This window comes from Aristolochia californica, unplaced genomic scaffold (genome assembly GCF_029961685.1).
Source record: "Aristolochia californica isolate CCGP_79_NKW_82.1479 unplaced genomic scaffold, dmAriCali1.0.hap1 SCAF_13, whole genome shotgun sequence".
Classification (NCBI taxonomy): Eukaryota; Viridiplantae; Streptophyta; class Magnoliopsida; order Piperales; family Aristolochiaceae; genus Aristolochia; species Aristolochia californica.
Genome location: NW_027181804.1, coordinates 2,792,297 through 2,845,435, shown reverse-complemented (window position 1 = coordinate 2,845,435; position 53,139 = coordinate 2,792,297). Strand labels below are relative to the sequence as shown.

Genomic DNA, 53,139 nt, shown 5'->3' with positions numbered 1-53,139 from the left:
AATCAGAGTTTCAATCAAAATTTAGATTTATTATTAATATCATTACTTAATTGATGATTAACAAGTAATAGATTATAAAAAAATTACCACCAAAATTAAATTAGAGAAGAAATATCACCTAAGTGTCACATAAGGAGGTAGCACACGAGTGACACGTGGCATTGTAAGAGAGTTTTTCTCATAAAAAATTTCTACCAAAGGGATGAGGTGGCACCGTTTCAAATGGATAAGATGAGGTGTCAAACTTTATAAGAATAAGAAATTGTCTAATCAAGTGTCTTACTTCTTTTGCATGTGTACCTAGTTAGGGGGAAAGTTTTGGGGGAAGAATTTCAGGAGGAATGGAAAAGTGTTAGAAAATTTTACCAGAGCTTAGATCCTATAAAATACTAAAACTCTATCAAAATCATCACGAAGCTTGCAACAAGCAAACCCTCTATCACAGCTTCATTGTCACTCCAAACGCCTCAAATTTCAAATTTATACATGAATCCTTACAGGATGTTTATAGTAAATATAGCAATGAGCAATTATCTTTGTTGCTACCTTGCTACCATCTTTGGAGCTATTGTAGCAATACAGGTTAGTGAAGTTTTTATCTTTTCCAAAAATTCAATATGGTATCAGAACAAGTAAATATCTAAGGTGGAAAAAGAGAAGAAGATGGAGAAGAAATGGAGGACGAAGAAGAAGAAAAATAAAAATAAAATAAAAAAGAAGAAATAATAGCACAAACGACAAAAAAACCTACTTAGGAATTCTTCTTTCTAACATTGACGAAGACATTCTATTAACCAAGAAACAACAGGTTGTAAGAACAACATCACCCCAATAAGGCTTGGGCACTGGCATATATATCATCATTGTTCTAACTACCACTAGTAAATGGTGATTCTTACATTCTGAGGGGTAAAGACACACAATGTCTCATGTATATTCCATGTTCTTGACAAAAAAAAACTTGGAATTATGACTCATGAACTCGAGGCCATTATCAGTACACAAGAAATGAAATGAAGCAACAAACTTATTTTTTATTTTATTGAAGAAAAGTTCGAATACATCAAAAGGCTCAATTTTTTCCTTAAAAAGGTAAATCCAAATACGCCTAATAAAATCATCGATAAAGAAAATAAAATGTCTACAACCAAACTAACTAGTCACAACACAAGGACCCCAGATGTCTAAGTATACAATCTCAAATAGATGGTTGGCTTTATGAGACAAAACTTGAAACGAAGTTTTGTGATACTTGACCAATTAACATAACTCACATCGAAAAGAAAACTAAATGGAAAGTCTGGAAAGACTTAAGAGTCAGTTTTGTTACAGAAGGATGACCTCACTGCAAGTGCCTCTATAGAGAAAAATTTGTAGTATGTAATGCCTGAATATCATTATGCTGATGGTTCTCCAAGTAGTATAGCTCATCTCTCTCATGAGAGAAACCAATCATTTTCCTCGTCACGAGATCCTAAAAAACACAACGAGTAAAATAAAATGTGAAGGAACAACTCATTGACTTGGCTAGTTGACTAACCGACAATAAAGTTAGAGGAAACTTGGAAACAAAAAGTGCTGACTAAGGAGACAAAAAGGAAGCAGAAGTAGCATTGCCTACTCCTTGAACAAGACAGGTAGAACCATTTACAAGATTAACATGTTTGATACACAAGGATTATTTTAAATTGGAAAACAATGACAATGTACCTGACATGTGTCTTGAGGCTCCTGAGTCAAAAACCCAGGATGATGACAAGTAAACATGATAAGCTGCCATGCCTGTGTTAATGCTAGTAGATTAAGAGTTGGGATGGAAGCATGAGCTAGAAAAGTTGAGGTCAAAGCAACAAAGATATGGGTCATGCGCTGAGCAATATGTTGTTGTTGTCGTATTAATTGTTGCATCTCATTTGGAGCTCCCTATGTAACCTACATAGAAGAATTTCTTTCATTATCAAGAGTTGTATAATTAGCTTCATGCAAGTTTCCCAAACTTAACCCAACATCTGTCAAAATAATGATTATTTCTGCCACAATGAACACACTTTATTTCTTACTTACCATCACCACATACTCTACCTCTACCTCTAGAGGAATTTGTAGGGGTTGATGTAGTGTTGGAATCATTAAGAGTAGTAACTTCCATTATCTTACCTCCTTTACTTGTTCTAGGTACAATAGTCTTCTCAACTCTCATAATCTGACTAAAAGTGGTAGAGAGAGTAGGGATTTCATCTAAAACTAACATCTAGACTTTAATAACATCAAATTCAGCACCTAAATCATCTAAATTGATATACATTGATCTCCTACTATATGCCAAGGAATGTTCTATAATATTCTATAACAGTTCAATTTCCTCTTTTCAACCTAAAAAAAATTGTATATAACTCATAAACTCGAGATAAATTACTCTCTTGTGAAGATTTTAGAGACAACCACATAGCCTTTGCTATATCACAGTTCATCACTTGATTTCTAAGAGTAGAATAAATACTATTGACAATCCAAGTCATAACTTGACTATTATTTGCCTCCCAATCATCATTTAGAGGCATTGGAGGATCATCTCGAATAAACTTTAACTTATTTCTACCCTTAAGATATATTTTAACAGACTTTGCCCAATTAAGATGATCAGGCCTTGTCCATTTATCAAAAGTAATCATGATGGTATCATTTCCATCAAACCCATAATTTACTTTAACTGAGGTATAAACTTCTCCTGTCCCAACCATAATACTGACATTTGATTACAAAATAACTAATTTAAGCTTTTAGATAATTTCCATATTTATCACCAAGGTGGGCCCCACTCACAAATTTAAGGTTAAGGGACAAAAACATGATATACACACTTCAACAATTTAATAACCAACAATTCACAACTATTTCAGCCAATATTATGCAAAAGTAGTAGCAATTAGGTTGATGTCATCAACTGGGTAATGATGTAGGCATCCAACACTGGGTTGGGTGTCACATATCTCAAAAAACCCAATTAATAATCCAATTAGGGTAATAAAAGTATAAAGAATCCTTTAATGATTCATAAAGACAAGTAACCCTAAGGTTATGGCAAGAAAGGGAGAACAAAAATTAACTTTGATGAACCAACATCAAAACCTTGTAGTTTTTCTCATTCCAGTAGGTTATCCTCTTAAAAAATGGCAAAAATATCTAGTATAATTCTCTCATCAACGATCTACTACTTTGATATTATATAAAAATCTAGATTTGGGCGAAAGAAGAGGAAAAAGTAAGAGAAAAAGGAGAAAGGAGAATTTTTTTTTTCTAAAGAGCTTAAAAGGCTTCATTGGGAAATGTGCACAAATTCCCAAACTTCTTAAATAGGTGTTTTGAATTAAAAATTACAAAAATTCCCCTATATACTTAATAAACCTTAATCTCCTTATATATCCCTAACTACACATCCTATATTCATGAAAATTTAACCACACATAACCACTAAAATAAAAAAAATGGCCAAAATACCCCTAGAGGGTAAAATACCTTTCAGTAAAATCTTATGCCAAAGTTTTACAAAAGAAAAAAAAAAACTTATTCTGTAATTTGATAACTACAATTGTTAGAAATAAGATGTGGATTAAGCCTTGGACAGAGATAAAGAGAACGAAACTGAAATATATTTATACTTTAATATCTTCTCTTAAGGGTAAAAAAAGTTAAAACTCTAAACTCTGAAGAACCACAAAGATCAATAATAAATGGATGAAAACGTAGAGGGAAAAGAGAGGGTTGCCAACTTGCCATCTTGTAAACGATTAGAAAAAAACAATTTCTCGTTATGACCCCTGCTCTGCATCAAGAGTGTCTGGAAATTTCTGTTCCTTAATCATAGATGAAAGAAATTGTTTTTCTTGGGGTTAAGCTGTTACCCCATAAAACATGAATTTGCAAGAGGAAACTTTTTTTTTTTCAAAAGAAAAGGCCTTGGCAAGATTCCATTCAGCATCTTGAACCGTTCATTCATTTGGAAATAAGCTAGCATTTGGAGTATCCTACAGGAAATGGGTTGCCAAAGAATAGAATAGTAATATCGGATCTTGACATTTTCTTGACTGCAGCTGTTCATCATAAATCCTCAAAGTCTGAAACCAAACCAACAAGACAGTGACAAGCGTGGGTAAACAGTGTTAGTGGATTGAACATTCCAACAGTACCTGGACATGAGCTGAATACAATTTTCTCAGTTAGAGTCTGTTGCAGCTAATGTAGGAGATCAAATGTCTCATTCAACTTGTGCTTTTATGTCCCTACAGTCACCTATTTTGCACAAAGTATGCCACTAACACTAAACATTAAGGTCTTCTTAAACAGTGACACCTTCTGCAACAGTCTTCCTGCAAATCCGCAGCTTGAACAACAGCGGTGAAGCACCAGATATCCGCAAGACTGCACAGAGATATCTTCTGGTTAGTTCCTGAAGCAGACCATGTGATGATGGTTCCTTTTCTACTTTTACATCTGCATTAGGAATGCCGGCTTTTAAAAGAGAGTAGCGCTTAAAAGACAAAGGGTTTTTCATTGCCAAGGGAGCAGGGAACTAAATCAACTTCTCTTGAGTTCAACTCTAGCTAATAGCAAATGGAATCATGATTAGCAACTCTTTGTCACATCTGAATACATTTCAGATCAATGTAATGGGTATTGCCCACTTTCCAAGGGGATAGTTTTTGGGTAAAAGTAGAAATGCCTTTTTACCGAAATGGTGAATGAGCCATTTTCCAAACACCGCCACATCATGGATGTTAGAAACTGTAGAAAGAATATCCCATGGGAGAACAAGAAAAAATGAACTAAAAATAGAGTATGACCATCTAGAATAGCCTATAGATGTAGATAATCATTTAAAATAGGGTTTGACCATCCTGATTATCCTGTTTGAAGTTGTTTCGGCCATATTCCTCAAGGTATGACATATAAGTGATTAGTTTTGACAGAATTGTCCAAAGCCACAACTAGACAGCTACATAATTGCTTCCAAAAATATAGGTTCCCAATCATATAACATGAACCATACAGAAATGAAAGACACTGCATGAGATAAATATTCAAACAGGGAACTTAATAGCGTGATAAGGATATCTGATTCAAATGCTGAAGGCTTGGCATCAATCCTTAGAAGTGTCACTGAAGAAATAGTATATGATGCCCATAAAGGTCCCTCGAGAGGGTAAATGGCGAGAGCTGTAAATGCCCAAAAAAAATAGAATATGAATACAGAGGAAAAATAGGAGATAATCTACCAAACTTAATTGCTATGAAAAGTAAACTGGAAAAGAACAAAGGGATTTCCCAAGGAAAATAACCAAACCCAAAAATAAAAAATAAAAAAGCTGCAAAACATTTTGGATCAAAGCCCACCTTGCTAATAAAGTTCTAGCAAACCAATAATTAAATAAAACATTCCATATCCTTTTGCACCAGAGGATGATAGGTCATTAAGTCGTTGATATCCAAAACTTTTTTTTCTTGAAAATGATCAATACCCAAATTTTGAAGGGCTATAATGGATTTCTAAAGGAAATGTGGCAAAAGCTACACATACCAACCCTGTTCTCCACGCTGAAATGACTCCACCTAGAGTTTCATGAAATGCAAGGCCATAAATTTTTGGTTTCATGAATAATGTCCATGACAACCTGGTGTTACAATCAAATAGAGAAACGTGCCACATTTACTGTCTCTCCAGTAAAAAAAGAGTCCATCTACACCACCCTGACAACATGAAGAGGCTGGGTGAGGTCAGGTATGAGGTGGCCTTCAGTTAAGGAGACATCCAGTAACATATTAGACAGAAGACAATTGTGTTAGGATATGTGGCTCTACATGGCCCAAGAAACTTTTGATGAAATCAAAGTTGAACAAGAAAAAAACAACCAAAATCAATAAAATCTATAATTTTTTTTTGCAGTGTCACATAACTAGTTGTCTACATAGAGGACTATAAAGCAGAAGCCCAGTTACCTCCTTAAAGGAACTATAAAATCAACTGAGAGATATCTTGAGCACAAGCTTTAGGCAATACAAAAGACCACATCAAAGATGCTATCAGAGACTGAGAATGGATCCAATTTTGACAAGTGGAGCATTGTGACTATTCGTGATCACTATAACTTCTTGCTTGAAGTCAACCATAACCTTTCCCAAGGAGATGTCATTGAATTGGTGAGCCAATGCTTGGGCAAGTCCCATGACACCCTATAAGATCTCAACTTCAAGGAATACTTAAAAGTTTGCTAATGGTTCATAAGTGATATTTAGTGGGAATATTAATTCCATGATGAAAAAGAAGGTGCCTCGACAATCAAACAACCTCTGGTTCAGATAAATGAATGAATGAAATTGATTCAACATTTCAAGAAATCACCTCCAGTTCAAGTTCACTGAGATGCACTGTCGGCGTCCATACGGCTAGGATCATCTATGTGGGAGTAGACAGCAGCATCTTCCTCCAACAAGCGGCTCAAATTTTTATCTTCCAAATGTTGCTGTGCTTCAAAAAAGGGAGCTATAATAAAAGTGATTCCCATAATTATTTTTTAATGAAAATGGCCATACCATTACACTATCTGCATAGGTTAGTTCATGCAGGACATCTACAGAGTCAAGAAATAACTTTCGTGAAAGTAAAATTTCATATTTCGTTGGCACTATGTACATAAAAATGAGGGATGCAGCAATAAAAAAATCAGGGTTCTTCTATACAAACATACCAATCAAAACATGGCAAAAGCAACTGACTGGTATTTCACCCATGGCCTTCATCTGGATTTTGCAGGATATACAGCTAGATGAGCCCAAATATATACAACAAATACTCATTGACCAGTAAATTGGATGCAATAACTAAAAAAACAAAAACGAGCACACTATCGCAGACTAGAAAAAGTAACATATCGAACATGAATCCGCTTGGAACTGATAAACAAAACTTCGGTGAGTTCAATTAATACTAGCATCCCTTTTAAAATCATAACTTCAGAAAACATCAGAGAGTAGACAGAGCAATACCGTGAGGCAAGCCTTGTACTTCTGCCACTCGGATACGCAATCGTCTTTGTTCCACTGGTTCTTCAAGAATTTTTCCGCATACCACCTGACATTATACGAGCAATACATGTCACAGAAGTGCTAATAACTGGCTTGAGACCTTGTGAAACGACAAACCATGGTCCCGAAATGTGTAAGCTAAGATTGACCTGTTGAAGCATTCATGATAGGCAGCTCTTAGATGAGCACATGGGGATGTACTGGAACCCCTCTGTTTAGTTCCCATGTTACTTTGAAAAACTACGCCGTCGTGTCTCTGCAATATAGTAGAAGTGCCTGGACCTGGAGCCTGGAAGGTGGCTTTCAAGCAGCAAAATAATGACGTATTCGCGTTTCTGCCGCCTCGTTAAAGCAGCAAAATGGAACCACCAAGGACCTCGTTGATCCTGGACATCCGATTCGATCATCTCATTTTATGTCAGTAGTTTATAAAACGAAACTGATATAAACCGAAAAATATTACCTATATACGTAAACGGATAATTATATAAAAAGATATTTTTGCAGCTTGTAATTTGATCGAGTTGAATAAACGCATCAATAGAGGTGCATTCTTTACATTTCAATCTCTTTGTTCAAAATTTGAGGGTTTGTCTGGATACACATAAAAGAAAATAAAAGACATCAGGGGGGTGGACGGAACTACCGCTCCAACACCCACTGTTCTCATTCTTTATTGCTTCCGTCGGGATTCAAAGTTAGAACATTGTGTTCAACTCTAACACTATGTCAAACGCCTAACCAATGCTCCCCAACAAGGTGACCTAGCAAGTGTGAAAAACTACTGTTGACACCCATCAGGGGTGGACGGAACCACCTAGCTTTACCATTTATTTTTTCTCTTTTCTCTTTATTTTCTTTTATCTCCACACCACCTTATGGTACTGGGTGGTAAAGAAGCAGGGTACAAGGAAGAGTTGCTCTAGCTACGTTTATATTATTTATGGTTATTTTATTTTTATTTTTTATACTTATTTTATTAACCATCTTAAAAGTGGTGATTAAGATTAAATTAATGTAACAATATAATTATACTGTAAATTAAAAAAATGACAACAAATATCTCCATAAAGAAGTTAGGGGTGGAATCTTACCCCTCTCCATGTTCTAACTCATTCACTAAAACGAAAATCCAATTGGAATAATTAGATCATGACCCCACCATAAATCTCCCAATTTAAATTGAACCCAAATCAGTAGCCCATTTGGCTGGTTGAACTTGGTTAAGTTGGCTAGTCTTATTTGAGTTTTATAATATTAGAAATCTTAATAGTATTACTAAAATATTAATAATTTTGCTATCTTAACAATATGTCACAACATGAAACATGAATGAGGTAAAATTGTTCTATGAAAATTAGCATTATCAAATGAATTAGTTTCCACTAACATGAAAATTTGCTCATAAATAGCTATTCAAATACCCACGGGAACCACTTATCCAAGCTCCCCACTGGTCACATCTCGGCACCACACGTGCACCATGTGCATCCGTGGGACCCACACACCCACGTAAAAGCGGAAGTGATGTCCACAGCTCGTGGAAGAAACAAAAAGGGCGAAACCGCTACGAGACCGTTACAATTTTGTAAACGAGGAATTTACATTTTTTTCGTATTCCGAGGGTGGTTTGGTCATTTCCATGCGATGTTTTTGTCAGGCAAAACTGCAGCGGATTCCGTGTTCCGACCGCGCCGCGCAGTCCCTCTCTTACGAAATGCTTTCCCGAGATTTGGGCGAATAAATAAATCTTATTTGCCAGCAAAAGCTGGTGGGTTCCCGTTTTGTCGTGACAAATAGAAAAACCGAGAATGTAATTGCCGTCTGTTTTACAATAAACTACGAGGTTGCCACTCATGTCACTGTTTAGATATTTAATACCCGTATCATTCCCTTTTACATTAAAAAATGACGAATATCTGTAATATTTAATATTTAATTAAATATATAATTTTTATTAAGTTTGTTTTAAAATAATATTTATTACATATTAAAATTATTTAAATATGAAAAAATATTATTTATTTATCTATTTGTTATCTTCCGTACTAGATTTTCAAGAGATGTCCAAAGACAAATAAAATAAAATAAAATAAATTTAAATTTTTTTAAAGTAAAAATACAATAAATATATCTCTATACGGTCTGATACGTCTGATCCGGTCTTAAATAGCGAGGTATCCGGGTCGTTCAGAAGAGTGGTCGCTTCTGGATTTCTGGAGGCGAACAGCTACGGTTATGCGGAAAAGATTTAATGATTGGTCGTAATCAAGGGCGTTTTTCGTAAATTTATGCTATAATGACGGCTAAATTAATACCAAAAACTAGAGGACAAGTAATTACTTCCGTGCACTGTCGTGTTTAGTCGTAGACTCAAGAGAGAGAGAGGAGAGGATTAGCAAACGGAGCCTGGGAAGCTTGGGTTGTGGACACCACGAAATGCCCCCACACAGACAGACAAGCTGACGGGCTTTCGTATATAACCTTGCGAGCTCATTTACAAGTTACAAAAGAAAATAAACAATATAGGGCTCTGCTTAGAAGAAAAATTATTCCCTCTGGCGATCTTCTCAACTCTTGCTGGGGGAAATTCTGCCTCCGATCTCTGTGCGTCATACGGTGGAGACTTCGATCTCCGGGGTTAAACTCGCATTCTGATTGCCTGCCGTGGGTTTTCGCCATTTCGGATGAGTTAGAACCGTTTCCGAAATGGTAAGTGCCTTCCTGCTCTAATTGCTTGTCGGAATTGTTTTGTACTTGGTCTGGAATGTTTGGAGTATTGAGCTGGAGTAGGGTTTTGTATAGGATCATGTTTGTATCGTTCTTTTTCTTAAGTTGTTGTTCCATGTCTGGTTCTTTGGACCTCAAAGACTTCTGATGATGTTTGATTGAGGACTCAGTTCTCCGGTGTCCTCGTGCTAGTACCTGCGTTTTGTTCTGATAGTGTGTTCTCGGTGGATTGAATTTTGCTCAGTTTAGAAAATTTCGCTGCTCTGCATATTTGAGGTACCGAGAGTTAGTTTGTCCTGGACTTCTTAATACCGAAGAATTTGTCCTGGACCAACCATAAAATTGAAAACGAGCGTATGTATTTATGCCGTGTAGAGTCTCTCTAGTATTATTTTCTTTGCTCTAAATAGCCGGCGAATGAAAAAAGAAAAATATAAAGAAAACATGGAAATTTGTATTGGAGAGCCCCAACTGAGTGCTTGGGCTATCTCTTCATGAAACACCTCTGTCGAGAGGATGGTGCTTTGACTTTAACGTGTGCACACCTTGGTTGAGGTTTTTATTAGTGGGGGAATTGTTAGAGTTACATAGTAACAGTGGGCCCTTTTGGTGAAAATGTTAGGGTAGTTCAAATTGTAGGAGTGATCAGGTTGGTCCCATATCCATTTGTTATGTGGCTAATCGATTCGTGTGGATGAGTTTTTGCTGTACACCTGTAATCAAGTCGGTTCTATGTAGTTAACCTGAAATTTATTTATTCCAACGCTTGGTATCCTTTGACATGTGTCTCTCAGGACATCTCAGCACTCAACTATTTTCTCAAGGAAGGGATTATCATAAATTGGGTGATATTATTCCTTGATTTTATCATATTTATCATTGATATAATTTGTGAATTGCTTAATGAATTCTTGTCGTTAGGGACAGAAATCTTTTTAAGTTCATAATGCCCTCACTATTTCACTCAAGATTATAGAAAACTATAAGAATATCTGACATAAGAGCAGGACTAACTTTTTTTCTGCATGCCAAAAGAATGACTGAATCCTTTGGTCTCACATCCCGAGATCAGCTAATTCCGTGGCCAATGTTCTGGCCAAGAAGGGAGCCTCCTTGCAATCCCTTGTTGTTAGGGTTTAACTCCCTCGTTTTTGTTTCCTTTGGTTTTCTCTCTTAATAAAATTGCCTTTCATAAAAAAGAATGATTGAAGCCACAGTTTGTCAAAAGTGGGTTTTCAAAGGAAAAAGTGAGTTTGGGATGCTTGGGACCTATTGGCTTTGGGGGCGTCTTTCGAAACTCCTCGGGTGAGGCAATCTTGTTTGATGCGGAACCCTAGGGGCTTGTTGACTCTACCACTGCCAAAGTCTCTACTCTCCTTCATGGTCTGAATGTTTTCAAGGAACAACTTTTTGGGCACCTCCTCATGGAAGGTGACTCTAGCGTTGTTATGGCTGGGGCTCGGGTTCGGCTTCCCCCCTCTGGCGCCACTGACCTATCTTGCATTCCATCTCTTGCTCTTGGAACCATGTAAACAAATCGACAAAATCTTTTGCCGATAAATTAGCTAAATTTGGGACCTCCCTCCAATCCCTCATTGTTTGGGATGGTCCCCCCCCCCTTGATAAATTGATTCTTTCTTATAAAATTATTAGCACCATTTAAAAAAAAAAAAGAAGGAAAAGGTGAGTTTGAACATTTAGAAGAGCAGCATTTGTTGATTAGCCTCGAGAGTGATTTGTTTAATCTTCAAAAAGAGTCATTAGCTTGATCTTCACTCTTTTGCTTGATGATATGTATTCTTCCAGTGTGGATCTTTCCGTGACTTGTTACTCGGTGAATCATCACTAAATTGAGGATTTCGTACTTGGAACCACATATGACACCTTTAATCAACATAGAAGCTTGATATCACTGTTAGGAATTTCTTTTTGGCCAATGTGATGTCCTAATTACACACTCAAGCTAATACTGGAAGCAAAAACATAAAGTGACCAAAATATCTCTAATTGCAGTAACTTGGACTTTTTCTTCTTATGTTTGTATTTGTTAAGATTATTCAAGTAAGCTTGGGCATGCTACTCTACATTAGTCCCTTCACTCAAAAATAATGTAACCTTTAGTATGGTTATAGAGGATTTGGAGGATGACACTTCAATAAAGCTTCAAGTGGCTTTTCATTTTAGAATGGAAATTTGGAATCATCATAACATAGTTTCAGAACTAGATTTGAGAGCCTAAGTTCATTTGGTTGTGTATTCCATGTGCTCATATCACATCTGTCTGTTTGTTATATCAAGCTTGGAGGTGAGTAGTGGCGTTAGCATGGGTAAAGGTCCACACCTGTGGACATCTCTTGTGATATACTTCCCAAGTGGTTAGTCAGTTTAGGATTAAACTGGGTCCACACTTTATGTTATCCACGACTAAGTCATATGTTAGAATCCTTTTAAGGGTATTTTGGTCATTTTCACCAGTCTGGTATGTACCATGGTTAGAAGTATTAGTTTCAAATTTGGTAAAGTTCTAAGTAGTATTCAAGGAGATATGAGAGTTTAAGTTTAAGGGGCAATTTTGTAAGTTTGCTAAGCTTTCACTTAAGTTGTGTTTAATAAGAGAAGGGGGCTCAAACCTAATTGAGTGCTTTCTCACACCCTCTTTTCTCTATCTCTCTCTTTCTTCACAAAAATTGTATTTTTCTGTGGTATCAGAGCGTGAGATCCTGCTACAGAGCTCTTCAGGTGTTCCTCCCTAAAATTTTCATCTACTACAGGGAAAGTCCAGAATTTTGTCTGATTGAGGTTATAGGTCAAAATTTTTTCATCTTATTCTACCATAATCTTAAGGTTGATGACTTGTACTGCTAGTTGGAGCAATTTTATATGAACTTTGTGTCCCTAGAGGGACATATTGTTGGGATTCTGCCCATTACTGTCTGTGCAAATGTCAATCCTACCTCTATTGATTGTGTCACCTATCTAGAAGGTGGTGTCATCTCTTTTTGCCAATTGTTTGTGGTTTTTATATGAATTTGGATCTTTTTCGTTTCAAATTGAGTAATTGTTCTTGAGGCGACGTCTCTCATTGCCCTAATTGATCCAATATGGGGCCTACATAGTCTGTGTAACCTTATTTTTGGATTTTTGACATCCTTTTGTGCTGATTGTGAGTGTTTAATATGGCTGATTCTAGTGAAGTGTATACACCAACCAGAGAAACAGGAATTCAGATGCGAAGGACACAATTGATATTACTAATGAAAAATTGAATGGACAAAATTACTTAAGCTGGTCAAAATCAGTCCTATCTATCTAAAAGCCAAGAGAAAGACTTAAGTACGTGGGAGATGACCCCCACTTCCTATAATTGATGATTGGAAAGCTGAAGATAGCCACGTAATGACTTGGCTACTCAACAACATGGAATCCAACTAAAAAATCAGATTATGAATTGTGAAACAACCAAAGAGATTTGAGTTTCTCTTGAAACAATAAATTGTTACTACAGAGTTATATGCCAAGTTGTTTAGTTTGGAAAGGGGTGACAAGAAAGTAATCGCTACTACAGTGAATTGCAAAGTGTATTATAGGAGATTAGCATATGATCATCCCTTTATTGTTGATGAGAAAGAGCTGCGCAAGTAACACGGTCAGATATATGTGGCCAAATTTTTGGTTGGTTTGGCCAAATGTTGTTCGAGCTCAATTGTTAGTTTCAGATGATGTGCCTTCTCTTCCTAATGCTTTCAATAGGGTTATGCGTGCTGAATCTGCTGTAGTCTCACCCAATAGTAAAGAAGTAAAAAATGTTGAGGCTGCTGTCCTTAGCATTCAAAGTGTGTCAATTAGTCAGAAGCTCCCTATGGACGGGGTGGGGGAAGCAGAGGACGAGGCCGCTCTAGTTCAGGCCGAGGTTGAGGTCAAGGTGAAAGTAGAGGGGACAATAGGGGTGTACATTGTGGACACACCAACCATTATTTAGACAAATGTTGGGAAAAATTTGGTAAACCAGCATGGGCAAGTTCCAGTGTTTTTGAGAACAATGAGGCATCAACTATCCGTGTGGGTGACATTGTATGTGGTGTTCAGATGAAATGCTTCAGTAACTCCAGAGGATGGCTCCTCCTCTGCATCCATACCTTGAGCCACTTCTTTACCTAAACCCACTTTGGCCAATTTAGGTGAGTTTGCATTGCATGCGAGTCCAGTATTCACATGCGTTGTTGATTTTAGTGCAATGTCACACATGTTAGGTATGCCATTATCATTTTGTAATTTTAGCCTGTCCTCACCGTGTAAGCAAGTCACTCTTGTAGATGTTTCCACATCTTCTATTAGTGGAGTAGGCTCCATGAAACCTACTTCTTCCCTGTCTTTAGATTCATTGTTTTTAGTCCCTAAATTTCTTGTAGATCATCTGTTTGTTAGTCAGCTTACAAAGTCATTACATTTAAAAAAAAAAAAAGCTTACAAAGTCTTTGAATTGTTTAGTGACCTTCTATCCTACTTATTTTGATTTTTAGGACATTTAAACGAGGATGACGATTGGTTCAAGACGTAAGAGAGATGGCTATATCGCTTGGAGGAGCCATGCTGTGCTCATTGCCTGTTTTCTCATTAACAGGATGCCCTTCTTAGTGCTTGGAGGAAAAATTCCCCTTCAAGTTTTACAGCCCGATATTGAATTGTTTCCTTTGTCTCCTCGTTGGCTATGTCTGTTTTATTTATGTGTTTGATCCTACAGTTGATGAGCTCTCTCCCAAAGCCATTAAGTGTTTGCTTATGAGTTACTTGAGAACATGAAATTGTCCATCTGCTAGAAGAATATTTGTATCCGTTGATGTCATGTTCTTTGCGAACTCTCCTATTCTCCTTACCTCTTCCATCCCCTATTACTACTCTTGATTCGGATCTTGTTGCATCTAGTCTCGTGGAGGACGCTCCTAGCCCAGTGCCACCTGTTGTAGCATTTAAACCACTTCAAATGTATCTGTTATAAGACACTTACATGCATAGGGTGGCATTATGATAAAGAGTACAACTCTATAATAAGAGGTGGCATGACTTTATTATTGTACAAGTTGGAAGTATGTTCATTTATGTTTTTTTCTCTTAAGAGTGTAGTCTTGAGGGTATTATTGACATTGTAATCAATCTTCGGATTTCAACTATAAATAAATGCATGGGGGCATGGGTTAGCACATTTAGCTCTAGGCTCTCTTCTCTTCTCTCGACCTTTTGTAAAGATTATGAGAAGGCCCTGAAAATTAACAATATCAACACAAAAAACATACTAACCACCACAAAAATGCTCTCTTCGCCACCTCAACTAATCTCTTCTTTCTTTGAGTATCCCGAGGTAAGTGATATGTATCTTTCTGTTGCTTTCCGTTAGAGTGTTCGTGCATGTCCACACGATCCTATTTCTTAGTTTGTTTAATTTGATTCCCTATTGGGTCCATTAAAGAGTTTGCTCTGTCATTATCTTCGGGTACTATTCCTTCCTCAGTGCAGGAAGCTGTGATGTCTCCCGTGTGAAAGCAAGCTATGGATGCTTTCATTGAATTAAGAACATGGACATTTTATGTGATTAGCCTCTTGGTGCTATCATTGTGGGTTGTCGTTGGGTTTATGTAATTAAGTATATGGTTGATGGCTCTATTTAAAGGTATAAAACTCACCTTGTAGCTAAAGAGGATACCCAAACCAATGGTATTGATGTTATTTAAACATTTTCTCTTGTAGCCCGATCGGTATGCTTGTTTCAGTGGTAGTGACCAAGGGATGATCTCTATTTCAATTAGATATAAAAAATGCATTCTTATATGGAGACTTGGAAGATGAGGTTTATATGGTGTAACCTCCTAGGTATGTTGCTTAGGGGGAGACTGAGAAGGTATATTGGTTGAATAACCCAAGCAGAGTCTCAAAGCACGGTTTGACAAGTTCAATAAAATAGTCACGTCATTGGGCTATTCTAAAAGTTTCTTTGATCATTCCTTGTTTAAAAGATATACAGGTATTATGGTGCTACTGGTCTATGCAAATTATATAGTGTTATTTGGAGATAAGCAAGGATTGAAGAGGTGAAAGCACATCTTGCCAAACACTTCTAGACTAAAGACTTAAGACCATTGAAGTTTCTTTTGGAGATTTAGGTAGCCGGAAGCAAAGTAGTAGTTGTGTTTACACAACAAAAATATATGACAGACATGCTACAAGAATATGGGTTGCTGGGGGCAAATCCTGTAGAGGACTCCTATGGAGATGAATCATAATTGTTAAATTGGGTCCAAGTGAAGAACTCAGGGAGAAGACCATGTATAGTCGACTATTAGTTAATCTTTTTTATGCTATTGTTATGCATCTAGATATATCATTTCCTGTTAGCATGATTAGCCAGTTTATGGAGTGCCCTTGTAAAGTCCATCTAGAGGTAGTTCAAGGAATATTATGGTACTTAAGGGAGCACCAAGGAAAGGTTTGTGGTATGAACCTCAAGATCACTTGAAGATAAAGGCATATTCAGATGCAGATTGTTCAGGGTCAAAATTGGATAAAAAATCTACTACTGACTATTTTTTTTGTGGAAGGAGACTTAGTTAACTGGAAGAGTAAGAAACCTGTTAGGTCATTTGTGATGCAATGATGAGTGGAGCAATGGTTACTCCATATGTTTTGTCCGCTAATTAGATTGGTGATACATTCACCAAAGCTTTGGGCAAGAAAGAATTTGAGATTTTTTGTTATAAGCTGGGGCTTCTTGACATATATGCTTTAGCTCGAGGGGGAATGTTAGAATCCTTGTAAGGGTATTTTTGTCTTTTCACTAGTCTGATATGTACCTTGGAAGATAGCCATAGGCTGTTTGATGTTTGAAGTATTAGTTTCAAATTTGGTATAGTTCTCAATAGTATTCAAAGAGATATGAGGGTTTAAGTTGTAAGGGGCATTTTTATAACTTTGTTAAGCCTTCACTTAAGTTGTGTTTAATAAGAGTAGGGGGCTCAATTTCTGCTCCCTAATTGAGTGCCTTCTCACACATTCTTCTCTCTATCCATCTCTTTCTTCACAAAGTTTATATTTTTATGTCATCCAACAACCATTAGAAACATTTCATGTTGTTGTGAATCTGGTTGAAGATATTTTATGTGTATAGGTACATGAAAAGTTTTTCCTTTGTTTGCATTCACCCATTCTGCATCACAAACTCATTTCCCCCTTTTCTAGCATCTTCAACGGTATCATCCATGGCCTGGTGGCCATGTTTCTCATCATTTTATTAGCTACAATGTTCACCCGTCAGGTGTTAGATTGTGGCGGACATCAGACTTAGGCCCCATCTCACTACATCAATAACACTTATCACCCCTTGGGTGGCGGCATTAAGGTCGTTGTGCTGATTTTGTTCCTGTCCTTGTCTGTTCCATTTCCTTTCAGTTGTCAATTCCACCTTTTGTTGGGTTGTCTGATAATACAGTAATCTGTATTAGACTGAAAACCTGTTCATTTGGGCTGTCATTTAGCATTTCTAGTTTCTGCCAGTCCTTCAAGAGTTATGTTAGACTTTCTAGACTTTCAAGAGTTAAAGAGTTATTAAATTACACAACTATCATGTTGTTACCTCCTCTTTCAAAAAAAGTTTTCCTTTGAAGATGACAACTTTGTATGAGTTATTTTCAGTCATGCTATCATGGATTGAGACTCGAAAAATCTATGTACTTTTAAAGTTGGGTCAAAGTCTATCTCAAAATGACTAGGCAAATCAGAAAGCCTTTTTCCCAACTAACATCCCAAGATCTTTCTTCTCATTGATCCATGTGGGACTATCCTTACACTCTTCCCTTTCATCTATGGGCCCTCTATGTATCTCCTACATGTAGATAGTTTTGGGTGGAGGCCCAGGTAGGCAAACTGTTCTTATACCATATTAAGTTGGTTCCACATTTCATCCTAAAATAACTAGCTAAATTAGGAAGTCCTTTCCCAATTAATAAACCCATGATCTTTTTACTCATTGATCTAAGTGGGACTATTGGTCAACATGTAACACATTCTCGTATGCCTTATTAGGAATTTTGGTAGTTCTAGAACAACTACTAAATATAGTCCCTTGCAAGGAATTGTACTTACGAAGTTCTTTCATGTATTGCCAAGGTGTGTCCACTGCTTCCCCATTTATGTCTCATCTAAGTAGTTGCTTCTACCCTGCAAATGTTCCTCCCCTATGTATATAGGCTACTAGCCTGACCTGAGCACCATGTGCCGCTACTCCTCTTGGGTTCGCCTCCCTAGCCTCTGCAAACTCCTGTTAACTGCATGCATTGCTTACATCCTTTGGTGCCTCTGGAAGGAGAGGAACTCTAGACGGTTTGACTGTGCTTCTCGCTTTGCTGTTGAGGTGGTCTGTACTGCTACGGGCCTCATCTCTACTTGGATCCACACTCAGAAAGAATTTGCTTGCCTCTTTTGTGCCCCTACTCGCAACAACTGGAAGATTATTGCTTAGATGTCCGTTTCCTCTGCACTGGGTTGCTGTTTGGGCGCCTCGTCCCGCCGGTTATTATAAGTTTAATTTTGATGGCAGTGCATTTGGGAACCCGGGTTTGGCTGGCTTTGGTGGGGTGATTTTTAACCCCGGAGGCTCTGCTATTATTTCTTATTTTGGTCCTCTCGGCATTGCAAACTCAACTACTGCTGAGTTCTCTGGGCTCCTCCACGGGCTTCGCCTATTTCAGGACCGCTTTAGAGGTTCGCTTATTGTGGAAGGAGACTCCAAAGTCGTCATTGGATGGAGCTCCACTGCCTCATTCCCCCGTGCATCATTAGCAGTTTTTCGTAGATATTATGGATATTGTTTCCATTATTACTTGTACTTGGTCTCATGTATTTAGATCAGCCAATTCGGCTGCTAAATTGGGTCCCGCCCTTCAATCTCTTGTTGTTAGGGGAGGTCTCCCTTGATGTATTTTCTTGTTTTGCTTTGAAATAAAATCTTCACTGTTTAAAAAAATACAGGCATGCTATTGCCTCAAACAATCTATTGCATGTATGTTTGCAGACCTTGGAGAGATCCCTATGTTGGTTCCAATATGGGAGTGTTATCTTGCATCCTGGCACCTCTTTCATGCAAATTAACAACTGCTTTATGGTGTAGCGTGCATGTGTCAGCAAACATTCAGAAAACAACTGCAGTATGAGAAGTAACAGCCCAATATGCCAAAAGCTTTAGAGCTGATGGCACTCAGAATACTTGGCCCTTTAACAGTAGAATATTGTGGTGCAGAAAGAAAATGGAAAGGACCCTATCTTTACTGTGAATTAAGGATATGTTTTCAGGATTTTTAAGTTAGTGTATTGAACATGTGCAACTGTTTCCCTTTTGCTGATCATCTATACAATCATTTTGCGGATGAAAGCTGCTGTAGTTTGAAAACTGATGAACCTCTGTTGTATCCTATCTTGTGAAGGCAAACTTTATCCATATGAAGATTGTTAGCCTTTTTTAGCTTTATTGTTTATGAAGTGTGATGGTTCATGTGTTGTTTAGACAGCAATATGTTGCAGCAAGGATAAAGGGCTGTCACAATCTCAGTTCATCTTGGAGAGCTGTTCTGTTGTTGTGTAAAGAAGTGGACAACTGGGAGAGAGATGAAATTACTTTTTAATATGTCTCAAATTCATATACTTGTAGGATTGACATCCCTTTTCAACTGTGGAAGGGATAATTGATCACGAATGTGGATGTTCATGTTCAGAGGAAAATGGCACTGCAAACAACTTTTTTTATGGTTATGCTTGTCAATTGAACTTGTCATACATATATATTCAAAATTTTTGTGAAGCTAGTTTGAAAACTTTTAAGTTATAGCAATTTTAGGTTGTACTTACTTTTTTTGCTTAAGTTCCGGGAATTAATGTATTTTTTGAAGTTTGAGGACTCGTCCGCTATGTTGGCAGTCTTAAGTATTTATTTTTTATTTTTGGATTTATGTGTGTTTTTGGTTTTGTTTCTTTTGATTTGCATTTTATATCTCATATTCTTTCATCCTTCTCATCTTTTTTGTTATGGAATCAGAAGTTTACTTGCTGATTAAATTTGGATTATGTGTTTGAAAAAAGTAATTTTATTTTGTATGTGGTGCTTCAATTGATCTTGTTTTTTTACAATAGTTGTTGTTCACCTTTCAACTATTCATTATAATTTCGAAATAGTTGTGGTTCACCTTCAATCATTCATTTCTAAGTTACCTGTCTTTTCAACTGACACTTGGTATCTCAGGCCGCTCCTGTCAACATAGTTATCGGTTCTCATGTGTGGGTTGAAGATCCTGTATTGGCCTGGGTTGATGGAGAAGTTGTTAAAATTGATGGGCAGGATGTCCAAGTGGATACAATCAATGGAAAACTGGTATATATTGATCTTTCAATGGTTTCTGTAGTTATATATGTTTTCTCTTTAACTCATAATTGTTGCTGTCATATGTTATTGAAAATTTTTGAATTATATTTATGCTTTGGAAAAGATAGTTCAGATGCAAAATTTGTTCCCAGTGTTTAAAATTTTCTCAGTTGATTCTTACTTATTTGTTTTCATTTATGTATTTTTTTCTCTTTAATATCTCAGTACAAGTAGTAAACTATGCTTGAAAAAAGTTCCTATCTTCACAAATCATAGAATGCTCTTGTAAGCATACGTCATTGAATGTCCATATAAACATTCAAAGATAAATTTGATCTCTATTCAACAAAATATAAATTTGATCTCTAAAACATTATGATCAGCTGACTCATACTATGTAACTGACTAGTATTATCATGTGTTGTTATTATCATTGTATTTTTGTTGTCATTGTCATTCAAATTGATGAGGGGGGCATCCACAGGTTGTTGCAAATCTTTCCAAGGTTTTCCCAAAGGATACTGAAGCTCCAGCTGGAGGTGTTGATGACATGACAAAGCTTTCTTATTTGCATGAGCCTGGAGTTCTTCAAAACTTAGCCACTAGATATGAGTTGAATGAAATATATGTAAGCTTTTGCTTTTCCTTCATGATATATATATACATTCACGCAATGAGATGCTCACCTTTTTATTTTTCTTTTTTAACATTTTGTAGACATATACTGGTAATATCTTGATTGCCATTAATCCATTTCAAAGACTGCCTCATTTGTATGATACACATATGATGGAGCAATACAAAGGAGCAACTTTTGGGGAGCTGAGTCCTCATGTTTTTGCAGTTGCAGATGTTGCATACAGGTGACTTCTTCTCCATTTTATACAAACTAAAGGGTGTGTAACTTGTCAAAGTATTGTTGCTAAACAACTTACAAATGTTTTTATTTAGTAACTCTTATGTGTATCTGATGCAAATGCGTTTAAAAAACTATGGTCAAGTAATACAAATATTCTAGTTTGTTGGTAGAGAGGATATTAAGTACTTCAGAATGTTAAGAGCATGACGTATTTCTTAATTAGTTTCACTTATTTACCTGATCTGTTTAGTCCTCTGGATACTAATTGTAACTTGGGGTTCTTTATGTAATTTTTTCTTGCATTTTGAATATAAATATAAGATAGGTGAAGCCTAGGATGGAACTCTTATTTGATGCTGCAGCATGGTGGTTTAGATTCAAAGAATAACAAAGTTGAGTGCTTCTTCTAATGTGTGGGTGACCTAGATTTTAATGACAACCAGGAAAACTACAACCTGAATTTAAGTTTCATGGGTAAATTTGAAGGACAGAAAGTAAGGTTTCTGCAGCTATTGAGAAAAATAGCAAATAGAGAGAGAAAAAAAGATAAGTTTACCAAGAGAGAACAAAACCCAGAACTTAGTAGCAAAAGATGGATTCTGTGTTACATATGAAGTCCTATTGATATACATATTGACAATAGGAAACTCCTTTTTAGGAGACTTTGATTATAACTTTCTAAATCAGTTTTTCTTGCTGAAAAGAATGTTTTTTTTTTTTTGAAACGGGAATGGTTGCTAACTTAAAAAACTTGCTAACTTTAGGCTACATTAATTTGGAAACAAACACCCAAACTTAAAACAGGAAAACGCTATTTGATAAAAACTTTCTAATTAAAACTTTTAACAAAAAGCAAGTTGCTATTTAGGGGATGCTTCCCATTGTAACAACAAGTTGCTTGTTTAGTTAAAATTTCTAATTTCAGCAAGTTTGTAACTTAGAGACTTTCTTATCTACAACTTCCTATTTTTGCAACTTGACTTTAACATAGGAAATTTAGGTCTTTTTTTTTAATTTTTTTCAATGGCTAGGCTTCTCCTTATCCCTTCTTTTTTCATAAACATAGATATTCTTCAGCTAGATCTTCCACACAATGATTGCCTGCATCACTCAACAAGTCAACTCTCTGTAATATTCTCTATTTTCTTTATCATTTACTCAGTTCTCTGCGTCAAGAGCGCCAGTACAGACATCTGAAATGTTCTTCTCAATCTTGGAAGATCAACAGTTCTAATTTGTCAAAAATAAAAGAAAAAATTTTAAAAATAGAGAAGGGAAGAGATTGAATCTGGATGTGGAATGAAGAAGAATTAAAAAGTTGGTGAGAGAGAGAGAGATGGGATGAAGAGAGAATTCTACTCTAGTCTTGAGCAGCTTCTATCTGCTGAGCCCTCACTTCTTTCATTAATGAATACCCACTTACAGTTAAAGTTGTAAATAAATGTCAGGGGCATTGTAGTAATTTTATATTCATGTATAGTAATTTTATATTCATGTATTATCCCTATAGACCTAGGAGAGTAGTTACCAAGTTGTTAAGTGTTAGTTTCAACTTTCATATAGTGTAACATGCTCCCCCAAATTTTATAATTTCTCTTGTTTTATTAATACATCTTTATCAAAAAAAAAAAAAAACTTTCATATAGTGTTATTCTAGGAGATATAGGTTATTGGGTCTAGAAGGGCATTTCTGGAATTGTACCTATCTGTCACTTAAGTGACTTATTTGGTTAAAGGAGGTGTCGAATCCCTCATCAATAACAGTACCACACATTGCAGCACTCTCTCTCTCTCTCTTTGGTGTCTCTCATCTCCTTCCTCTATTTCTCTCTCTTTTATCAATTTTTACTCTGACAATGTGAAAGAACTGTCCTTCTTCCTAAAACATCAACTCACTGCCTATCTTATGTTCAATGACTCTGCCAGTTCCAGCTATATACGAGGTGATGTCGTTCCTACTCCTTGGTATTTTACTGTTTGTCTTAAATTGCATCAACTATCTATTTTGTGCTGGTAACTAGCTTCTTCATTATTAGAGCCCACTTGAGCCGAATTTGACCTCGAGACCCAAAAAAAAAAAAAACTCATTCGAATAATTGTAGCACTTGTGTGTGATCAATCTTTAGTGTTAATTTTAGAGGCCAGCCCATCAGTGCTATCAACATCATTGCATAAGATTGATCTTTTCTTTATTTTAGTGGTATTTGCACTATTGCAATTTTGTTGATTTGAATCTTGGCATAGTCACCAATCAAGCTAATGAATAATTAACTTTAACGTGCATTGAGTTTGTTTGGGCTTTACTTGCTAGGATCCACTAGTACAAGCAGTTACATAGTAGTTGCATTATCTAAGGTGTTGCCTTATCTTCTGTTGTAGAAAACAAGGATGACATACTTAAGCAAATCCTAGAACTATTAAGCACCATCAATGATAGGCTCACTGCCCTAGAAGGTTCAGACCTCAAAAGGGAAAAGTCCTGTAGGAGTTAGGTCACCTAGGGGCTATGACACTGAGGATGAGGAACTTGCCCATTCGTGTCCACATATATTTTTTCCTCCTATGAACCGCACATTCTATATTCCTTGCCTTGAGGAACTTGAAGCCAAAATGTTGAAACATATAAAGGTTGAGACCCCTACGTTCAATGGTCTCTTAGACCCATGTGTATTCTCCACATGGGTTCGTGAGATGGACCGATTTTTTGAGTGGTACGACCTATGTGAGAATAGAAAAGTTAGGTTTGCAAAAATGAACACCAATCAATAACTGTTTTTGAGTCCCTTCGATGCAGAGGGGGCTCGTGAGTCGGCTTGTAAAGATTTGAATCCCATTAAGCAGTCCAGAGAGTTCTGTTGTGGTGGAGTCGGGGACTCCAAGTGGCCCAGCGAAGGAGAAGAGGAGAACCATTTGTATTGTGGATAGCTTCTCCATAGCACGCAGGACCTGGGTAGCCAAGAGTGCTCCCATCGAAGTTTAGCTTGAAGTGACTCGTTGGTGGAGGGACCCAAATAGCCATAGTCGGGGGGCGGGAAGGCTGAGACAACCCAACAACCAACTGTCAGTTTCCTGTGAGATTGGAGCTGCTGAAATTTTTGAATTCTTTTTGGGTAAGTAGCCAAGTTGTTATGTGGCCCTTAATGTTATCAATCTATATTTCAGAAGGGGAAGATTTAAAATTGCATTTTCTCATGTTTGTTTCCTTCCATAATCCCCATAGGATATGCCCTATGCAACATGAAAGAAGCATCTTTCCAAGCTTTGGGAGACTAGCACTGGAGATTGAGAGGATAGTAGATGACAAATTTTGTGAGGCGCAATACTGAAACCCAATTTTATTTAAGAGGGTGGTCCAGATAGTATGGGCATAATGGCTTAGAGTATATGATTGGCATTTTCTGGAGCATTTTGGAAAAGGACCAAAGGGATCTTGGACGGGGGTTCCACACCGAATTAAATAATCTGAGGTGAGGATTTTATTTCTACAAGTACTCCAGATAAAAGTTTTTGCACGTGGCGGGGCAAGTAGGGTCTAGGCGGAGCCTGCAGGGTGATTGGATTGATTTGAAATGGGGTTACTGAGGAAGTTGTAAGCTGATGCAGTTGAGAAGGTACCTTTTGTACAAGGGGTCTAGATCAATGTATTAGGGGTTAATTTGGGGTTTAGCCATAGAGATGCTTGAGAGGAGATTAGACGCCAGAGTGGCTTTAGAATTTGAGAGAGCTCTTCAGAGGTTCAAATTCCAGCGCCCGATTTCAGACCACAGATCTGCGATAGAAGCGTCAACATTTCTTGCCAGGGTTGAGATAGACTCATAGCTGTTGTTGAGGCTGGATCGTCCAAGCCACCAATCGGACCAAAATTTTGTGGAGGTCTCGTTACCGACCTAGCATTTAACAATTTTCTTGAAATCAGGAAGTAACATGGTTATTTTTTTCCATACAGGGGATAGTCAGTAGTGTCTTCCCCCCTCAGTCCACCAACCCGGATGTTTGTTGGCTTTGGTAGCTACTAAAGTTCTCAAATCAGATCAAGGAAGAGATTGAATTTCCAAATCCATTTTAGGAGGATAGCAGAATTCGTAGCAGTAGTTGTTAAGTTGTGGAGCCTAATTAGCACCCTACGCTGAGTTGGTCGTTGTTGTTTCAGTAAGGGTAGTTTGGTAATTTTACTCTTGTATCGTGATTGCTTTAATTTTCTCTTTATAATTGAGGGGTGCCGCTATTAGGGTTTGATCATCTTAATCCGAGGAGCATCTCGAGTTGCAGCCCGAGAGGTTAGAGTGAAACACTTGTAAGTGTGCGATTTCTCTTGTAAACTATTTCATCTTCATAGTGGATTACTGCAACAGTGGAAGACAAGACGTAGTCTCACCTTGAGGCGAACCTGTATAAATCTTGTTGTTTTGTTTTCGTGTTTGCTTTTCCTTTTTTCCGGGATTATTATTATTGTTCTCGTTAGTTTGGATTTGGGCCGTTTAATTCCTAACAAGTGGTATCAAAACTTTTGTTTGTGATTGAGAGCAATGGCATCAACACTAGGGATCAACAATTTTGATGGTATGGATTTTGCATTCTGGATGATGTAAATCGAAGATTATCTGTACAGTAAAAAACTATACGCACCACTTCTGGATATGAAACCAACAAGTATGAACGATGATGAGTGGAATCTCCTTGATAGATAAGTGTTGTATTGTGACAGTCAGTGTTATTCATTCAGCAAAGAATCCTGTTTATCATGCTAGAACAAAGCACATACAAGTGCATTATCACTTCATTAGATCGGCTCTGGAGGATGGAGTCTTAGCACTTGAGAAGATTCAGGGGAGTCAGAATCCGACTGATATGTTGACAAAGATTGTTACGATCGAGAAATTGAAGTTGTGTGCATTTTCAGTTGGACTTCTCTTTGAGGATTGAAAAGTTGTTGCCGCTGCAGAGGAGATATTGATGATGGATTAGCCTCCAAGTGGGATATTGTTAAGTTGTGGAGCCTAATTAACGCCCTACACTGAGTTGGTCGCGGATTGACCTGCACGGTTAGGTAGCCGTGGGGGTTGGAAGGGGGGCGGAGCCCCTATCCGATCAACGATATATTGACTGTTGTTTCATTAAGGGCAGTTTGAGAATTTTACTCTTGTATCACGGTTGCCCTAATTTTCTTTTTATAATTGAGGGGCGCCACTATTAGGGTTTGATCATCTTAATCTGAGGAGCATCTCGAGTTGCAGCCCGAGAGGTTAGAGAGAAACACCTATAAATATTCTCTTGTAAACTATTTCATCTTCATAGTCGATTACTGTAGCGGCGGAAGACAAAACAGAGTCTCACCTTGAGGCGAACTTGTATAAATTTTGTTGTTTTGTTTTCGTGCTTGTTTTTCCTTTCTTTCGTGATTATTATTATTGTTCTCGTTAGTTTGGAATAAGGGCGTTTAATTCCTAAAGCAGTATCATGGATACCAAGTCCGCAAAGGTGTTTAGGTTTGCATTTCACTAAGTGATACTTTTTCTCACCATTTGGCCCTCCCCACAAAAAATCTTCTTTTGATGAGATCAAGTCTGTCTCTAATTGAGGCGGGGCACTGGAACATTGATAGAAAGTATCCAAGGATTCCATGAAGACAGGATTTTTTCAGTATCAATTTACCTGCTTTAGAGCGAAAATTTCCTCTCCAGGAAACCAAGCGACCCTCTAGTCACTCAATAACAGGGTGCCAGGAGCATTTGGAGGGTAATCCAAGGGTCAGAGGAAGGCCCAAATAAGTGCAAGGAGTCTTCTCAGTTTTACATCCGAGGTAGCTAGCCATGGAGTTCAACTGGTTGGGTTCAATGTTAAAACCAGTGATGGATGATTTTGTCCAACTGACTTTTTGGCCAGAGGAGATTTCAAATAGATTGAGCAAGGATTTGATGTGAGAAATTTGGTTCATAGTGCCTTCGCAAAAGAAAATGGTATCAGTTGCATATTGTAGAAGGGCGATGTCCTATACAGGATCTGAGGATATGGGGCTGAGCCATCCTGAACTATTGGCTAAGCAAACCATGGCCGACAAATGCTTAGCAATAAAGGTGAAGATGAAAGGTGATTGTGGGTCTCCCTGCCTAATTCCCCTAGTTCCATTAAAGTACCCACACGACTTTCCGTTAACAAGAACAGAATAAGATGCAAAAGAAATGCAGTTTTCGTTTGCAAAAATGAAATGGACAGGCACCGCTCAACTTTTTAGGGAAAATGTTGAAAGGGAGATCACGAGAAGACATGAGCCTCCTATTACTCATTGGGAGGAAATAAAACTCAAGCTCCAGACAAAATACCTTCCCCCTTCATATAGGAACACCCTTCTAGATCAGTGGCACAATCTTAGGTAAGAGAATCAATTAGTCACCCAGTACATTGCTCAATTTGATGAGCTCCTAATGTGGTGTTCTGTTATGGAAGACGAGGTCATCACTTTAAGCAGGTTCCGAAAGGGCCTAAATGATGACCTTAGATGAGAGATGATGCTTTTGAGGTGTCACCAACACAAAGGATGTTTACGAGTTAGCCTCTAAATTTACACCCACATGAGGGTCAGACACCCGTACAATGCCTTTTAGGTCTTCCACCACCAGTGCTCAAGTCTCAGGAAAGTTAATTTTAGGAGTTCCCCCTTAGAAACCGTGTCGTAATCTGGAAACCCCTCCATCAGGGGCAAGAAAAGAATTGTCAAAATTCAACTCGAGGATTCAGTGTCATTAGTGTTGAGGATTTGAGCACATCACGTCCAATTGTAGCACTCGAGCCCTTCTTGTCGGGCGTCAGCAATACCCACAAGAAGACCAGGTAAACATGGAGTAAGAGCCAGATCCCACCGATTTTGATCTCTTAAGATGAGACCGGTGAGGAAAACAAAAAACATTGTGAATTGCGTTAGATCACTCACATTCCCGTTAATAGGTTGAATGTTGTTTGATGTGCGTTAACTCAACCCAAGGAGTCTGACAGTTGGCGTCAGATTACTATCTTTCACACTCATGTCAAGTATAGAGATAAGGGCTGCAAGGTCATCATTGATAGCGGCAGCTGCATCAATGCCGTTTCATCACGCATCGTTGCCCACCTCGGCCTAAAGATAGTTCCACATCCCAGGCCCTATCGAGTTTCATGGGTCAATAACACTTCCACTTCAGTTGAGGGTAGGTGTCTAGTCCCCATTCACTTGCTCGAATACAAGGAAGACATTTGGTGTGATGTAATTACCATGATGTGGGTCACAACATCTTGGTTAGGCTTGTATGACCAAGATGTTACCATTTATGGGCGTTCAAATATTTGCTCCTTCTTGTTTAACGGAAAGACCATCCATCTCAAACCTACTGTCGACCACCCTCAAACCGATGGTCAACTGAAGTTGTTAATTGGAGCTTAGGAAACCTCCTTCGCTGCCTCGTAGGAGAGCACCACCGCACTTGGGATCTGGTTCTTCCAAAAACATAGTTTACTTACAATCACTATGTCAATAGGTCCATCAGCATGAGCCCATTTTAGGTTGGCCACAATTATCAGCTTATGAAACCATTAGATCTCATACCTGTGTCACCTCATGCTAGGGTTTTGAAGTCCGGTACAAAATTCACACATATAATTCAAGACCTACATGTTTTTTTTTAAATGATGCTGAATTTTATTATGAGAGCTCAAACGAGCTGATTACACGAGGGGAAGCCTTCCCAAACAATGAGAGATTGCTGGGAGGTTCCAAATTTTGCCAATTTATCAGCCAAAGAATTGGCTGATCTAGGAACGAGGTTCCAATTACAATAAATGGATGACACAATATCAGCAATACAATCAATGATTGGCCAGTGGCGCCAAGGAGGGGAGCTTTCTTTTGAACACCAGCTGATGACAGTCTTTGAATCGCCTTCAATAATCAGCTTGCCATGGAGCCGCTCTTTAAAGATTTGGAGGCTGAACAGAAGAGCACACTTCAGTAGTATTTGAATCAGCGATACCCACCGGCCCTGCATAGGATAAAATAGGGTCTCCACTGCTATCTCTGAAAACACCACTAGCTCCAGCCGGCCTAGGATAGCCTAAAGCACTGCCATCAAATTTGAGTTTGATGCAGTTGTAAGGGGGAGGATCCCAGGTGGCCATAACCTGATTCCTACGAGGGCCCGCCATGTGCGCTATCAAACCTCAATTTTCTCGAAGGGAGACACCTGATAGAGAAGCAAACTCCTTCCTAGAATGTTGCCAGCTCGAAATAAGGACCACTGCCTAAGACGCTATATTATCCGGGTTGTTAGCCTTGGAATTGAATCTCCGGTTGTTTTGCTCTACAAGACCTACATGTTGAAATCACTAAATGACTCCAAACAAGTAATTCCCAATACAGACTTCAGGCCAATATTCATAAACGTCATAAACAATTTAAAGTGGGTGACTATGTCATGATTCAGATTAGGCCTGAGTGGTTTCCTACTAGAACCACCCAGAAGTTGCAATCTCATAGTGCAGAACCTTTTAAAGCGCTGAAAAAGGTTGGTCAAAATGCTTATGTTGTGGATTTGCCTTCAAATTCGAGCATTAGCTCCACTGTTAACATTGAAGATTTGATGGTATATAGGGGCTACCCCTCCATTCCATATGACTCCTTTTCCTCACCTTTTGACTCCACCCCATCGGTTGACACCCCCTTTCTTCCTCACCTGATATCCCTTTGGATCCTATTCCAATACCCGTAGCACCGACACATAACGAACATATTGATGCTATTTTGGATGGACAAATTGTTTTTACCAAGAGTGGCACGATTCAACTTTTCCTAGTGCGATGGACAGAGTGACCAGATTTTGATTGCACATGGATTACCAGGGACACACTAGTGACCAGATTTTGATTGCACATGGATTACCAGGGACACACTATAGCAGTTGGATCCAAATTTGTTCGAGTACTACCAGAGTCAATGGGAGTCCGACTTGACAAGGTCGAGTTTTTCCTAGCCCGGGAGAGTTGATGGGTATATCTCTCTTGTGCCACCGATTACACGAGTCTATACTTGAAGACACCGGACTACGATAAGACCCACTACATTGTGGTTGGGAAGTGAAAGTGTTTTGGACAGATTTATTATTATTTTATTTTTCTTTATTTTGCATCGTCCTTAGAAGTAATTATTTTATTTGTTTAAGGGTATTTTGGTCATTTTAAAAATATTTTAGGGTTTTGGGTCGCTATTTAAACCTGTTATGTGTGTAATTGAACATTATTGAATAAATTGAAAATTTTCCCTTCACTCAGTTGATTTTTTTCCTCTCCCGCTGGTTTCTCTTCTTTCTCTCTTCCTTTCTTCTTCTGTCTTTTATTTCCTCCAATTCCCCTTCGCTGAAACTGCCCGACGCTTGTCCCGTGTCAATTATCTTTAACAGTGATGATTTTCAGCTCATATGATCCATGAATTTGTTTTGCAAGTGATACTACAATCCCCAACAATATGATGTTAGGCATATTGAATTAAAGATTTTCTAGAGTTCACTTACCATGAACTTGTGAGGCCCAACTTGGTATATAGGAATTGTAGTGGGGCAAATTTGTGTGTGATAGGTTTTTAGTCTAGCTCTCTGAGTTCCATCACTCTTGAGTTTTTGGCACATTTTTTAGGTTCCTTGATAGTGCTTTTCCCTGAAGAGAGATAGTTGGTGACTTACAAATGGAAAATACCAAATAAGACAGCCCTTTTGGTTGAAAACACTGAGAATTCAATGCTTAAAATGAGATAACTAATTATTACAGATTGACCTGGTTTTTGTTTTGTGACCAATCCTTAAGCTTTTTATACTAAGATTGGATAATTGGTTCCATAAATAAATCTTATGTTTTCTAGCATGGAATTATGGCTTCATGATCATTTCAAACTATTTTTGTTTGTTTTTGTACCTGTTGCATTGAGTATGTCTGGTTTTTGGTATTATCATTCTAATGTGCACTCTGTGGCATATATATAGGGCAATGATTAATGAAGGGAAGAGCAACTCTATTCTTGTGAGTGGAGAAAGTGGAGCTGGTAAAACTGAAACTACAAAAATGCTTATGAGATATTTGGCATACTTAGGTGGGCGGTCTGGTATTGAAGGAAGAACAGTTGAACAACAAGTTCTTGAAGTATGATGAACTTGATTTGTTTTAGATTTCTTTGATTTCTTTTCTGAGCATTTCATTCCTTCTTCTTGCTTTATTTTATGAACAAACTGGAATTATTGATACTTATTTTGTGCTTGTTTTTGAATTTGGCAGTCCAATCCTGTTCTTGAAGCCTTCGGTAACGCGAAAACTGTTAGAAACAACAATTCAAGGTAAGTTTTATGGGGGTCTTCTTAAATTAATCAAGCATGAAACCTTATGGTCGTTTTTTTTTTTTTAAAAATCATGACGAGACAAAAAAGAATTTTATTGAAGAAGTTTCAAGGGGAGCAAAGAGTCTACAGTGAACAGCACAAGCTATATAGAGAGAGGGGTGTGCTACCAAGTGACGTTTAGGTTTTCACATAGGTTTTCAACTTCATCAAAATACATTGAGAAGCAGCTGGGGTTTTTTTGAGTGCAGAGTCCCCTTCTTTAACTAGAGTGGCTGAAAATCTTCAGTCCCTGGAGTAGGGGTATCAATTCTGGCACGGTTGCATCCCTGTGACAAAAGAGTGCAGAATAACCAAGAAGGATGTTTACCTATGGAGTTTCTGATCACACCATGCCTTCCAGCCGGACCTTGACTGACCCACAAACTACTATTAAAGTTTAACTTTAACCACCCTATGTGAGGAGGAGACCGGGAACTAGACCTTCTGCTTGTTTTTCAATTTAGAGATGCAAGATTAAAAGTGCTCCAGTATATTGTGCATGCTCAAAAATTAGGAACATGGCAAATATTTGAGAATTGTGGGGCTCAGATCAGTACATGCAAGCTCCATATTTTTATATGTTTCCGACCTTAACTTTTTGGCTGCTCATTGGTTTCTGCTAAAAGCTGCACTATTATAGTACAAACTGTTTTTTTTTTTTTTTGAAAGTGTATTATAGTACAAATTGTGTTTCCATGTTATTTGCATTAGTAGCACTATAAGAGGGTGAAGTATTCAACGTCCCTTAACCTTTAGTTTGGAGTTTAGGTAGAAAGTTCATGGTTTTCTGCATTTTGAATCAGAAAGGCCCTTGCATTTTTTCGATACCTGCCTATTTTACCAATAAAGTAGGCAGTTTGCCTGAAACTTGAAATGCTATAGCGCTTATAATTTGTTTAGCATATCAAAATACCTTACTGCCTTTAGCTTTTCATGTACAATGAAGTCGTTTCGGTAAATTTGTGGAGATCCAATTTGACAAGAATGGAAGAATCTCGGGTGCTGCTATCAGAACTTACCTTTTGGAAAGATCTCGTGTCTGCCAAATATCAGATCCAGAGAGGAACTACCATTGCTTTTACCTCCTTTGTGCTGCACCACCAGAGGTTTTTATATCCTATCTGGAACTTTTCTGGGCCTTCTTCTTTTATTTTCTCTGCTTAGGACATTTATGTTACCATCATGTTGTGAAGTATAGCTACTCTCAGCAGCTGACATTATAGGCAGTGCAAAAATAATGATTTATAGAAATTTCAGGTATCGGTTTTTCTCTATATTCTCAATTTCTCATTAGCATGCTCAGTTAGATTGAATTTCAAATGTACTTTCTGTGACAAAAATGTCTTACTAGTTTCATTACATCATTTTCTGCCTCCTGATAATTTATATTGTGCTTGTTGAAATTGATGATACCTTTTTAACTGCATTTAGATACAATTTTTTTTTTAAAGGTACTAGTTATTTTATTTGTCGAAGGCATCTGATTGAAGTACAAGCTGGGATATTGGAAAAGAACAACTTTGCAGCTAAATTGAAATGCTGTCATGAATAAGTCTCTTCATCTTTTTTATACCGAACTTCCTAACCATCCAATTTACAGGATATTGCAAAGTACAAGTTGGGGAACCCTAGATCATTCCATTACCTTAACCAATCTAATTGCTATGAACTGGATGGTGTAAATGATGCTCATGAGTATCTCGCTACAAGGAGGGCTATGGACATAGTTGGAATCAGTGAGCAAGAGCAGGTCAGTTTTCCTTTTGACTTGCCGATGTCTTCTTATGAGATTCTTTGCAGTCCACCTTTCTGACTGCAGGTTCTTGTCTTAAAATAATTAATCAGGAGGCCATTTTCAGAGTTGTGGCAGCCATTCTTCACCTTGGCAATGTTGAATTTGCCAAAGGGCAGGAGATAGATTCCTCTGTGGTTAGGGATGAGAAATCTCGGTTTCATCTTAATTTGACAGCAGAACTCCTTATGTATGTACTCTTTACTTCGTTTGAACTGTCCATAAGAAATCTATTAATAACACCTAACAGGGTTTTCTTCCCCCCTCTCTCAAAACATATATACAACACCTGTCTTTCAAATCTCTTGGTTGGCTAACTATTTTGCGTTTGAACATCTACTATCAGGTGTGATGCCCAAAGTCTGGAAGATGCAATGATTAAACGAGTGATGGTCACACCAGAAGAAGTTATTACCAGAACTCTTGATCCTGAAGCGGCATTGGGCAGCAGAGATGCTTTAGCAAAAACCATATACTCTCGCCTATTTGATTGGTAATGAGGATACTTTGGGAGGGGAAATTTGTGCTAATACATTTCTAGTTCCTTGTGGGTAGGATAGTTTTAGATTATATCTGCTGACCTTGTATGTAATAAGAAGTACAATTTTGTGTACAGGTTGGTGGACAAGATTAATATATCAATTGGTCAAGACCCAAACTCAAAGTCACTAATTGGAGTTCTTGATATTTATGGATTTGAGAGTTTCAAGTGCAATAGGTAGGTACTAATTGAAGGATAGAATCTTTCTGAATTGCCTATACAGGAGGCATACTTGGTACAAATCACGGATGATCTGTTTACCATCTTCTTGGGGGTGTCAGGAAATTGCCAGCCAGCCATACAGTGATTGGCATCTGGAATCCAATTGTTGTCAGTTATGGCTCACTTTGTGGCAACATTTTTTTTATTGAAATTGTTGCCACAAAGTGGATCATAATTGATGGAAATTTTAGCAGTTGATCAACTTTCAAATAATGAAAATTTTCATCCCCATCTTGTAAATTTACTGACGGCTGATTCTTAGTATGGAGCTGTCTTTGACTTACCTCTTTTGGGGGGGATTTTTTCTTTTCTAACAAAATATCTGCCTGTAAAAAAAAAAAAAAAAATGAACCATGGCTGACATCAAGAGCTTCCTGAAATAAGTCAGCATTACCTTGTTTTCACCCTAAGAAATTGGTTGCACTGAGAGTTCCTTTCTGATGATAAGATGTTCTGCGGAAAGCAAGTTTTCAGTTAGTTCTCTTTGGGTGATTGTTCTTATAAGTCTGCAAAATAGTTTCCAATTAGTTCTAGTTTCTTGTAATTGTACTCATATTCTTTTCGGCGAACAGTTTTGAGCAGTTCTGTATAAATTTCACAAATGAGAAGCTGCAACAACATTTTAACCAGGTGAGTTAGCTATTAGAAGATGTTTATTGTCCTAGATGTCTTCTACTTTTATTTGTCAAATTCTAATGGTTGAACCTTTGCACATGCAGCATGTCTTTAAAATGGAACAGGAAGAGTATACAAAAGAGGAAATTAACTGGAGCTACATAGAGTTTGTAGACAATCAAGATGTCTTGGATCTGATCGAGAAGGTTCATTTGTTTCCTTTACTCTCCTTTAATAATAGAATCTACACTCAATGAGGAACATGGTGTACCTGGATGTCTCTTGATTGTTTTAGACGTGAATGCAATGAATGATTGTGAGAGCTTTATTTGAGTATTATTTCATATATCTATCTATGTATGTATCCATCTATATCATATCATATATATATATATATATATATATATGTGTGTGTGGGTGGGTGTGGGGGGGGGGGGGGGGGGGGGGGGGGGGCGCTAACCAACTTAGAAGCCTCTTTCCCAACTAATAAACTCAATATTTTTGTACTCACTAATCCATGTGGGACTATTCCTTAACACTCCCTCTCACGTGTATGCCCTCATTTGTGGCTCCACATGTGGATAATTTGTGTGGAGGCCCACATATGGGTACCTGCTCTAATACCGTGTGATGTTGGGTCCAAGGCCCATCCCAAAATGACTAACCAACTTTGGAAGCTTCTTTTCCAACTAATAAACCCAAGATCTTTGTACTCACTAATCTATGTGGGACTATTCCTTAACAATATGTACACTTGATCAAACTTCATTTATTCCAAAGATTTGGTTGACATCGTATAGTAGTACAGATACGATTCTATTGCTTTAAGACATGATAAGCTCTTTTGACCTTCCATCAGTAGGAATATTTAGAGTCTACAAATGGATATGTAAAACACTCCAGTGGAATGTATATATCTCCTGGATGGTGATGGCCAAAATTGATGTTTCTATACTCGTTTGTGCTTTCTCTTAATAAAAATCAGCATCTTTACAAAAAAAAAAAAAAAAATTGATGTTTCTAGTAATTTATTATTTATATAATAGTTGTAGAAACAGAATCAGTTCTTTTCCTATGATGGTCTGCATTCTTTATTCTCCCAATGCCTTTTCTATAAGGAATTTGAAGATTATCTTTGACTATGCTCAGGACATAACCATAACCTTAAAATATTTAACATTTGTCATTTCTTGAATATTGATACCTAATGTTTGTTTTAAGCTTCCAAAAAGTAAAGGTTAAAGAGAGAGAATGAGAAGGAGAGAGCTTGGAAAACAGAAATTGAGAAATGAAATTCTACACATCCCCTTTACATGAAAATTGGTCTGTTGACATAGTTTGACATGTAAAGTAAGATTACATCAAGAAATATAAATAATGACAAGGTAAAACGACCAAAATGCCCATGTTCTTGTTTTTCAACATTCCCCCTCAAACTGAAGAGTATATGTCAAACAATCCTAGCTTGTTGCAAAAATTCAGGAATTCACGCTTTCCCAGTGCTTTAGTTAGGATATCACCGAGTTGATCACCAGGTCAAACATACGGAGTAGTTACTTCTTTCTTCATTACCACATCTCGGATGAAGAGACAGTCTACCTCTATATGTTTTGTTCTTTCATGATAGGCTGGATTATTTGCAATGAAGATTGTTGCCTGGTTATCACAATACATAGTCATAGGATTCTGTTGATCGAGGCCAAACTTCTGGACAACAGATTTTATCCACATTAGCTCACTGACAGTGTGGGTCATTGTTCTATATTCTGCTTTTGCATTGTACTGAGCAACAACATTCTGTTTTTTACTTTTTTAGTTGACTAAATTTCCTTCAAAAAATACACATTATCCAGTGGTTGATTTTCTGTCAAGCTTGGAGCCTGCATAATCAGCACAAGAGAAAACTTCAATTTTCAAGTGATTATTTGGTTTGAAAAGGAGACCTTTTCTTGGTGCTCCCTTTAAATATCTCAAGATTCTTTGTGCAATCTCTAGGTGAATTTTACGTAGATGCTCCATGAACTGGCTCACTACACTCACTGCAAATGAAATATTTGGTCTAGTAACAGTAGCATAGATGAGTTTGTCTACTACCCTTCAATACATTGTTTTATCTTTTTGTTTTGGACTTTGATCATCATGAAGATCAACTCCTACTTCCATAGGTGTATCCGCAGGTTTAGCCCCCAGAAGACTATATTCTTGAAACATTTCAGTAACATATTTTTTCTAAGTCAGTGTTGTTCCTTCTTTGCTTCTTGCTACCTCAATACGTAGAAAATATTTCAACTGACCCAAATCCTTAGTCTGAAAGTGATTCGCCAACTGGGATTTAACTGTTTCAATACATGATCTGTTACTCCTAGATGAAATGATATCATCTACATATACCAGTAAGATAATAATTCCAGATGATCATTTCAAAATAAATAATGAGTGATCACAATGACTTCTACGAAATCCCATGGATATAACCACTTGGCTAAAATTTTCAAACCAAGCTCGCAGACTCTGTTTTAAGCCATAAATAACCTTCTTTAGTCGACATACATTATGTGTCTCCTCCTGAGCAACATACCCTGGGGGTTGCTCCATATAGACTTCTTCCCCAAGGTATAAGAAGGTGTTTTTAATATCTAGTTGGAATAGAGACCAACTATGATGGACTGCAATAGAAATAAGTATATGAACAGAGGATATGCGAGCAACTGGAGAAAAAGTCTAAAAAAACATCCACCCCTAATGTTTGTGTATACTGTTTTGCAATAAGAAGAGCCTTATACCATTCAATTGATCCATCTGAGTTATATTTAATAGTATAGACCCATCGTCATTCAACTACAACAACACCTGGAGGTAAGTCACATAACTCCCAAGTCCTTCTATCTGTTAATGCTTCCATTTTAACATCCATAGTATTCTTCCAATGAGGTTGATCGAAAGAGTGATTGCCCTAAACTTATGGTAGTGCAAGTGGAGATGGACAAAGCAAACTTTCTAGTGCAACGGTCTCCTTCACATTGAAGGGGACTCAAAGGTGGTCATTAGTTAATGTGAGTGTGCATCCCCTCCCCCGTGGTGCCATTGGGACGTCTTTCGGGAGATTCTAGAAATTGCCTCCTTATTTTCTTGTATTTGGTCTCACATTCTGAGATCCGATAATTCGGTAGCATATGTGCTTGCCAAGCAGGGAGCAACCCTGCAATTGCTTGTTGTTAGGGATCTTCTCCCTTCTCCTTTGTAATTTTTCTATTGTTAATTATACATCTTTATAAAAAATAAAAAAAGATAAAGGACGACGGGTACCTTTACGAACACCTTTCCGAAGTAAGTTTTAACTCTTTTAACACTAATTGTATCCACATGAGTTCACTACTAGTATGAGCCATGGATTTGTATTCTGCTTCAGCATTAGACTGCGCCATTACACTTTGTTTTTGTCTTTTCCAACTAATAAAATTCCTTCCAATAAAAACACAGTAACCAATGGTGGACTTCTTGTCAAGTTTAGAGCCAATATAATTTGTATATGAATATCCTTCAACCTTGAGATGATCATATGGAGTATGCAATAGACCTTTTCCTAGAGCTCCCTTCAAATACAATAATTTTTTTTGTGCAGCTTCAAGATGAATTTTGCTTGGAGATTCCATAAATTGTGTGAAAAGTATGAAAAATCCAGAGCGAAAGAGAGGAGGGAGAGTGAGAAAGTGGTAAGAAAAGTGGCACAAGCTCTGATTGAGCTGCATTGGGGATTGTGCATGACTCCCAATTCTATTTATTAGGTTTTAAGTCATAAATTACAAAAATAACAAAATGCCCCTCTTACATAGAGAACATGTGTTCCCTTATAAGTCCTCTTCCTATGAATATAAAAATTTGTACAAAGACTAAATCAAACATGTTGAACAAGATAGTGCCATAATATAAAATATCTGATCATGTAAAATGGCCAAAATACCCTTGAGTTGATTTTCTTACTCCCCCTCAAACAGAAGCATATATATCCATGAGACCCAGCTTGTCACAAAAGTTTATAAATTCACGCTTTCCTAATGCTTTAGTGAAGACATCTCCGAGTTGATCAACTTAACGAACATGGGGGTGGTCCATGCTGATTTTCCAAACTTATCCCAACATTTATCAAAATTATGGTTGGACTGTCCACAATGAACACATTTTCTATCACCTCGTCCATGATCTCTTCCTCCACTATCATTTCCTTGTCCTCTACCTCCCCCTCTTCCCCTGGCTGTTTCAAATCTAGTGGGAATAAAAGACAGGTAAAGGGATGCAGCATCTGAGGCCTTAATGTCTCGACTAGTTCTAGACACAATTGCACTTTTTGATCTAATTACTCTTTTATAAGTTTTTTCACAATAGGGACATCATCATCTTCTAACATCTATGCTCATCGGGCCTCATATTCTGGTCCTAATCCATCCAAAACCTGGCAACTTGTATTTGACCTTCCTTCGCACGTAATTCAAAATCTGCAGTGAAGGGGTGAAGCACTGCTAACTCCTCCATTACCCTACGCATCCTAGTAAAATATTTTGTAATTTTTTTGTCACCTCTGTTCCTACTTACGGACTTTACATACACCTCGTATACCGGAGACAAGTTGCTTTCCTGGTAAAAAATAGATTCAGGAATCTTCTACATATATGTTGCAGTGTCACAATTGATAACTTGATTACTAACATGAGACTGCGTAGAATTTAACATTCAGGTTTGAACTTGATGATTCTTTGCTTCTCAATCTTCAGTTATGTGATTAGGAGGATCCTCCCTTATACTTAGCATTCCTTTTTGCTATAAGAAATTTCTTGGTGGCTCAAGACCAATTCAGATAGTTAGCCCCATCTAGTATAACAGCCATTATTTGAACATAATCCTTGTTTTCTGCAAGATTAGTATTCCTAGGAGTAATAACCTCTCCAGAATCAGCCATAATAATTCCTCCTTATAACCACAATAATAGCAGTAATACGAAGCCAAAAAGACCTAACACTTGTAATAAACACCTTTTATAGTGAAAAATAGGTATGTGCAATACCTGTGAGCCCCACACTTTGAAATACTGAATTAGGGTTTACAAAAAAAACCTTTTGATACTCAATAACTTCTTCTAATAATAGTGTAAAAAATTGAGGATGAAATTTCATCAATTATAAGAGGCCTTGTGAAGTTTCCATAGGCAAACTTGTGTCCCGAGCTGGGTGATGCAGGCATTATGTCCCCATATTGCCCTTCAAAACTTCATAAGATCCTTGTAGGATCACAATATCACACCGTAACTACTTCAGGTAGCAACACAAGCCATTAACCCTTAGGATAAAGCACAAAGAAGAATAAAAAACTGACCTTTGATTTCAATCAATAGAATATAATTGAGAATTCCTTGTCATGGAAGAACTCACATCTTTTAGGAAGAGAAAAATTCAACTTCAGGCTTGAATTTATGGATCGAATTGTTTTGATATTGTTGAAGAGAAGATATGGAAGGCTCTTACGTGACTCTCACAGTAAGAAGTCTTACAGAGCCAAAATTAATATGGTAGAGTCTTACAAGAGTCTCAGTTTAAAGGTGTTTATGTTAATCTTCTATTTAAGTTGAGTTGTTTAATTATGTTATCCTGGGATTGCTGGCTTTGGGGGAGTTATCTCGGATCCCTCCGGTAATAAGTGTTTCTCTTATGCTGGCCCAGTAGGCATTTCTGACTCAATGTCGGCTGAGCTTCCTGGCCTCCTCAACGGGCTTTGTATTCAAAGACAATTGTAGTGGCCCGCTCCACATTGAAGGGGACTCGAAGGTGGTTATTGGTTGGTGCAATTGTGCATCCTCTCCCCCATGGCGCCATTAGGACATTTTTCGGGAGATTCTAGAAATTGCCTCACTCTTCTCTTATATTTGGTCTCACATTTCAAGATCTGCAAATTCGGCAACAGATGTGTTGGCCAAGTAGGGAGCAACTCTTCAATCTCTTGTTGTTAGGGATTTGTTCCCTCTCCCTTTGTAATTTTTCTCTGTTAATATATATACATCATTTAAAAAAAGTTGTTTAATTATGCTAGTGTTAGGATTTAAACGCCCTAATTCCAAACTAACGAGAACAATAATAATAATCGCGAAAGAAAGAAAAAAACAAGCACGGAAACAAACAACAAGATTTATACAGGTTCGCCTCAAGGTGAGACTACGTCTGTCTTCTGCCGTTGCAGTAATCCACTATGAAGATGAAGTAGTTTGCAAGAGAAATTGCATACTTACAGGTGTTTCTCTCTAACCTCTCGGGCTGCAACTCGAGATGCTCCTCGGATTAAGATGATTAAAACCCTAATAGCGGTGCCCCTCAATTATGAAGAGAAAATTAGGGTAACCGCGACCAACTCAACGTAGGGTGTTAATTAGGGTCCACAACTTAACAGATAGGATCATCTTTTAGTGTTTGACTTTGGGTGTAATTGGGACAAGGTTACTTTAATTTTAATTGGATTTCATTTCTTTCCTCTATTATAAATAGTGGCTTATGTACTCAGATTACAACAAGTTAATGAAATTTTTCTCTTTTCCAAAAATTCAACAGATACCATGTAAGAAAGTAAAATAGGAAAGAAATTGAAGAGAAATGATAAGAAAAGAGGAAGAATGGATGAGAAAGGGCTGTCGTAGGATCACAATAGTGCACCATAACTACTTCAAGTAGCAACACATGCCATTAACCCTTAGGATAAGGCACAAAGAAGAATAAAAAACTGACATTTGACTTCAATTAACAAAATATAATTGGGAAATCCTTATCGCGGAAGAACTCACATCTTTTAGGAAGAGAAAAATTCGACTTTAGGCTTGAATTTATGGATCGAATCATTCTGATACCATGTAAGAAAGTAAAATAGAAGAGAAATTGAAAGAAAAGAGGAAGAATGGGGCAGAAAGGGCTGTCATATAGCCTGCTGGATGGGAAAGAAATTGATCCCCCATCAGGTTTTATTTCCCACTTGAGTTTTTTTTTTTCCAAAAAAGACCAAAAAGCCCCTAACTTAAGAATTTATACACGTGTATATAAAACATCTTCCTAAACTCACAGAATTTACACATTAAGCACCTCTTTTTAGATTCTCTATTCTGGACCCTTTTATCTCCACATGTGAAAATTACTAAAATACCCTTAATTTTAACAATCTTTAATCTGGTTTGCTAGCTTTTCCTTGATTACATTAACAAGATGGGTTTCAAATATAGCTAGGGGAATTGGATAAGAAGTTGTCTTGCTTCCTCCTCTTTCTCCCTTGTTAGTTGCCCTACTTGTTATTGTTGAATTTCTGGAGAAGAAATAATAATTCACTGACTTGGTTATAACTGAGTATAATGAGCCTCTATTTATGATAGAGAAAATAAGTAGAAGTAATTACAATTAAACCACTCATGTCCCAGTTACACCCAAAGTCTTAACTTCCAAAAATAATTCCTAGAATAATTAAACAATTGAACATAAATAGAAGACTAAAATAACTAAAACGTTTTTTAGGTGAGACACTTGTATGAGACTTCTTCTTGTGAGACTCCTATAAGATTTTGCCATATTAATTATTGTCCTGTGAGACTTCTTGTAATAACAGTCATGTAAGACTCTTCCATTCCTGCTCTTCAAACAAGCTGGAGTTTATAAATTCAGCTTGCAAGGAAATAGATTTTTGGTCTTCAATCTTCTTTGGCTGAAAATGTTTTTCAAATTACACTCCCTTAACTTAGATATTCTGGTCACATGAAATATGATGACCACAACACGTGAATTCTTCATGATAGATTCTATCACCTACCTTGTCTTTCATATTTCTTCTTTTATTCTCCCCCTCAAGCTGGGAGGTAATGGTAATGATACCAGCTTAAAACAAAAAAAATAATTGTAATAATTATCTCCTCCATCAAGGTGTCCCAAGGATAAGTACTCAACCTGTTTTGGGTGATAAAATAAAAGAAGTCGAAACCTACACAAAGGTTTCAAGCATAAAATTGTGATAATAATCTCCAAACAATGTAATGACTGTCACTCAAATGACGGTGATAAAACAAACCCACTTAAGGGCACTAGTAAAAAAGTCACAATGGACTTACAAAACACCCATAAATAATAAAAAAAGAACCAACCCAAGCAATTTTATAAAGGATTGGCCTAACAAGATTCCAAAAAGGAGATGGTAGTTGAAAGGTAGACAGAGTAAAAAGGTTATGGGTGGCTGACGGTAGATAAAATAAACACCACGATAATAAAATTAGAAGGAGATTGCAACAGTAGAATTGTAAAAATAACAAACAAGTTGGACCAGATATGGCCTCAAAGAACTAATCTTCATCACCATAGAATCTAAAAATTTAAGAAGTGTTATTATCATATCCTTTTCATCAATTTTACCACTTATTATTGTGTCTTAGATGAAGTTACCCTTTTTTTCCATTTTCATTTACTCAAACATTGGCATCTCTTCTCTTCGTGCAGAAACCTGGAGGAATTATTTCACTTCTTGATGAAGCTTGGTAGGCTCCTATACTGCTGTTGGCCTATGCCTCTGTTGCTTCTAGTAGAATTCTTTTGACTGCTTTATTTCTCCTGTTAAACATCCTCTGACATGCCTGCCTGCCTCTTACAGCATGTTTCCCAGGTCAACACATGAAACATTTGCTCAGAAATTGTATCAAACATTTAAGAATAATAAACGATTTAGTAAACCAAAGCTTTCACGTACTGACTTTACCATTTGTCACTATGCTGGTGAGGTATGGACAAGTCTTTTCTGTTCATTGCTTTATATTTTATGCCATTAGTCCTTAATGGTTGCAGTACAATCTCTATATTATCTACAGGTGTCATATCAAGCGGATCAATTCCTTGACAAAAACAAAGACTATGTTGTGGCAGAACATCAAGATTTACTGACTGCTTCCAAGTGCTCCTTTGTGGCAGGCCTGATTCCTCCACTTGCTGTGGAGGCCTCCAAGGCTACCAAATTTTCTTCCATTGGGTCACGTTTTAAGGTATATCCATTGTTTTTAGGACAAAATAAATTTTATTCATTGGTTGGGGCTACTTAGGTCCTGTTTCTATTTGTATGTAATATGAAAAAAGTCTGAGTGATTGTTTTAAACCATGTACAGCCTGTTGAAATTTTGCACTTATTTTATAAAAGGATTGGGTATCTGTTTATAATCGGCTTTGTCATGTTACTGTAATGTCATCTATGGTGACTTCTTGCTCTTTTTTTTTTTTTTTTTTTGAGAAATGGCAGGTTCTCTGTTATGATTTTGCTTTAAATGAGTGGGTGATCCTTTTGTTCTTGATATGGACCTTTTGATTACAGTATCTTTTCATGAATTTTGATATACTAAAAAAATTATATTGCAGCAACAACTCCAATCTCTGATGGAGACCTTGAGTTCAACGGAGCCTCATTACATCAGATGTGTGAAGCCTAACAATGTTCTCAAGCCTGCTATATTTGAGAACTTCAACATTATCCAACAATTGCGTTGTGGTGTAAGTTAACTGTAAAGAGTTGTATCAAAATTAATCAACTTTATCCTTGTTGACCAATGTTTTCATTATTTTATGTCTGCAGGGTGTTCTTGAGGCAATCAGGATAAGCTGTGCCGGATACCCAACTCGACGAACATTTTATGAGTTTCTTCACCGTTTTGGTGTCCTTGCTCCAGAGGTTCTGGAGGGAAAGTATGTCTTAAAATTTTGCTTTTTTGGACAACCATGCCTGTGTGTATATGTGGTGCATTCAAACCTTTGATTGAGAACATGGACTCCATATTTAAATGTTGAACCTATATATCTGATGTTCGTGGTACTTGCAGTTTCGATGAGAAGGTGGCATGCCAAAAGATTCTTGATAAAATGGGTTTGGAAGGTTATCAGGTAATTATAATCTTTGCACACATTTCTGATGCTTTTGGTGCACCTAAAGGAGGAAAGGATTTTATCTCAGGGGAAGAAAAGAAGAAACAGGAACAAGTTTATTTCAGAGGGGAAAAAAGCTAGAAAGAGTTACTGTGCATACTATTCATCAATTTCACGCTTTTTTATTGTCTGTGTTGGCTTTAATAGATTGGGAAAATGAAGGTCTTCTTGAGAGCTGGACAGATGGCTGAGTTGGATGCAAGAAGAGCAGAGGTGCTGGGAAGGGCTGCCAGAACTATTCAAAGACAAATCCGTACATATATTGCTCGGAAGGAGTTCCTCCTCCTGCGCAAGGCTGCCACTCATTTGCAATCTCGTTGGAGAGGTATTCAAGACTGTTGATTGTTGTTCCCTTTTATGAAGTACGTTTTAGTGAGGTGCTTGTGTCATGTAACTACAAAAACCTTTTATGAAACCAAAATATCCGTCTGATCTGTTGTAATTGAACAAGTGGCCCATGCATCAAAGGCTCCTTTTGGTGCTGCTGTGGTTACTTGATAAACTACTAATAGAAGGTAGGAAGCATGACAAGAGAGTCCACAAGAAGAAAAATAATGTCAAAAGTAATATTATAAATACAACTTAATTTGTCTTAGTGTTATATGGGACACACAAGGAAAAAGTAGTGTCAGTAAAAAGTTTGTTCTGATAATATGTGACACTGATGAGAGGATCAGGTAATACTGCTCTGAGAGAATCAGAAAATGATAAGACAGTATGACTGAAAATATTATTTGGAGGCTGTTCTGTGGCTTCAGAGGGATTGAGAGAGAAAAAACTGCTGTTTTAACAGAAAAGTAAAACTCAAGTGCTACCATTTTGTAGGGAGACTTGCTTGCAAACTGTATGAGCATCTTAGACGGGAAGCAGGGGCCGTTAAGATTCAGAGAAATTTGCGCCGCCATCTTGCCCAAAAATCCTACTCAAATTTACGGTTGTCTGCCATTACTTTGCAAACTGGCTTAAGAGCAATGACTGCTCGCAACGAATTTCGGTTCAGAAAGCAAACTAAAGCTGCAACCATCTTCCAGGTAACCTTTGATTCTAGTAAAATCTTTTGCTATCTCCTAAGACAAAATGACCTTGCACACAATTTTATTACATGGATGCACTATAATGCCGAAATAATTATGTTTTGAAAAGGTTATTCTAACAGCTTATACGAGTAGGGTCTGAATACACAAGTTAGTAGAATGTCACTTCGTACGTTTATGCAAATTTAGTGTTACAAGAATCCTCTTTCTCATGGCCCTAAAGAAAAGTTACAAGAAACCTTCTGGTTCTGTGACCTAAATCTATGTTCCGCTCATGTGGTTCTGTTAGAGCATCTGGCTCACCATGTACACCCACTGTTACTGATTAATCGATAGTTTATACCATAGCTCTTCAATTAAGATTCCAAGTAAAAAATCCTAATCACTAAAAAAAAATTAAATATCTACATAAGCTGAAAATTGATTCACCAATTTTCATTTTTTCAATATAAGTATTTGTGAAGCCTCTCATTAGCTTTTCTAGAAAAAAAAGTATTTTTGAAGCTACTGTTTGATTGTTGAATCATTAAATCCTTCTATTGGTGACAATGCAGGCTCAATGGCGTGGTCATAGAGCTTATTCATATTACAAACGTCTGCAGCTGGCAACTATCACTTTCCAGTGTGCTTGGAGGCAGAGACTTGCACGTAGAGAGCTTCGGAAGCTCAGAATGGTTTGCTCCTATATCTTAGTTTGATTTTTTTTCCATTTAGAAAAGCATTTGACTTTTTTGAGTTGAGGGTTACCATTTGAATTATCTCAAGAGGTTATCTGTTTGTTGATACCTTTATATCTCTATGTGTATAGGCTGCAAGAGAAACTGGTGCTCTTAAAGAAGCGAAGGACAAGCTTGAAAAGCGTGTGGAAGAACTTACTTGGCGTTTGCAATTAGAAAAACGTTTAAAGGTAATTACTGTTAATTTAATACTGTTCGTAGTGGTGAACAGTCTAGTCCTTATGTCTCCAATCCTTGGTTTTTCTTCAATTGCTGTGGTTGACTTTCGGAACCAGGTTGATTTGGAAGAGGCAAAAGCCCAAGAAATTGCTAAGTTACAGGATGTTGTACATGCTTTGCAACTGCAAGTAGCAGAGGCTAATTCACTGTTGATTAAAGAAAGGGAGGCAGCTAGAAAAGCTATTGAAGAAGCACCACCTGTGATCAAAGAAACACCTGTCCTGATCCAGGACACGGAAAAAATCGATTCCCTGACCTCTGAAGTTGAAAATCTTAAGGTAATGCTGAAGACTGTTTTGGATCATGTCTTAATTGCACCATTTTTTTCTCAGGTTTGCTTTCCATAGTTCTTGGAAGTATAACCATGTAAAATTGACATCAAGTCAAAACATGGTTGCACCTTCATCTAGTGAACGATGTAAAATCCTTCTCATTCTAAGAAAAAGCAAATTAAATTTTAGAGTCTGTTATTATCTTTATGTGAAAATTGCATGTATTTTGTTGCTATAATAACAAGTAAGAATAGAAAAGCTAGGGTTTATTGCTACTTGAAGGAACAGTTTGGAGGTATTAACACATTCTTTGTAAAGTTAATTCTTTGATTTCTTCCATCTGCTGTATGTAATGCGATAATTGGCAGAGTGATATTCTTCATTTGCAGGTTTAGATGGAAAAAATGTTGCTTAAACAACCTTAAGTAGTCATTTTATTTTAAAACAGAGGAAGCTGAAATAAGTGGAAACATACTTCTTTTATAATAGTAGTAGAGGTGTTTTTTGTGAGTTTTTGGTTGTTTTCCAAAATTAAGATTGTATGTCAAAATTAAAAAGAGCAAATTAACTGTTATTTTTTTTTATAAAAGAGCAAATTAAGTGTTAATAAGTCCAAGAATGGCAGAGTGATGTTCTTCATTTGCAGATTTAGATGAAAAACATGCTGCTCAAACAGCCTTTAGTAGTCATTTTTCCTTTAAAACAGAGGAAGCTTACATAAGTGGAAACCTACTTCTTTTATAAATGTTGGAGGTGTTTTTAGTGAGGCTTTGGTTGTTTTCCAAAATAAGTTTGTATGACAAAATCTAAAATAGCAAATTAAGTGATAATAAGGCAAAGAACTTGGAATCCTCCAATTGCTTCTTCGATTTTGAACTGATTTTTTTTATTCTTGAGCCTGGATTCAATTCTCATATGAACAGTCAATTGCATTTGAGGAGTGGCTATTTCAACAAGCACGTTTAGATTGTTAATTATGAACTAACATTCAGTTTTTTTTTTCTTTTAACTTTTAACTAAGTTGATTCTCATTTTGGACAGGAAAATGACAGAGTGAATAAAGAACTAGTACAATTAGTATCTCATTTCAAATGCCAAGTGATTTTTAGTTAGACATTAATGAATTTGTTTAAACCGTACAGGCTTTGTTACTGGTGGAGCAGAAGGCATCAAATGAGGCAAAGCATGCATATGCTGAAGGTCAGGTTAAAAATGGAGAACTAGTTCAAAAACTTGAAGATGCGGAGCGAACAGTTGACCAGCTTCAGGATTCTATGCAAAGGTTATTATCGTGATCCAGTGAACTAGGAAAATCTTTCTCACAGCTAACACTGCTCCCTCAAAAAGAAAAAAACTTGAGTAAAGTGTTTAATAAACTTCCTTTTCTGTCACTCAGGCTGGAGGAGAAACTTTCCAACCTGGAGTCTGAAAATCAAGTGCTTCGGCAACAAGCTCTTAGCATTTCTCCAACAGGGAAGGCTTTGGCTACAAGGCAGAAAACAACTATTATACAGGTACTGATCTTTTCCCATACTTTCTCCATGAACATTTACCATGTGTTTGGACACTAATTTTGTTCGTTTTGTATACACAGAGGACTCCTGAGAATGGAGCTATACTTAATGGTGAAAAAGCAACCCCGGTAAGTTGCCTTAGACATGTAGTATTTCTGCTATCTCATTCGTGGGAAAAAGTTAAAAGACAATATATTTCTTTGCGTGCCAACTATTTTAGGACTTGAGTCTAGTTGTAGCTAATCCAAAAGAGCTTGAAACTGAAGAAAAGCCACAAAAATCTCTCAATGAGAAGCAGCAGGTAAGCATTTTAAGTTTTTTTACTTTGACTTAATTAATCAGTAACTCAGGATTGGGTTTCTGGTCAATTTAATGGTTCAGAATTTGTAACTTCTTTCCTTGTATTTTTTCATATGCTTTCCGGTACAGGAAAACCAGGACTTGCTTATAAAGTGTATTTCTCAAGACCTTGGATTCTCTGGAGGAAAGCCTATGGCTGCATGTCTGATATACAAATGTCTTCTTCACTGGAGATCATTTGAGGTTGAAAGAACCAGCGTTTTTGACCGTATCATCCAGACAATAGGATCAGCCATAGAGGTACTGCAAGATTTTCAATTCCAAGCATTTGTTTTTTTTCCATTCTGTTGGAAGCTTCTGCTAATGCCGGATCCTTTTATTTGATCTCCGTTATTGCAAAGTATACATGTTGCTAATGTATATCTATCATTTTCACCTGAAGGCCCAAGAGAACAATGATGTACTGTCATATTGGTTGTCAAACTCTTCCACCTTATTGTTACTTCTCCAACGTACTCTGAAGGCTGGTGGTGCAGCTACCATGACTCCACAAAGGCGGAGATCATCATCTGCATCTTTGTTTGGGAGAATGTCTCAAGTAATCAACAAAACATTGATTAAGTTGTTAGTTGATTCAATTTCGAAAAAAATAAAATGTTGTTAGTTAATTCTACGTACTTCCATTATTACTGACTTTCTTCATTTGCTGCTTTTCCTTAGGGACTTCGAGCATCTCCCCAGAGTGCCGGCCTTTCATTTCTAAATGGTCGACTAATTGGTGGCCTGGATGATTTGAGGCAAGTTGAAGCCAAGTATCCAGCCCTGCTATTCAAGCAGCAACTTACAGCTTTTCTTGAAAAGATCTATGGAATGATAAGAGATAACCTCAAGAAGGAAATTTCACCTGTCTTGGGTTTGTGCATCCAGGTATTTGAATCTATTGTTTGGTCAATCTCCAACTATTCTTATTGTTCATTATCATCCTCTATATCTGTAGTTTTCCGTTTTGTTTATAAAATTACTTGCCAAAAAATGTTTTTTTACATAATATTTGAATCTCCTATTGTTCAAATGTCTATTATTCGGAACCTTTACATCTTTTCACTATGGTGCAGGCTCCTCGGATGTCCCGTGCAAGTTTAGTGAAGGGGTCTCGCTCACATGCAAATGCTGTGGCTCAGCAAGCTTTAATTGCACATTGGCAGAGCATCGTGAAGAGCCTCAATAATTACTTGAAAACATTGAAAGCCAACTATGTGAGGGATTTTTTTTTTTCTTTGCTCTTGTTAACATTATTATCTTCTTCTAGCTACCCCTAGATGTGTGGAGTATCTTTCTTCATCTAAGCTTAGGTCCATGTTCTGCCCTATTTATAGTATATTTTAATAGTATTTGCATCTTCTCTGATCAACCCACTTGAATTTTCAGGCTCCCCCATTCTTAGTGCGCAAAATTTTCACCCAGATATTCTCATTCATCAATGTGCAACTGTTTAACAGGTTAGTTTTCCATTTCTTTCTATTGTAGAGTTCCTGTCAGTTCCAACCAAGGGAGTTTTTAACTAATGTTATTTGTTGATGCTTTCATTTCCCAGTCTCCTTCTACGGCGAGAATGTTGCTCTTTTAGTAATGGGGAGTATGTGAAGGCTGGATTGGCAGAGTTAGAACAGTGGTGCTATGAAGCAACTGAAGAAGTAACTATCAGTGTTGTATTTTTCTAACATGTTCATTAAATGCTGTATACTAAGAGTTGTTGTTCATTCAGTATGCAGGTTCTGCTTGGGATGAGTTGAAGCATATCAGGCAGGCAGTTGGATTCCTGGTAAACCACTTATCTTCTAAGTTTATCTTATCCTTCTCTTTTTCATGCCCCAAATTTGTTTGTGTTTTGGTTTAAACTTGTCTTTTTCTCCAACAATCCCAGGTGATACATCAAAAACCCAAAAAGACATTAAATGAAATAACGAAGGACCTTTGCCCGGTATGTGACTCAAGTCAGCATGGGAGTTGCTTCCAGTTCATAGTCAAGTTTGGTCTTGTTAAGTATTTCCTCTCTTTTTTCAGGTGCTCAGCATACAGCAGTTATACAGGATAAGTACGATGTACTGGGATGACAAGTATGGCACGCATAGTGTTTCTTCAGATGTAAGTGAATCCTTATTTTTTATATCCTTAACATATTAGTGTGTTGTTTGGGTTTGCTAGCCTTCAGTTCCATTGGCCTAAATGTTTCTTCTACCCTGACTAAGTCTCGATTCATTATGTTTTTCTTTGGAAAAAATTTCTATATGTATTTACTTCTCTTATGAAGAGGCAAAAAAAAAAAAAAGTGAATTATAATGTTTAAAGTATGCTAAACCTGAAAGGGTTACTGCATCATGATTTTGTATCTGAAGCCGAAACGTGCTCACGTCTCATCAGAGGTTAAACTTTTGGTAGATTTTTTTATTTTGTCCAAATGTCTTTATTTCTTGATGGTTCTGATTGTTCTCTGCCTTACAGTAATTGATTAAGAAGAAAAGATTATCTGTGGCAGGTTATATCAAATATGAGAATTCTGATGACCGAGGACTCCAACAATGCTGTCAGTAGTTCTTTCTTGTTGGATGACGACTCCAGGTAAGAATACCATGGGAGCAAGCAATATGTTTCATATATTCAGCCTTTCCTCAGTAATGTGCTCACTCTATAATTGGTCCTTGTCATTTGATCTATTAGAGAGGGACATTTCTATAGATCATTTTTTATGATGCTCTGTAGAAATGCACACACTTATTTGTCCTACGTATTTGATCTATTAGAGAGAGACATTTCTATAGACCATTTTTTATTACAGTAAAAGGGAAATTATCGAGGCTGTTTAAAAGAGCAAACTGACGTCAACAAATCATTTAGCTATGTGGCTTCTTCTGTATCTTGAATGTTTTGCAGTGAAATGATACATTAACTATTCCATCTTGTTTTATGTCTAATTCCTACTTTCTCCTCTGATGCAGCATACCATTTACAGTGGATGATATCTCCAAATCAATGCAACAGATTGATGTCTCTGACATTGATCCTCCACCGCTCATTCGTGAAAATTCAGGTTTTGTATTCTTGTTACAACGTTCAGAATGACTTCTCGGAACCTAAGAAGCATGCCGACTTTCAGAATGAACCTTCCCATCATTCTTCTTCTGGACAACAAAAAGTCATGATCTCGGCCTAGGGTCAGATCTCTTCATTCCCCAACTTGTGCATATGTTCGCATCTCCTTGTGTAGTATTGTTTATTTTTCCCTCCACGTTCATTAGAAGGTCTGGAGCCAAGGTTAGTTATACATGTTTTGAATTTTATTCCTTATTTGGATTGATTGATTTGTTTTGTGTCCTAGGGCACACAGGTCGTGTTAGAGGACATATGCCTTGTATTGTTTAAGAGGTTATATGCCCTTAAGTATGATTCAGTGATCCTTCTAAGAAATGCACCGAGTCCATTTGGTTAGTAATTTTCTGCTTTTACTGGTTGCCTTTGAAAGTTGCCTTTGTACCCATTCAAATGATGTATTGAAACCCCATAGAGGCTCACATATTTGTTGTATGCGACTTTGTATTTAATATGTACAGATTTATTTCACTGGAGGCATATTTCTAATAGAATGTAGTATTGGTAAAGTGGTACATGACTGAATTTTTCGTTTCTAAACCTCTTGATGCTTCTGGAAATGGAGATCAACATTCACTCGGCAAGGAATACTGGGATTTTTTTTTATATTTCTATGGGTTTATTGAGAATTATTTACCTCTTCTGACTGAAAGCTGTGTACGTTAAGAATCTTATATATTTTTCTACGTTGATAAAAACGCTGGCACCATCTGTTGCCTGCTGTTATGCGTATCAAAGTTCATGCTTTTGTAGCTTTTTTGGGCTCTATTTTTAAAAATTACAGGAACTTCTCTAAATTTAGGTGGCAATTTTCAATTTTTTCTTCTTTTTTTTTTCGTCACAATTACTGCAAACTGATTTTGACGAAATCTTGTGGGTAATCCATCCTTTTGGTCTGTAGTGTTTTTTTTTTTTGTTTGGAAGGGTGATGATTTTATTTCAAAATAGAGCAAGAAAATATATAAGGGAGGTATCCCCTAACAACAAAAGATGGTCTCTAGTGTTTAAAACTAGTGATATATACGATCCACTTCTATGCATTGTTACGAAAAAGGTTTTAAGGGTCAAGGGTTTCTTGTACAGTTGAAGGACAGGAACCTGACAAAGAACGTTAGTGTTGTGAACAAATGAGCATCCGTATATGAAGACTATTCTGCAAGCCACAAAATCAAGAATTTGACTCTATTGAAGGAACACAAGTTACAATTAAGTCATAAAAGTGTCGATAAAGAGTTGTTTTGCATTGACAAAAAAGACCTTCGAATGAGAAACGCCGTTTTTGAATCGATGAAGCAGCATCTGATTACCACTTTAACGCTCAG

At 37.2% G+C, this 53,139-nt stretch overlaps 2 protein-coding genes across 3 annotated transcripts; one reads left to right on the top strand and one right to left on the bottom strand.

The window, feature by feature from the left end:
• Positions 1-4,076: 4,076 nt before the first annotated feature.
• On the bottom strand, positions 4,077-7,404 carry LOC137949100 (uncharacterized protein At4g33100). 2 transcript variants are annotated; one of them, XM_068795373.1, is made up of 4 exons: positions 7,230-7,404; positions 7,042-7,126; positions 6,398-6,518; positions 4,077-4,419 (listed from the first exon to the last, which is right to left on the bottom strand). In XM_068795373.1, exons 1-3 carry the CDS (start codon positions 7,304-7,306, stop codon positions 6,411-6,413), a joined length of 270 nt encoding a protein of 89 aa, XP_068651474.1. In that variant the 5' UTR covers positions 7,307-7,404; the 3' UTR covers positions 4,077-4,419; positions 6,398-6,410. The 2 variants fall into 2 exon arrangements, with proteins under 2 accessions (XP_068651474.1, XP_068651475.1); XM_068795374.1 differs by lacking the exon at positions 4,077-4,419 and adding an exon at positions 5,138-5,214.
• Positions 7,405-9,498: 2,094 nt separating this feature from the next.
• LOC137948092 (myosin-17-like) lies at positions 9,499-52,326 on the top strand. Its single transcript, XM_068794037.1, has 39 exons — positions 9,499-9,792; positions 20,090-20,218; positions 20,694-20,837; positions 20,927-21,072; positions 31,067-31,223; positions 31,356-31,414; positions 32,403-32,562; positions 33,057-33,206; positions 33,302-33,438; positions 33,595-33,741; positions 33,865-33,966; positions 34,584-34,641; positions 34,731-34,832; positions 43,131-43,168; positions 43,282-43,408; positions 43,496-43,666; positions 44,034-44,165; positions 44,248-44,357; positions 44,492-44,552; positions 44,742-44,919; positions 45,420-45,625; positions 46,183-46,302; positions 46,437-46,535; positions 46,641-46,862; positions 47,999-48,138; positions 48,253-48,370; positions 48,451-48,498; positions 48,591-48,671; positions 48,800-48,970; positions 49,113-49,268; positions 49,391-49,597; positions 49,786-49,926; positions 50,099-50,169; positions 50,265-50,364; positions 50,436-50,492; positions 50,595-50,651; positions 50,735-50,815; positions 51,207-51,289; positions 51,667-52,326. The coding sequence occupies exons 1-39, from the start codon at positions 9,790-9,792 to the stop codon at positions 51,788-51,790; spliced, it is 4,593 nt and encodes a 1,530-aa protein (XP_068650138.1). The 5' UTR covers positions 9,499-9,789; the 3' UTR covers positions 51,791-52,326.
• Positions 52,327-53,139: the final 813 nt, after the last annotated feature.

Bases quoted from the DNA above. Each gene is read 5' to 3' on its own strand.
- LOC137949100 (XM_068795373.1), bottom strand. From the start codon at position 7,306: ATGGGAACTAAACAGAGGGGTTCCAGTACATCCCCATGTGCTCATCTA. The intron at 7,127-7,229 runs GTCAATCTTAGC...GTATAATGTCAG, and splicing joins TATCATGAATGCTTCAACAG to GTGGTATGCGGAAAAATTCT. The intron at 6,519-7,041 runs GTATTGCTCTGT...TTTGAAGCACAG, and splicing joins AGTACAAGGCTTGCCTCACG to CAACATTTGGAAGATAAAAA.
- LOC137948092 (XM_068794037.1), top strand. The intron at 21,073-31,066 runs GTGACTTCTTCT...GCATATATATAG, and splicing joins GTTGCAGATGTTGCATACAG to GGCAATGATTAATGAAGGGA. The intron at 43,409-43,495 runs GTATGGACAAGT...TATTATCTACAG, and splicing joins TTTGTCACTATGCTGGTGAG to GTGTCATATCAAGCGGATCA.